The following is a 72,089-nucleotide window of genomic DNA, read 5'->3' as shown; positions in this document are numbered from 1 at the left end:
TATCTGCACCACCAGGGCAAACTCTTCAGGATTGCTCTTTCTAGGCCACCTAATGCCACCATTGGCAAGAGGCAGAGTCACCTCTCCTGCTCTCATGTCCTTAGGGCAGTTCACCTATACCCATGCTTCCAGAGCCAGCTCCACTGTGCTGCCAGTCAAGGTGTTGGGGCACACTCTTTCGATTGCTACAGCCTGTAAGGGGCTGGGACAGCTCTCCCACTCTTGGTTCTGGCAAACTCACTTCACTTCAGCCAGGGCCAACCCTACTGTGCTCCCAGGCGAAGTCCACAGTGTGCTTTCCTGAATGCTTCGGCTGGCGAGGAGCAAGCATAGCTCTCTCAAACTCATAGGCCTATGAGAATCTTTCTCAACTTCCAGAGGTGGCAGGGGGCAGGGGCCATCACCCCATTGGTAGATGAATGATGGAGTCAGTTTTTTCATACTCACACCCTCGGTGTTGTCTCTTCTACACATTTGTCATCAGGCCAGTCTCACTCTCCTGCCTGGGTGAAGTACAGGACCTGCTCTCTCAAGTGCTGCTTCTGGTAAGAGATGGAGCTGACTCTCAAGAGCACCACAGCCAGTGAGGTGTGGTGCTAGCTCTCACAGCCCCTGGACAAACATGTGGTCCCTTGTGGCTGCCCAGAATAGGTATGTCTCCATGTTCTCTAGTGGTAACTTGAGTCATGAACATTGACACCGACTCCTTTTACACCATAGCCATGAACTCAGACACAGCCCTCAGCCGGAACTCAGCCTGGGGCCTCATCACGGCCCTAGCTGGTGGGGCTGGCAACTTACAACATCTACTCCTCTTCATCTTTGGGTCTTCAATTCCATCTTTCTTCATAATGCTCAAACTGTTCCACTTCTCTTTCTTCCCCATCTAATCACCACATACTCACACATTATGGTGGCTCCTGTTGTAGGCTGCCCATCCACTGGTAGGCACTTAAGTGACATTTCTACTAAGGTTTAACAGGAATGCATATTTCCTGTTATATAATAGTAGAACATATCTCCTGGTATTAAGCAAACTTATATAAGAAGCTATACTATAATTTCAAAGAAGACATCTATGGCTTTTCTAACTTTTCATAGTGTGGCAGTTTGATCCTCAACCAAAGCCCTTCAAACTGCTATTGTGGAAAGTATTTTAGAGAGAATCTCTCTTTAGAAGCTCACCTTGGGTCCCCCTTGGTCATAGACCTAGGGGAGGGGAATAGGGTGAAAGAGGGAGGGAGGGAGGAATTGGAGGATACAAATGATGGGATAACAATTGTGTTGTAATCTGAATAAATTAATTAAATAAAAATAAAAATTAAAATTAAAAAAAGGCTCACCTTGAACACTAAGCATTTGCTCTTTGTTTAGTAATTAATGATCTAAAAACATAAGCTTTGCATATTTACCTTCTAGAAAGTGTACTCAAAGAAATCAATCATTGTTCCTGAAAATCATCTGCAAGATCTCACAAGATGGCAGCTCCTTTATGAAATTCCATCATCAGAGTCCAGAGACCAAGTCCCACCTTACTACTCTCATGTATTGCTTGAACTAGGGACAGAACCACTCACTTTAACCCATGTTGAGCTTTTGATATAAAATATAGGTGGTAGAAATCACAGTTCTCTGTGCTCTTAAATATAAATCTAGGTCTTAAACAAACTCTTACAAGAAGCCACACTATGATCACAAGGAAGACACCTGCAGAATGAATCAATGGTGAGTGGCTTCAGATAAAGATGTCCAGTTGCCTGATGCTGTCAATAGAGGTGATTTTGCCAAAAGTGCTGACAGTCATGTACTTACATTATTAGATCCATGCCCACATTAAGGTGGTAATCTCACTGCTCACATGACCAGTGTACCAAGCCAAGCACATCCTGGACAGGATGTTTATTTTCTTCCTTTGGATTCTCTTTGTTATATGTGCAGTGATAAATATCTCTTTCCTGTGGACAGTTTTTCCTCTTTCCGCATATTATGTCACTAGAACATAGTAATATCTTTTCACTAGTCCAAGGTGTCCTCAGGATTAGGTATATCACCACTACTGTCCAGTGGTCAAAATTTAAAATTCAGCAATAAAAATATTGCATTTTCACATGACTTCTAGCAAGTACCATGTTGTCTCAAAATCAATGCTCTATTCCATCAAAGAATGAGCTCCTGTTTCTCTCTCAAGAGCAATATCATCCTGGTTAAGCATGGTTTGTTACATGACATTGTAAGGAATTGTCTATCCTCATAAGTCAACACTTTTTCTATGCTGCTATACTTATAGCTAAGCATTTATAGGAGACATGCTCCTCCTGATAAATTTCTTAGTATAAATTTGGCAAGCAATAGAACTGTACTAAGAAGAAAGTCATGCTTCTTGAAATGATGGAAAACAAACATCACCAGGGGAAAAATGTTCACATTCATAAAGGTGTTTATACTAATAGGGCTGAGTAGAAAATTATTTATTTGAAACCCAAACATTTCTCTAAATGATAAATGTCACTTCAGCTTCATGTCAAAGTTTGTAAAAGACTGCATGTCAATATATTTTCATTTTCTCATATACATACATACATATACATGGACCAAAAAAGAAAAATTAAACAAGTAAAAAAAGTTGATAAGGTCAGCAAACTGAGTAGAAGGAAAAATAGAAAAAAAAAATTGCCAGACTATGCCAGAGCCATCTAATCCCCAAAATCAGCTGTTTTCAGTAAACAGTCTAAAAGCTAACAGCAGACTTTAGGTCAGCATTCTTTCCATTGCTGTTTTCATATTAGTACGTCTACATTTGAGTATAATACTTCGTTTGTTTGTTTGTTTTGACACCTAGCCTAATTTTATTTCCACAAGTGGGAATACAACAAAGTTATTAATTCATTTATATTTTCTTTGCTGTGCTGAAGTTTGAACTTCAAATTCAATGCTTTCAATGATTTCAAATGCTGCACCACGTACCCCTACCTGAGAAAAACTATCCAATCTTGAATATGGCCAGCCTTGAATTTTTATGAGTCCTTGGACCAAGCACATAAAAAGCTTAGGGGCTGGTTACCAGCAAACATGCTGCTCTTTGAAAGACTTGTCTGTACTCCAGAGAGCAGAGAAGACAAAACAACACTGGCACCCAGGGCTTAGGCAAATGCTTTCTATTTCTGTGTTTACCATCCTCCAGCCCAAGCCTGGTCTCAGCCATCAACAAACTTAAGTGAATTAAAAAAAACTTTTATTAACTATTCACTTTATGTCCTAGTCATAGGCCCCTTCTTCCTCTCATCCAGACTCCACCCTCCTTCTCTGTTTTCTCCTCCCCTCCTCCATAGAGAAAGGGTGCCCCATAACCCTCCCAGACCAACATATCAAGTCACATCAGGACTGAGAGCATCCTCTTCCCCTGTGGCCTGTTGAATTAGTTATATGAAAGGAAAGTGATCAAAAAGTAAAAAGCAGAAAACAGAGTCCATGTTAGAGTCATTCCCCTTAATAGGAGACCCATATTTGGACCAAACTGCCCTTCAGTTACGACTGTGTAGCTTCCCTGCCCCCAGCCCCTGGTGAGTTGGCTCTGTTTGTCTTTTTGTGGAGCTCCTGTTCCCTCTGAGTCTTTCTATCCTTCCCCCGATAGATTTTGTATCTTAATCTGTTCATCTAACCTGTGTCTTTGATTGGGGAGTTGAGGCCATTAATATTAAAATTTATTATTGAAAGGTAGTTGATTGTAATTGCTATTATTGTTGTTATTACTACTATTTGTGTTCTCAGTTCTACTGTGTATTTTAGTAGTTATAGTTTCATTTGATTTCATTCTATACTCTCTTGTCTATACTTATTCCTCCTTCATCCTTAGGATTCTCTGTATGGCTGTTTTGATGGTGATTAATTCTTTTAGCATGTATCATGGGAAGTCTTTCTTTCTTTTTGTACCATGGCATGTAGTCTAGCTGAGTCCAGTAGTTCAAGTTAGTGTCCATTTAGTCTTTTAGAACTTTAAGTATATTGCTTCAGGATCTTCTGGCTTTTAAAGTTGCCATTGAGAAATCAGCTTTTGTTCGGATGGGATTTTTTTTTATGTTGACTTCTGAATTGTTTCTTGCAGCTTTTAATACCCTTTCTGTCTTCAGTGTTCCATCTTTAATATGGAGGGAGAGTTACCTTTCTTATCCTGTCTATTTGATGTTCTGAGAGCTTCTTGTATCTGTATGTCTTCCTTACTTGGAAAAATGTTTCTTCTGTGATCCCACTGAAGAGGGGGTCCATACCATTGATCTGACATGGTTTTCCTTATTCTTAGGTGTAATTTGTATATCCTTTGCTTATGTGTCCCAATGCCTCTGCTTCAACTCCTAGTATTCAATCTTCCTCATTATTCATTCTATTTGCAAGTCTTTCCCCTGAGTTGTCTAAGTACATTATTGAGCTTTTGAGTTATGTATTAATTTCAGTATGAGATCTCTTTAATATTTCTCTTTATTTAATTAAGTTTTCAAATCCTGACTTATCTGCATCATTTCATTCATCTTTATGTTTATATTTTCTTATATATAACTCAGGTGTTTATTGCTATGCTTTCTAAGTTAGTTGACCGTTTGGTCATATTTTTTTAAAAATGTGAACTCTTTGGTAAAGTTTATTATTGATTTTTAAAATTATATGTTCTTGGGTTTTTCTAAATAATTTCTATTAGAAGACCCATCTAAAAGAATTAATGGATTTTGGAAGGATAGTTTGTCTTAGACATTCATAGTCTTCTTTTTTTGTTTTTGTTTTTGTTTTTGTTTTGTAATGGGACCTGGGCATGTGTATGTGTATATAATGTGAGGTTCTATCCTGCCTCCAGCTATATTGTGACAGAAGCTTCATACCTGATGACAGGCCTAGGAGTTAATGGGGAGCTCACCAGACTGTGTTAGTGAAGAGTCAGTGTCTCTGGAACTAGGTCTAGGAATGTGAGGATGCTGTTGATGGGCAATGTTCTGAGAAACTCACCAGGCAACACTGGAACTGTATGCCAGGAACGAGGCCTTGGGAGCACAGGGATGGTTTATAGAGACTTGGTTTTGGGTGGGGGCAGGGGGCTCATAAAGGGAAGTTGGGAAAGATGCTGTATGACTAGGCCTAGGCTTGGGACTATGAACGTGGTACAGGTCAGCGAGGTGCTGAAGAGCTCACTAGGCAAAGGCTGGATCGTTTCTGGTGTGGGTAGATTCACCAAAAAGTTCAGTAGAGAGGTTGTACCACCACAGCTAGACCTAGGAGGGTTAGGATGACTCTGATGAGGAATGTTCTTGGCTTATTAATGTCTTAGCTAGAGCCAAAAGGCAAGGAAAAGCTACAAAAGTGACAAAAATTACAAAGGAAAAATTAAAATATCTCAATTTACAAGCATGATTTTCACAGAAAGAGCACATAGAGTACACAAAAATGTGCTCTGTATCTGATACAAAGCTTCTTTAAGTTTTCAGAATACAGAGAAAGCTCAAATGTTGGGATCCAACATGGTATCTCTGATCACACACTGTTATCAGCAGCACATCAGCAACTGCACAGCCACCTAAAGACCAAACTGAGAACTACAAAAGACCTGTGCTGGTAATTCCCAGGTGAGAGGGGACCAAATGGTGCAGAGCAAAGGTGGGTCTCACCTTGGGCCACCTGACTAACCCACAGAAAATTTCCTGGGTCTTTGCAGGCATGGGCACAGTCTCCAAAGTCTAATCACTCGTCTGCTCATGTACTCTAGGTATCAGGCTAAAATAGAGACTACAAACACCAGTGCTCATTGTCCTCTGCCCTGAGGAGGCTGGTGGGGCCACCAGAGCAGCTCTCAAGTCAGATATCTTTCTTCCGGCACCGCAGCTGACTAGCCCACCTGGGTCAGACATAGCAATCAAGCAGAGGCAGTGAACCCAGAGAAGGAACACAGAGCCCCTTTGTATATACCTACATCAAATTCTCAGACCATAAAGAACTCAAGAAGTTAAACACCAAATGAAAGAACCCAATTGAACACCACCAAAGCTGCTAACACCAGAGACATCCTAATGGTAATAGGTCAGTGTAATAACACAAGCAGCAATTCCCATGGCTATATGACATCACCAGAAATTAGAGTCCTACCACAGCAAGACCTGGAGATATTATTACACCCAGCGTAAAAGAGCATGGTTTCAAATCTGAGATTATGAAAATGATAGAGGCATCAAAGGAAGAAATATATACCCCAAACTAGAACAGGGATATACAAAGAAAGATATGAAAGAATTGAACAATTCACTTAAAGAGCTTAGTGAAAAACAGGAAACTACAATCAAACAGAAGAAGGAAACAATCAAATGGATTCAAGACCTATAAGTGGAGATAGAAGTGATGAAAAAAATACAATCTGACACAATTCTGGAAGTGAAAAACCTAGGGAAGAGGAGAGAAACTACAGACATAAGTATCATCAACAGGATACAAGAGATGGAAGAGAGAATCTCAAGGGTAGAAGATATGATATAAAATTGATACAACAGTCAAAAAAAATGTTAAATCTAAAAAGCTCCTGACACACAACATCCAAGAAATATGGAACACTATGAAAAGAATAAACCTAAGAATCATAGAAATAGAAGAAAAAGAAGACTCCCAGGTCCAAAGCCCAGAAAAAAATTTTCAACAAAATCATAGAAGAAAATTCCCTAAAATAAGGAAAGAAATGCCCATAAATATACAAGAAGCCTTCAGAACTCCAAATAGACTCAACCAGAAAAGAAAAATCCTCCCACCATATAATAATCAAAACATTAAATGTACAGAACAAAGAAAGAATATTAAAAGCTGCAAGAGAAAAATGTCAAGTCATATATAAAGACAAACCCATCAGAATTACACCTGACTTCTCAACAGAGACTGTAAAAACCAGAAGGGTATGGACAGATGTCATGCAGACACTAAGAGAACACAGATGCCAATGCACACTACTGTACCCAGAAAAACTTTCGATCACCATAGATGAAGAAAACAAGATATTACAGGATTAAACCAGAGCAGAATTGCACCAGACCTTCAAAGAAGAGCTAATACCAATTTTCTTCATACTCGTCCACAAAATAGAAATAGAAGGGACATTACAAAACTCATTCTATCAAGCCACAGTCACCTTGATACCTAAATTACATAAAGACTCCACAAAGAAAAGAATTTCAGACCAATTTCTCTTATGAACATCAATACAAAAATACTCAATAAAATACTCACAAACCAAATCCAAGAACACATCAAAGATATCATTGACCATGACCAAGTATGCTTCTTCATCCCAGGCATCCAGTGGTGGTTCAATATATGGAAATCTATCAATGTAATCGCTCATATAGACAAACTGAAAAAAAACCCACATGATCATCTTCTTAGATGCCAAAAAATATTTGACAAATTCCAACACCCATTCATGTTAAAAGTCTTGGTGAGATCAGGGATACAAGGCACATACCTAAACATAGTAAAGGCAATATTCATCAAGCCAACATCAATCTAAATGGAGAGAAAGTTAAGTCAATTCCATTGATATCAGGGAAAGACAAGACTGTCCACTCTTTTCATACCTCTTCAGTATAGTACTTGAAGTCCTAGCTAGAGCAATAAGGCAGCTAGAGAAGATCAAGGAATATAAATAGGAAAGGAAGACATCAAAGTATAACTATTGACAGATTATATGATAGTATACATAAGTGACCCAAAAATTTTACAAGATAACCCCTACAGTTGATAAATATCTTTAGCAAAGTGGCAGGCTGCAAAATTAACAAAAAAATTAGTAACCCTTATTTATACAAGTGATAAAAAGGTTGAGAAAGAAAGTAGAGAAAACACACCTTTCATAATAGCCACTAATAACATAATGTATGTTTATGTAACTCTAGCCAAGCAAGTGAAAGACTTGTATGAAAAAAAACTTCAAGTCTCTGAAGAAAGAAATTGAAGAAGAGTGAGAAGACAGAAGGATCTGCCATGCTTGTGGACTGGGAGAATAAACAGTACAAATGGCCATCTTACTAAAAACAATCTACAGATTCAATGGAATCCCTATCAAAATACCTACAAAATTATTTATAGACATTGAAAGATCAATTATCAACTTCATATAGAAAAACAAAAACATAATAGCTAAAGCAATCCAGTACAAAAAAAGATCTTCTGGAAGAATATTTCTGATCTCAAGCTGTACTATACAGCAACAGTAATAAAAACAGCATATACTGACATAGAGATAGGCTCATTGATCAATGGAATGGAATTGAAGACCCACAAATAAACCTAGACATCTATGAACACTTAATTTTGGACAAACAAGCCAAAACTATATAATGGAAAAAAGATCTTCAACAAATGGTGATGGTCTAACTCGATGGCTACAGATAGAAAAATGAAAATAGACCTATACTTATCACTCTGAACAAAAGTAGAGTACAACTGTATTCCAGACATCAACATAAAAACAGACACACTAAATCTGTTAGAACAAGAGTGGAGAAGAGCCTTGAACTCATTGGCACAGGGGACAACATGCTGAACAGAACACTAATAGCTCAAGCTCTAAGATCAACAATTAATAAATTGAGACCTCGTGAAATTGAAAAGCTTCTGTAAGACAAAGAACATTGGCAACAAAACACAACAACCTACACATTGGCAGAATATCTCCACCAACCCTACATCAGATAAAAGGCTAATAATCAAAATACATAAAGAACTCAAGAAATTTTTTAATTGGGTGAATTTTTTATTTTTTTTATTAATTTATTCATATTATATCTCAATTGTTATCCCATCCCTTGTTTCCTCCCCTTCCTCACTCCATCTCTCTTTTACCCTATTCCCCTCCCCCATGTCTGTGACTGAGGGGAACCTCCTTCCCCTCTATATGATCATAGGGTATCAAGTCTCTTGTAGATAGCTTGTTATCCTTCCTCTGAGTGCCACTGGGCCTTCCCATCAAGGGGATATGGTCAAATACGGGGCAAAAGTGTTCATGTGAAAGTCACTCCCTCCACTCAATGTGGAGAGGCTTGGCTCACAACCAAGAACTCAAGAAATTAAACACCACCAAATCAAAGAACCCAATTAAAAATGGGGTACAGAGCTAAACAGAGAATTCTCAATAGAAGAATATTGAATGGCTAAGAAACACTTAAAGAAATGCTCAACATCTTTAGTCAGGGAAATGCAAATCAAAATGACTTTGAGATTCTACTTTATACCTATAAGAATGGGTAAGATCAAAAACTGAAGTGATAGTACATGCTGGCAAGGATGCGGAGAAAGGGGAACTCCCATCCATTTCTGATGGGAGTGCAAACTTGTACAACCACTTTGGGAATCAATCTGGTACTTTCAGAAAATTGGAAATAGTGCTGCATCAAGACCATGCCTGGGAATATACCCCCCCCAAATGCCCCAACATACAACAAGGACATTTGCTCACCTATATTCATAGCAGCTTTATTCATAATAAGCAGAATCTGGAAACAACCTAGATGTCGCTTAACCAAAGAACGAATAAAGAAAATGTGGCACATTTAAACAATGGAATGTTATTCAGCTATCAAAAATTAGGAAATCTTGCAATTTGCAGGCAGGTGGATGGAACTAGAAAAGATCATCCTGAATGAGGTTACCTAGATCCAGAAAGATAGGCATGGTATATACTCACTTATAAGTGGATATTAGCCCAACATAGATGTCTTCTGAGAAACAGGTTCTCTGTTTGCAATGCCCTTGGTTGGTGCAACAGTTTGTGCAGGTCCCCCTGGGTCCAGATCTGCCAGACTTAATGGTCATATTGTGGAGATCCTGAAAACTCCGGTTCTTTCCATCACCCAACTCTTCCATGCAACTCCCAGTGCTTTGCTCAGAGATCCTGACAAAGAACCAGTATCTGTGCCAACCCCCCACTGGGTAGAGTCTCTCAGGAAAAAAAAAAAAAATATATATATATATATTAACAAAGAAGTTTTTTTGAGAAAGAAAACAAGAAAAACATCACATTCCTAATAGCCTCAAAAATAAAATTAAGACTTTGATTTCTATAAGAAAAACTTTATTACAGTAAAAAAAGAAATTGAAGAGAATACTAGATTATGGAAAGACTTCCTATTTTTCAGCAATGGCAAGATTAATATTGTGAAGATAACTATTCTACCCAAAGCAATTTCTAGGTTCAATGCAATCGTTACCAAAATTCCAATAACTTTTTTCCAAGCACTAGAGAAAGTAGTCCTAAATGTTTTATGAAAACGGAAACTATTTCAAACATTCAGAACAACACAGAAAGAACATAAGAAGCATCACATTACCTGATCCTAAACAATATGCTTGATGTTTATATCTGCCTATATATATGCTATAGAGACAAAGACATCCTGCTATTGGCACGTGCGCGCGCACACAAACACACACAAACACACACAAACACACACACAAAGACAGTTACCTTAATGAAATATAAATTTACCTTGATATAGATATCTAATTTTTCTCAAAGGTGTAAATAACATAAACTAAAAAACACAAATGGTGCCAGAAAACCTGAATATCCACTTGTATTTTAAAAGTATGGTCATAGATGTCTAAACAATGTGAAATGGCTCCACTATTGCCTGTTGTCATCTCATTGTATGTTACCTGTATATATACATGTCTCCACTATGCCTATGGAGTTTGCCTTCCTGCGTTATTTGACTTTTTGGCAAATGAAATCTAGGAAGAACTATATTGAACACTTCAGATGTTACTTAGAAGAAAACACCAGGATTCCTTTAAATAACAGCACCATAGGAAATGTCCCCCAAGGTGCTATCCTTTTCACCTTGGTTCATTTCTATTGTGTGATTGATATAGGTGATAGATGATCCATTTGTTTATAGCACAGTCTTTTCACCAAGTATTAGAGCATAAAATATTTCCTACAATTTCTGTAGTGTGTATATTTTCATTATTTTACATCCACAGAGGTTTTAGAATACTTAAAGAACACACACACACACACACACACACACACACACACAGATACACATACACAGACAAACATACTTCTTAAAAAATATGTCTATAGTCACAGTGGTACTAGGTGATAAATATATAGTGAGGGAATAAAAATAGAAAAGTAAAGATGTTCATGTTCATGCTTAAAAGTTGACTACCACCACAGATTTCCCCTTACTGTGATAAAATATTATGATAAGGGAAACTTAAGGGATAAAGGTTTTTTGTTTTTTGTTTTTTGTTTTTTTGTTGTTGTTTTTTTTAAATTCACAATTCCAAGTAATTTCAATCACAGTGGGAAGTCAGGTCATCAGGAGATTAAAGCAGGGGCCACATTGTATCTGTAGTCCTAAGAAGACTGATTGACTTGTTTATAATATCATCTTACTATCAATATTAAAGTACAACTAACCTACTATTCCTTCAATATAAGTTCTTTTCTCTGGATATTGGAACAATTATTTAGAGAAAAGCACAGGAATTTCCTAGAATAACGGGCTTAATAGGAAATGCTTTGCATCGTTGGTTACCATAACCCTGATAATCAGTCCCTCATAGGCAGCTCCGAGGTCTATTTCACATGTGACTATAGATTATGTCAAGTTGACATCAGAATTTCTTTCTTTCCAATATAAAAACTCCTATTTTCAGCCTTGAGGCCTTCTGCGTTATCTTTGTCAGTCTATTAGCTTAGCTGGTTTGGTGGAGCTAACTGTAAGCTGCTGTTGCCACTGCCACGAGGCCTTCAGAAAAGTGTCAACATTATTGGAAAGCTTTTATTAATTGTTGTCTGATCTCCATTTTCTGCACTGTTTGTGATTTCAGCACACTCTTGATGACCTGAACTTCATTTGAAGCAGTTATTGAATCTTGGCCATCTTTATCATTGACTAACTGATTAGTGTTCTCTTTGTACATGACAGGAGGGAGCAGCGAGGGTGGGGTATCTGTGGTGGGCCATGCCAAGGAGTGTCACTGAGAAATTACTCCATGTAATAGATCTTGTGTTTATTAGGGGAGAGAGGGAAGGAGAGAGGGGGGGAGGGAGGAGAGAGATCTGGTGTGGCAGAACCTTTTTATATGCAGCACCTGATGCATCTGTGATGAATTAAGCACTGCTAGATCCCTGGGGACAGGCCACTGGAAATGCCTGATTGCTAAGAGTACCGCTATGCCCATAGCCTCCTGGACTGTGATTGGTGTAAAGTGAATATCCTTTCATATCCCCAATGACCATTCTATAAGGTTTCAGACTGAGGTTTGTGAAACTAGTGAAACAAGTACGTGTAACAAGACTCCATTGCCCACCTGCAGTTTAGCTCAAACACTACAGAAGTCATTAAGATATCAATCTTTCATGAGACTCTAAGCCTTCCAACACCTGTCCACTTCCTCTGGTCATGCCTTACTTCTTTCACTCCATAATGGTTAAACTTAAAAGGGATTTGGCCCCTTCTAGAAACCTGTCATTGCCATATAACTGTGCTCATAAGAATTGATGTTTTATTTCTTGTCTTTAGGGTATAAATAGATATCTTTTACACAATAGCTATGCTGCCCATTCTGTGGGGAACTGCTATAAAGTATTACTGGATATCAATGAATTATCCATTGAACTCTTGTGGGGAGAATGAGTGATGGAGTGATGGATCTCTGTAATATCCAGGCCATGTGGGGGCATCTCTTACGTTTCTCCCCTTTTATATGTATAATTAAAAACTTCATGTTATATGCTATATGATAATCTATTACATTAAATTTTTCTCAAGTCTTATCAAATCAATGTTGACAGCTCTTCTTCAAGTTTATTACCTCTAAATTTTCAAACTAATTACTCTTCAGTTGCCTGAATTGTAGTTCTTCTAATTTTTATTTTACTTGTGGTCATGTTTCCTTTTCTATTCCTAATGTTTCATGTCATACTCCTTATTCTATCCCTGTTTATGATCCAAAGAATTCAATTATGTCATCAGTTCTTTCTAGAAACTAGATTTTGGATTCATTTATAATGATCACATTTGGTGTTTTTTAATAATCAATTTTTTAAAAAAAATTAAAAATTATTTCTTTCCCATAATATATGAAAGTTGAAGTGAAACCATCTATTAGGTCCCAATCCCCAAGGCCCAAAGTAGCAGTGCCACTGGCAGTGTCTGGGATCAGCACATGCTGAACTTGAGATTGCTAGCAGATAGATAAGAGCACATGTTCATCATAATCAGGTTTCACAAGTCTGTCTTCCAGGAAGAGCCAGTTTCCCCTATCTCCCCCTACCTCTGGCAAATTGGGTATATATTTCCCTATTAGTACATACCTGTAACACACATCAGAGCGCTGTGCTAGCTCCCAGGCTGTTCTGGTTTGTACATCTTCCTCCACTCTGCAGCCATCTGCTCTCTATAACCTGCAAGGCTTTCCCCACTTTTTGCTTTCAGTTTTGATTGCAGAGAGATGGGTAGCCATGGAGTCTTTGGACTCTCCCCAAAGCCTCTATCTTTTCTTTAGTGTCTGAGAAATGGGCACTTAGAAGTTTGCTATTTCCAATAAACCTTCTTTCCACTCATGGAGTTGCCAAATTTTGTAATTTCACTGTGCCCTTGCTTTCCCTATCTAGGGAAAGAATTGGCCCAATAGGCAGAGTGAGAAAGGCAGGGTAAGTGTCTGCAAGAGTGCTATATCCAACACACAATATATAATTAAACGAATGCATTGAAAATTGAAAGAAAAATTTTGTTTCATTAATTGGTTTGTTTGTTTGTTTTTTTGAGACAGAATTTCTCTGTGTATCTTTGTCCTGGATTCACTTTATAGACCAGTCTGGTCTCAAGTCCACAGCAATCTTCTAGGATTAAAGACATTCACCACCAAGCCCAACTGAAAATTGCACTGTTAACAATCAAAGAATAAGTTCTGTAGCAATCAAATATTTTAAAAAAATCATTTTTTCACTTAAGTACCTGGTTTTTAGAGGTAGTTAATAGACACATCAAATGAATAAATAAAAATTGACAAATGTTGGTAGACTCTGAAGACAGAGAAGACTGACCTTAAATAATTGCAAAGAGAGCTAACCCCTTCCTCCAGTAGTCAAATAGGAAAAGTAGTGCTGAAAATGAGGAAAGGCATTTTATTCAGCACTGGACAAAGTACTCAGCCAGTTTGTCCAGCAAGGCTGTCTTGGTTAAGCTATGGCTGATTGATAATTATCTCAGGTCAGGCTCCTTTATATCTTGCTGGCTCCTTGAAGTCATTATCATTTTGGAACTATTTAGTACCAATGATGAGAATTACTCCTGCTTAGGGGGAAGTACTGTGATGAGTGATCTGTTTTTAAGGATCAGTGCTCTTGGAATCCTGAAAATACCTTAATATTATGGCAAGGGGATTGCCAGTTTCAGCTGAATGCTCTTTAAATGAAGAACTCGCCTATGTGCAGAGTGGAGCAAGCTCTAATCCAGAGTTAATGTGACAAGTGAGACGTGAAAAAATAAGTCAGAGGTGCTAGTCTCCGGCCCTATTTTAGGAATTCAATATATTATCTTCAGATCCCATTAAGATTCAGCACTTTCAGCAAAACAGCCCCTACACTCCTCTAATACTCAGTATTTGAGGAATATGACATCTTCTATGTATATGTTTACATTGTTGCATATGTTTTTAATATATCTACTTTATTAATCATACTAAAATAATTTTTATCCTTCAAAGTTTTTGAAGTAGGTCATTCCTATTCTTAAAACACATCATCTGATATACATTTTTAAGGTTGAAAAGAATAATAGACATTTTACTTGGTTTAAAATATTCAAAAGTACAACTTGGAAAAATAGAACACTCTTCCAAGAGATAATGTACAAAATTCTAAAATTATCATGGTTTATCCATAGGATATAAGAATTTAAGGGATTGTGCTGGTCAGGTTCAGCCTGTGCTGTGTATTTTAAGCTATACACCCACAGCTGATTCATTCACCAAATTTTACCCACTGTGCCACTGAATATCTTTGTTTCTCACTTGTATATATTCTTCTGTGCTTTCAAGTTTTATTCTGTAAATTTGTGGTTTAAAATAATATTTGCTACATAATGTACTGAAACTCACAGACAAATTTTGGGGTGAATCACAGAAAGCCTTATGGAAGAGTTGGGGTTTAGAAGAACCTGGATGGGTCAGGAGCATCACAAGAAGACCAACAGAGCCAACAAATCTTGGCCCAGGTAGGGAAAATGCAGAGACTGACGCACTAACCAAGGACCATGCATGGTGAGGACCTAGAATCCCCTGCTCAGATGTAGTCAACAGGCATCCCAGTCTCCTTCTAGGGCCCATCATATGGGGAGTAGGGTCTTGTGAGTACACACCATGTGTGTCTTTCTTTGTCTGCAGTACATCATTCAGGATGATATTTTCTAGTTCCATCCATTTCCCTGCCTGTTTCCTCATGTCTTTGTTTTTAATAGCTGAATACTATTCTATTGTGTAAATGTACCAAGGTTTCTTTACCGATTCTATAGTCGACGGACATCTAGGTTGTTTTCAGTTTCTGGCTATTATGAATAAAGGTATTATGAACATACTTGAACATGAATTCTTATGGTATGGTAGAGTATCTTTTGGGTGTATACCCAGGAGTGGCATAGATGGGTCTTGAGGTAGAGCTTTTCCCAATTTTCTGAGAAAGCATTAGATTGATTCCCAAACTCTGGTAGAATTTTGCTCTAAAACCATCTGGTTCTGGGATCTTTTTAGATGGGAGACTTTGAGTAAGTGTTTCTATAGCCTTAAGGGTTTTAGGACTATTTAACTTGTTTACCTGATCTTGGCTTAACTTTGGTAAGTGGAGTCTACCAGGAAAATTGTTCATTTCATTCCAATCTTGCAATTTTGTGACTTACAGGCTTTTGAAGTAAGATTAACATATTCTTTGGGTTTCTTAAATGTCTGTTGTTATGTCTCCCTTTTAATTTCTAATTTTCTTGATTTGGATGTTTTCTCTCTGCCTTTTAATTAGTTAGTTTGGCTAAGAATTTTGTTGATTTTCACAAAAAAAAAACAACTCTTGGTTTCATTGATTCTCTGTATTGTTCTCTTTGTTTTAAGCTTATTGATTTGAGCCCCAACTTTGATTATTTCCTGCCAACTACACATCTGGTGTGTATTTCCTCCCACCTCCTCTCCTCTGCCTCCTCATCCTCTTACTCTTCTGCTTTTCAGAGATTTCAGGTGAATTGTTAAGTTCTGACTATGAGATCGCTCCAATTTCTTTACGAAGGCACTTAATGATATATTTTCCTGTTAGCATTGGTTTCATTGTGTCCCAAAAGTTTGTATGTTGAGCCTTCATTTTCATTGAATTTTTGAAAGTCATTAATTTCTTCCATTACTCAGTGGTCATTGAGTAGAGAATTGTTCAGTTTCAATGAGTGTGTAGGCTTTTTGCTATTTCTGTTATTGTTAAAATCCAGTTTTAAACCATGGTGATATGGTAAGACACAAGTTATTATTTCAGTGTTCTTGTATTGGTTGAGCCTAGCTTTGTGACTAACTACATGGCCAATTTGGGCAAAGGTTCTATGCCTTGTGGAGGACAAGGTATATTGTTTTGTGTTTGGGTGAAAAGTTCTGTAGACATTTATTAAAGCCATTTCATTCCTGACATCTGTTAGTTTCACTATTTCTCTATTTAGTTTCTGTCTCAATGATATGGCCATTGGTGAGAGTGAAGTGTTAACATCTCCTACTATTGATGCATGTGGATCAATGTGTGATTTAAACTTCAATAATGTTTCCTTTTACAAATGTGAGTGCCTTTTTATTTGGTTCACAGGTGTTGAGAATTGAGATGTCTTCTTGGTGGATTTTTCCTTTGATGAGTATGACATGTCCTTCCCCATCTCTTTTGATTAATTTTTGTTGAAATTCTATTTTATTAGGCATTTGAATGGGTACTATAACTTGCATCTTGCATCCATTTGCTTGAAAAGTCCTTTCCAGCCCTTTACTCTGAGGTAAAGTCTATCTTTGTTCCTGAGGTATGTTTCTTGTATGAAACAGAATGTTGGGTGCTGTTTATGTATATATTCTGTTAGTCTGTGTTGAGCCCAATGATGTTGAGAGATATTAATGAACAATGATTCTTAGTTTCTTTTATTTTGATGGTGTTGGTAGTGTGTTTGTATGCTTGTCTTCTTGTGGTTTTGCTGTAGTGAAATTATTCATATACTGTTTTTTCTTGGGTATTGTTAACCTCCTTGGATTGGAGTTTTCATTCCAGTATCTTTTATATGGCCAGGTTTGTGCATAGATATTGCTTAAATATTGTTTTGTCATGGAATATATTGTTTTCTTCATCTATGGTGATTGAAAGTTTTGCTAGTTATAGTAGTCTGTACTGACATCTGGTCTCTTAGGGTCTGCAAGACATTTGCCCAAACTCTTTTGGCTTTTACATCTCTGTTGAGAAGTCAGCTGTGATTCTAATAGGCCTGTCTTTATATGTTACTTGACCTGTTTCCCTTGCAGTATTTAATATTTTGACTTTGTTCTGTACATTTGGTGTGTTGACTATTATATGTCAAGAGAAATTTCTTTTCTGGTCAAATCTATTTTGTGTTCTTTAAGCCTCTTGTATGTTTAAAGACATCTCTTTACATTTTGAATTTTTGTTTGTTTTTTCTCTTTTCTTTTTTTAAACTTTTAACCTTAATTATTTAGCTGTTCACTTTACATCCCAATTTTAGTCCCCATCCCATTCTCCTCTCCTTCTGGTCCCATCCTCTTTCTCTCTTTCCCCTTCCTCTACCTCTCAAGAAAGAGGGTCCCCAAAAAACCCACCCCAGCACTTCAAGTTGCATCAGGACTGAGCATATCTTTTTGCATGGTGACCTAGCAAGGTAGTCCCACCAAAGCAAAGTGATTGAAAAACATGCAACAGAGTACATGTCAGGAACCAGAGTCTGCAGACTTATAATACTGTAGGAAAGTTATGAGAGTGATGTTAGCTGAGAACCCTTAGTAGTGTGTATTTGTGGGGGCAGGTGGTTTCCAGAGACTGAAGAGGCCACCCTCTAAATAAACAGGACTTCTAGTGGAGGGAGGTGGAACACCAACCCACCCATAAAATCTTTGACCCAAATTTTACTTTGCCCACAGTGCAGAGATATAGATAAAGCAGAGATAGGAATTTTCTTTTATGATTTCATTAAATATATATTTCTGGTCCTTGGATCAGGGAATCTTCTCTTATTTTATTCCTATTATTATTTTTTGTCTTTTCATCACATCCTTAATTTCTTGGATGTTTTGTGTCAGGAATTTTTCAATTAAATATTTTCTTTGACAAATGTATCAATTTGTTCAATTGTATCTTCTGTGCCTGAGATTCTCTTCTCCATCTCCTGTATTATGTTGATGATGTTTACCTCTATAGTTCCTGTTCTCTTTCCTATGTTTTCCATCTCCAGAATTTCTTCAGTTTGTGCTTTCTTTATTGATTCTATTTCCATTTTCAGGCCTCAAACCATTTTATTCATCTCCTTCACCTGCTTGATTGTATTTTCCTGTATTTCTGTAGGTGATTTGTTTGTTTTCTTTTTAAAGCCCTCTATTATCTTTGGTTTTGTTGTTGTTGTTGGTTTTTTTTTTTTTTTTTTTTTTTTTTTTGAGACAGGGTCTCTCTGTGTTAGCCTTGGCTGTCCTGGTCTTGCTTTGTAGATCAGGCTGGCCTCAAACTCACAGTGATTGCCTGCCTCCACCTCCCAAGTGCTGGGATTAAAGGCATGCCCCACCATGCCCAACTTTTTTTTTTTTTTTTTTTTTTTGGTTTTTTGAGATAGGGTTTCTCTGTGTAGCCTTGGTTGTCCTGTGCTCACTTTGTAGACCAGGCTGGCCTTGAACTCATATCAATCCACTTGCCTCTGACTATTTTTTTACTCTATTATCTTTGTAAGCATTGACTTAGTGCCATTTTCCTGTGCTTCATATGTGTTAGGATATCCTTAGATTCATGTATTCTGATAGTTGTGTTCTGGTGGTGCCATATTGCCCTAGTTCTTGTTGCTTGTGTTCTTATGTTGGCCTTAAAGCATCTGATTTTCCCTGATGTTGGCTGGTTGTTACTTCAGTCAGCTGGGTTTCTTGGGCATGTAGGGGTAGAAGGGTTGAGGGGCGGCGTAGAGGTCCAGTTTATGGAGTAGGGAATGGATCTCCATGAATAGCCTGCATCTGTTCTCTGCTGGTGGTGTTAGGGTATTAGGATGTGGGTTTCTAACCTGTGTGACCCTGACATCCAGCAGGTCTCCTTAAGATTGCTAGTAGAGCCATGAACTATAGGCTGGTCTGCACGTTTCTGGTCCAGAGTCATTTTCTGGTGTCTGACAGTAAGGACGTCCTCCTATTATTGGGGAATCATGAACAAATGGTGATGTTTCCTAGTAAGGGGCACAGCTACTTGCACACTCTGTAGTCACTGAGCTCCTTGTACTCAGACTCCTTGAGCTGTGGGCACTGCCATCTTGGAATGAAACTTGTTATTGTTAGGCAGGTCTCCACAGGGAGGCAGGTACAACCTAGGACCAGAGGCTGGAAATGTGTCTCTGATGTCTGGGAGATGTCCTAGGTGAGGGAGGAGAAGTCTGGTGACCAGAGGCTAGAGCCATGCATCCTTCCAGCTCAGAAGTTCTGTTTAGGTAGGCCAAAGGGGTGGCCTGAGTCTGGGACTGTTTGTCCCTTAGAACCAGGAGTCCCCCACAGGGGCCTGAAACTGAATGTCTCTAGCTTCTGGGACATAGAATTTGGCATTTTGGAGTCCACAGCCTAGGCACTCACTGTGTCTGTAGTCTCTGATCTCCTGCTCCTTGGACACTGTGCACTGGGTGCTGCCATCTTATTTTCTCCTCTTTTCTTTCTCTTTCTTTCCTACAAACATTCCCATATAACCCTCATTGCTTTCTTTTGAATTCATAGCTTCTCTTTTTCATATACATATATATTCTTAAATATAACCTGTTCAGTCTCTGTAATTTTCTTGTATGTATTTCTTCAGCGCTGACCATTTGGTACTGAATAACAAATATGTATGCTCTTCCATGGGAAAGACTATGTCTCCTAATTTTAGCATTCTTTAGTTGCCTACAGTACTTCCTGTAGGGATGAGGCTTTGGTGTCTTACTCTTATCCACATTCACAAGTCTATTATTGTTGTCCTTGGTTAGCTTGTGTGTAGACAGTCATGTATGTGAGACTTTATGAGTATAGTTTTAAACATTACTAAAAAGCATAATCTCACAGCAAACTCCTTGATCCTCTGGCTCTTAAAATCATTCTAGCTCCTCTTCCATAGTGGTCTCTGAGCCTTATGTATGGGTAGTTCTGTAGATGTTGTCATTCAGAGTAGGCTTTCTAAATCCACATTCTGATTGGATTTTTAAAAATAGTATCTGTGGCAAAGACAAGTTTTCTTGATGAGGGTGAATACTACATTTATTTATGGATATAAGGGCAAATATTTAGAGTGGATTATAGATATTTAAGGATTATGCTGGTTTAGTAAAGCAGTGGTTGTAGAATTCTCCTGAGAACCTTGACTTAATTCACCCTGGGTAATTGGCTATTTTGGTATTCTTAACTGGTTTCCAGTATCAGGCATGATTTTCTTCTTGTTAAACAGTTTTAAGTTCAAAGAGAGATATTGGTTACCACCAAGATATAAATGCCGCTACTGTACCCTTGTGGCCATTGTGCCATGATGGTTGTTGCTGCGATCAGAATTGTATCTGGATAAGACTGTTGTTTGCTTCCCTCCTTTGAAAGCTTGAGTGTTACCTTCTAATACTATTTCTTCCCCAGGGAGAGGACATTCAGAACACATACCCACACACCCACCCACACACCCACACCCCCCCACACACACACACACAGAGAGAGAGAGAGAGAGAGAGAGAGAGAGAGAGAGAGAGAGAGAGAGAGAGAGAGACAGATAGACAGAGAGAGAGAGAGAGAGAGAGAGAGAGAGAGAGAGAGAGAGAGAGAGAGAGACTTACATGTATTTTAGGGTTTTATTTTACTTTTTAGGTAAAGTGGTTAGTAATATGATTACTTATGACCTTTTCAGATACCCTTACTGTTGTCTTACTCTCCTCCTTTAATATGTAGCTCCTTGCTCATAGTCAAAGCCCCCCCTTTCCATTTTCACACTGATCAGATCACTTATACCCCACTATTCACTGCTCTATTTCTCCCTTACCTCTTTGACATGCTACCCTAACAGTGATCCATTTTTTACTCTCCTGGATTCTGCAGTTATTCCTGGATATCTACTTCCATTTGAAGACTTGAAGTGATGAGTCTTTGATGGGAGAGGACATGCTACACTTTCCTTTTAGGTCTGAGCTACCACATTGAATGTATTTTCTAGCTCTTTTTACCTGAATAATTTATTATTATTATTTTTTTGCCTTACAATTGAATGGTATTACATAGTGTATATGGAGAACTTTCTTTCTTTCTTTCTTCATTTATTTATTTAATATTTTTACATCTCAATCCCAGCCTTCTTTCTTCTCTCTTCTCTGACCCATACCCTACCTCCTCCTCTCCATTCCTATCTCTTTCATCCCAAAGGAGAGGCCGCCAATTGGTACCCATCCACCCTGGTATCTTGAGTAAATGCAGGGCTAAGCACGTTATGTCCCACTGGGGAGTAATAAGGCATCCCATCTAGGAGAAAGTGACCCAGTGGTAGGTAGCTGATTCAGAGACAGTACCTAATCCAATTGTTAGAAGACCTACGTGTCAACCGAGCTGCACATTTTTTACGTATGTATAGGGGGTCTAGGTTCTGTCCATGCAAGGTCTTTGGTTGGGGGTTCAGTCTCTTTGAACCCCCATGGGTCCATGTTAGATTACTCTATAGGTCTTCTTGTAGTGCCCCTGAACCACTAGCACCCTCTATCCTTCCTCCCACTCTTTCACAGCATTACCTGATCTCAGGCCATTGCTTGGACTTGGGTTTCCATATCTATCTGTATCAGCTCCCATTTTTATTAGGTATTTGTTAGTTGATGGGATGTTATCTTGTTTTCATTTCCTAGTTATCTTGAATAAAACAGCAATAGATGTGGCTAATCAAGTATCTGTGGCATAGGATATTGAGTCCTTAAAGTATATGCCAAAGAGTGGTATAGCTGGGTCATATGATAGATTTCATTGTAGCTTTTAGGCAGTTCTCTACACAGATTTCCATAGTGGCTGCAACTCTGCCCTTGACCTGGGTTTCTTCTCATTTCCTTCCTTCCTTCCTTCCTTCCTTCCTTCCTTCCTTCCTTCCTCCCTTCCTTTCTTCCTCCCTTCCTTCCTCCCTTCCTTCCTTCTTTCCATCCATCCGTCTATCTTTCTGTTATTTATTACTTCCTTTCTTTATTAATTTATTTTTCAAGACAGGGTTTCTCTCTGCACACTTCACTGTCCTGGACTCACTTGATAGACCAGGCTGGCCTCAAACTCACAGAGATCTGCCTGCTTCTCCCTCCCATAGTGCTGGCATCACAGGTATGCTCTATCATACTCAGATTCTTCCTTAATTTTTATATTTGGTTTTTTTATAGTGTCCCAGATTTTCTATATATTTTGTGCATTCTTTTCTTTTTGATTCATTGTTTTCTTTGACTGAGGTATCAGTTTCTTACAGTTTGTCTTTACTGCCTGAGATTCTATTTTCTATCTCTTGTATTCTGTTAATATGGCTTGCTTCTGAGATTTCTGTTTGAGTTTCTAACATTTTCTTTTCAAAATGTCTCTCAATTTAGCTTTCCTTTGTTGATTCCATTTTCAGTTTCATGCCTTAAACAGTTTTCTTCCTATCATCCCACTGTTTGTATATTCATAGATTTTATAAATGGACTTATTCATATCCTCTTTAAAGTCCTTGAACATACTCATAATAGCTATTTTGCAGTCTTGTCTTGTCTTTAAGCTACACTGTATTTCTGAGGGCCTACCATCCTAGGTTTTTTTGGTCTCTAGGAGAGACATATTATCTTGGCTGTTAGTGATTGTGTTTTTATGCTGGCATATTGGTAGTTGGGTTTGTAATAATTGTAATTCTGGTGCTAATATCTGTTCTTGTGTTTGTTGATATCTGTTTTTTGCTTTCTGTTGCAGGTCTAGTTCTTAGGGGAGTGTCTTAATTGTGTATTGCTTGGTAGGGAATGATTCTGAAATCTGCCAGGTGTGTCCACTTGGAGTCTTGTACAAACTGTGTTTCTAGGTATTCAGAACTGAAAGTAAGGAAAGAAGACAGGCTAGAAAGGCAACAATTTGAGAAAGCCCACAGGAGGGAGGAAAGTTGTGTGTGCCACCAGGATCTTCACAGACCCCTGGGAATGGGGAAGAGAAGGAAAGGACACAGCGAATGGTCTGCTTTAAAGCTTGGGGTAAAAATAGGGAGTTGAAATTTGAGGAGGAGAGTGAGAGTTAAGATGGCTGCTTTAGAGTAACTTGATTTTATGAAGCACCATGATCAAAAGCAACTTGAGGGAAAGGGTTTATTTCACTCACATTTTCTTATAATAGTCCATCATCAAAATAAATGAAGGCAGGAATTTGGAGTTGGTGGCTGAGACAAGTAATGTTATGGAAGAGGAAAGCAGTAGGAGAAGATCCTGGGGATCTGATGGATATAGGAACAGTGAGGAAGAGGAGGCCACATAAGTGGTCTGCTACAAAGCTGTGGAAAAGACTGGTGTTGGGGAAACTTTTAATTAGTGTTTTAATTATGTTGATTGCAATGAATATCTAAATTATTTATATATTCTGGGTTTAAATTTTTAGATTATATACATTTAGAAATTTATCTATTTCTTCAAGGTTTTCCAGCTTTTTAGAATTATATTTTTAAATTTGAAAATTTAAAAATTTTTGTTATTTAATGATCTTCTAGATTTCATTTGCTTCTGTAGTAACAGTTCAGTTTTTTCTCTAATTTTATTGATACAGATATTTTGTCTTTCTAGAGGTTTACCAATTTTGTTAACCTTTTAAAAGAACCAGTTCTTTGATTCTATGTATTATTCTATCAATAGCTATATGAAATACATATTAGTTTTTAAAAAATATTATTTCTTGCATTTATTTGGATTTGGGTTAGCTTCATATTGTTTTTTCTAGAGCCACAGCATGCATGTTAGTTTATTTTGTGAAATCTCTGATTTTTAATGTGAGCTTTTATTGCTATACAGGACCATAGCCACTGTTTTAGTACCTAGTAGGCAGTGCTGTCTTTCTGTTTCTAGGAGTTTTCAATTACCTCCGGTTTCTTTAGTGATACACTTTTCACTCAAAAGTCAGACTTTGAGAGCTTTGTAGCTTCTAACATTTCTCTTGTTGATTTCCTTTAACACACTGCTGTCTAGTGAGATATAAAGATCAATCTTAATATTTTCATGTTTTTTTAAATCTTGAATTGTGGTCTATGACATAAGCAGCTTAGGACAAAGCATTATGCCCCACTTGAAAATGGTAACTATCTGTTGGTTCGAATGGTCTTCAGATACCTCTGCAACTTAGTCATCTATGTAATAATTTAGCTCTGATGGTTTTTGTTGTTAATTTTAAGTTTGGGAGAGGGTAGAATATTGAAGTCTCTCACTACTATTGTGTTGGGATCTGTGTCATTGTTTATGCCTTTTAATGTTTGCTTTATGAAGCTAAGAGTCCTAGTAGTTTGAACACAGATATCTATAATTGCTATATAATCTTGATGAATGTTTTTCATTGCTCTTATGTATTAGCCTTTTTCCTTCCTCTACATAGTTTTGTTTTGATGTTGACTGTCAAGTATAAGAATAGCTATGCCTGTCTATGGTTTCTGCTAATTGGTAGTCTGGAAGATATATATATCTTTGTTAACTAAATGTGTTTATTTATGATAACAGATGGTTTTTGTTTTTAAATCTAGTGAGTTACTCTGTATCTTTTATTTATGAGTTGAATCTATTTACATTTAAGATTATTATGAAAGGGACTGTCTATTCCCTATGCTGTATATTTATGAGTTAATATTGTCTAAATTTTATCTTCTATCCCTGGTGTTATTGTTAGTGTTCTTGTCTATTTCTGAAGATTTCTCACATGGATTTTATTTGTTTATTTTTTTTCTTTTTCAAAATTTCTACTTTGCTTGTTTTGCTTGTGTGTGTGTGTGTGTGTGTGTGTGTGTGTGTGTGTTTCAGTATCATTGCTGAAATTTTCTCTTTTTTTGCCAGCATACTTTCCATGATACTGAAGAATCCCAAGATTCGAGAGGTCCTAGATGTGTGTGTTAGAGATGGGAATGGGTATAGATCCCCAACCTTTCCATTTTTTGAAGATGTATCTATGGATTAGCTAAGTTATTCTATCTTCTTCCACTAAAGTCCAATCTTCTCTTTAATATAGTTTACTGTGTGATGCCTCAGGCAGACCACTTGCTTCTACAGGGTATATTAGTGGTGGTGGGATTGGAAGTACCAAAGTATCTTAATTTTAACTTTCTCTACCCCTCACCAGACACTGGCCCAAGTTATGCTAGAGTTCAACTGATTTTGGGTTTTGGCATCATAAAGTATTATTGATGGGGGTCCTAATATTTATTATGGTACTTTGTTCTGTTTCTACATGTGCCAAAACAGTCTCTGTGTGCTATGATTGCCTTCAATCTTCCTAATAGGCCTGGATTGTTGCTACGTTTAGCTGTTGCTGTGAAGTTATCTGTACTTTGGCATTCTTTCACTTGTAGAGCCAAGCTCTGGTCACTTGCTCAGCTTAGGATTGTTGATTTGTAGTTGCATTCCCTCTTTTATTGCTGTGGCCATTATCTGAGAGTTTCCTATCTTCTAGAGTACTCTCTTTTTAAAAGTTCAATGTAGGTGATGTTTTAATGAAAAATATCTCTGATAGGCTTGGGTATTTGAATGCTTGGTTATCAAATGGTGGCACTATTTAGAGTGGTGTTGTAGCCTTGTTGGAGGAAGTATGTCACTGAGATCAGGCTTTGCGAGTTCATAGCCTCATTCAGCATCAGGTTTTGTCTTTCTGCTCTAATGAATTCACATTCCTCTGGATCCATAAACCAAGCAACATCACCTCATTGTTCCATAAGCTGATTTTGGTTGTGTTATTTCTATCACATTAACAGAAGAGTAACAAAAATAATTTGGTACAAGAGAGTGAGTGAGTGAGTGAGTTTGCTTTGAAAAACGTGACCATGCTCTTTTTTTGAAGGACTGTGAAAAGCCTTGGGATTTTGAACTAGAAAAATGTTTGACTGTTATAAGAAGAGATTAAATGATCATGTTAGTAGGAACCAGGAAGACAGTAGTTCTCAGATCAATGCCAACTCTAGTGGTGCAGCTCAAGGTATTTCTTCATCAGCTGAAATGCAGGGGAACAATATCATCAATGTGGACACAGACAATTCTTTCAACATTTTGGCAAAAAAAATTGACCATTTTCTGCCTGTCTCCTAAGGACTTGATAAAGATTAAATTAAGGGTAATTAAAAATGGCCTGGTTATTACTGATAAATCATATTCAGATTTATAATGAAAAATAATAGGGAAGAAAAATACAATACGTACAATTCAGAAAGCAATAGATTATTTGGAAGCTTAAAGCAACAGCTAAGACATATGCTGAAAAAGAAGCATAATTTTTAAGATTAGCAGTATCAAGGAAAGGTCTGCTCTGCATCAGAATGATAAAAATGGGTAAGCCATATCCAGGTAACCCTCCAAGTTGTGAAACAGACCCAAAAGGAATTTTCTGCTCATAGAAAGCAATTGCTTCAACATATAAAAGCTGCTGGTAACATGGTTAATGGAAGCCAAGATTTCCTTTGAGCTGGCAGCTAAATTTGGCACTGTCCTCCACATGCTACTAGGTTTGGAAGCATAAAATATTTAAGAGTAGGAGGTGTTCATGGATTTTTTTCCTCAAAAATTTAAGAGAGTGCCTGAGTTTAGGAAACATAAGGCATGGAAGTCTCTGAGAGAGGAAGGCTAGAGAGGCCAGTTCATGAAGCTGTAAAAGGGAAGGTTGGGTCAAAATGGGCACTTCAAAACATGAGAGATGCCAGAACCATGAGCCATTGTTCTGTAGACATTTTCTCTGAGATGAGAAATCCAAAATATCTTCAAGAAATCCCACAAACTTGACAAGATTTATCACTTTTCTTGCTTCCAAGCATAAATAATAAAGGTTGACCAAAGTCAAACTCAAACAAGCCAACTACAAAGTAGACTCTTAGATGAGATTAGATGTCTGGAAGAATCTCCAACCAACTGTGTCATTTGGAAAGTGCACTCTCAAACCTGTTGCGCTTTTTGCAAGTTATGAAGTGTGCTTCAAGCCCACAGTTTTTTCCACCTATGCTGGAGTGATCCTTACTAATGCACTGTCTTTGAATCACTTCTCCTGGAAACAACCCCTCATCCCTATTCCTATAAGTAATCCTAATAAAACTCATTGGTTCACCAAGTTGAGCTTTAGTGATATCTGTCTTTTGGTCTGTTGTGGTTTTCCTATCTAGGGTGAGTATATATGTATGCTATGTTTTCTCAGGACAAGTTTTGCTATACAACAGATTCTGTCAAAGAGGTAGGCAAGCAGAGTGTGGAATTGTCCTTAGACAGAGATGAATGTTGAAGTTAGCAAAGGTAAAGGAACAGAGTTGTGTTCAATCTTTTGACACCAGACAGGGCTCTACCAGATTTTGTTTGTTCTATAGGTTTTGGACTTGTTTTGGGCAAGTATTTCCCTTACTATATTTCAATTTATTTCATAATGGAAATATATATATATTCTGTCTTTGTATGTTGGGGCATATGATGTTTGCTTTTGACTGTAAAGTTCTACAATTAAAAAATTATCTTATCTCAAATGAGAGTTTGACCTTGGATTTTAAAACAATGCTGAAATGGAGAGATTATGGGATTTTTGAAACTGGACTAAATATATTTTGCCATATATAGCTGTGAGCCTATGAGGGGCCAGGGAGTGGAATGTGGTGATTTAAATTAGAAATATCTTCATTGAGCTAGGGGCTGGGGTAGTTGAACAGTTTGTGATACTGTTTAGAAAAGTGGTACAGTCTCTCTGGGGGAAGTTCATCACTGGGGTTGGTGTTAAAGAGTTTATAATCTCACTTTACTTACAGTTTTCTTTCTGTTTTTTGCAGTTGTGGTTAAAGATATACTCTCTTAGCTTTCTGCTCCCATATTCATGCCTGCCACTTGTTGCTCTGCCTCCATTCAAGATGGACTCTTATTCCTCTATCACCATAAGCCCAAATGAACTTTTTATTTCATAATTTACTTTTACCACAATATTTTATCACAGCAAAAGTGTAACTAGTACAGTAGGTATTAGATGATCTAAAATTTACTCTTTTTGCCTTCAAATTGTAGAAAGAGTAAAAGAATGACTTTTGAAAGTCATGAAAATTTTGAATGCTTTTAAACATGAGGTATTAGTTCCAGTAAAATATGAGATATTTATTAAGGAAACAGAATAGGGAAACAGTTATAACAAAACATGATTATGACTATTATCCTCATGTGTAACTTCAGTAAAACCAATCTCAATATTATTCCTATAACTTAGGAAAATATACCAAGAAAAATTGTAAATATCTCAAATAATTTTAAAAATATTTTTATAAAGAACTGAAACATATAATAAAAGAAGTATTAAAATGTTGTCAGAAGGACTTTGAGTCTTCAGTTCTCAGTATATTTAGAAATTACCATGGCCTAGACTTTGAGATGTTGACATGGACATGATCTCAGAAGGGGCGGGATGAACTTTGAAGTAAAAAGATATGAATACAGGAGTTTATACATCAAAGTTTTGTACAAAGAGGTGGTTAAATACATCTAGACTCTAGATTTTTGAGTCATTTCTACTGAGGCTGAAAGAAATCTTAGATGCTTTGTTTTTCCCAATAAATAAAAGCTGTTGGTTTTAGCTCTTTTTCATTCACTTCTTTATCTCCTGGGAGATCATTGTGGGGGTAATCTATAATCAGTTTTGAATTTGTAGTTATAGTTTTTAAGAATTTAAAATATAATAGTGAATTTATTTATTTTTGTAAGATGTCCAGTAATTATTTAATTAGTAGATAACCAATGGTTTCTTTATTAGTCTAGGTTTTCTAGAAGAAGCAAACTCATAGAACAAATATACATTAATAATGAGATTTATTGATATGACTTACAAGATATAGGCTAGGTAGCTCAATGATGACTACAATGCATGACAGAGAGTCTGAGATTGCTTCTCATTATGCAAAGTTAGATACCTTACATTCCTAGGATGATGGTGAAGGCTTACAGGAATCCTGGAGAATGGCTGACCATCTGTTCACATTGTAAGGGTTAAACATTTAGGCTACACTGCCAATGAAGGAACTTTAGTAGCAACTACAGGTTAGGGGCACTCAACAATGAGGAGTCAAGATTGGTAGATAACAGCAGCCCTGCCTTTTCCTAGACCTCTTTATATCTAGGACCATCCAGAGAGTGTTGCCCACTCTGTGGAAGTTTCTTTTTTTGCTTCAGTTAATTATCCCCAAAAATATTCCCACAAACTTGCCCAGAAACAGATCTTCTCCTTGATTCCAGGTTTAATCAAGTTGACATCTAAGATTAACCATCCAATTTTCCAAAATAGGCAGATATCAAATTTAGAAGAACCAATGACCAATGGGAATATATTTGATAACCTAAGTAAGTCAAAGCAGCAGCACCCCCCCCCCAAATAAATGGAGTCTCAGTTAGTCATGGTGGAGGAATGGTGAGCAAGATCAGGCATGTGCATGAGGGATCAGGAGCATTTGTGTCCCTGAGAGGCTTAGCAAGCCAGCCCACCTGTATTTATAAACCCTGGGCAGTGGGGAAGGGTTTTGAAGGTCAATGTGTCTGACTAGATAGGGCTAAGGGTGCCAGGACACTTAATCTACATACAGTGGTACAATATCTCATTTACAGTCAGTAACAAGAAGGAGAAAACAGCACTTAATTATCCTATGTGTGAGAGAATGACTTTTAGGTATAATTAAAGGTCATTTGCTAGACATAAGGATCTCAGCATAAGGTGAGGTACTTCCAGGAATTACCTGTGTTTGCTGATCTAGTTCCTTATCAGGAAAGGGTTGGGTTTATAATCTTCCCTGAGGGCTACGTGATGCTCCTTACAAAACCTGGACTTACCTGATCAGCTGGAGTGAGAACCCCATTAAAAAAAGGAATTCTGCCTTCACAGAGTGAAAATGGCCATCTGGAGAAATCAGACTTACCCAGCAGAGTCCACATACATCTATGTATACATACATTCACACACACATTTAGTAGATGGAACAAAACTCCCAACATTTCATATATATACATATCCATTTACACATTGGGTAAGTGGAGCAAAGTCCCAACAATTTTATTTTTTCTCCCACAGCTTACATACGCCAGCAAAGTCTTTCAAGCAGTACAAAAATCACATTGTGATTTCACTGTATTTTTCTTTACATGAATGATTACAATAAGTATACATAGAAAAACACGTGTTACCCCAATCATGATAAAAATGCTTTACATATTATGGATAAAAACCAAATTATTCTCAATAACCCACATACATTTTTAACTTAAAAACTTGTTATGTATTAACAAAGTGTAAGCAAGCAAAGTAATTTTCTCAGCCAGTTTCTGTTGATGGATGGCTGCAATTTGTGGTTACAAAGAAAGAATCAATTGTTTTATTATTTATCTTAAAATGTAATCTTATAAAAATCTTAAAAGAAACACAAATCTAAACTTTTATATAAAAGAAATCCATTATTTCTACTTTAAATCCTCAAGGTATACATTGACTCATTGACAATTTTTTTATTAAATCATATCGGGAAGCTGAGGGCAAAAATTGGCACAAGAAATTAAATATCACCTTTATCACCAGCCCAGCTTTAGTGAGAAAGGTAAGTCAGCCAGTACCAGTCAGGTTGCCATTGTTCCTGTTCCCTGACCTAAAAATATTCCTTTCTCAACTATTAAGAGTTTACTTTTCTGAACTTCAAATTGTTCCCTAACATTTGCTACATACATTTTAAGTTACCTTGTTAATCTTCAACCTTTATAACCTTGAAACTTTCTTCATCATATTAAAAAAAACATTTTGAACAAGGGTTGAATTATATATACAGCATACTATAAAGATATGTCTGAATTTCTATAAAAATCTATAGCAATTCAAAATGAGACTTGTTTTCTTAGTCTAAAGGGAGATAAAAGAATTTTTTTTGAGAGTAGAAAAAGAAATCAGAAAGAAAGAATTATTTCTTTATTTGGTTTTCTGAGACAGGGTTTCTGTGTGTACCAGGCCTGGCTGTCCTGGACTCACTTTGTTGACTAGGCTGGTCTTGAGCTCACAGAGATCTGCTTGCCTCTTCCTCCCACCTGGGTACTGGGATTAAAGGCATGTACCACCATGCCTGGCTCAATCATATATATAGTATGTTGTAAAAATTTAAGTTTGAATGTCTATAAAAGTATATACCAATTCAAAATGAGATTTGTTGCTTTTCTAGTCTAAAAGAAAAGTAGAATCTTAAAGAGCAGAGCTTAGGCATTTGGGAAACAGTTGTCTGTGGTAACGTTTGTGCAAGGGGAGAGTCAATTAAAGAGCTGGGGAGAAAAGCATGCACTATTGGACTCCTGAAGGCCTGGGGCAGGAATTGGGGAGGAGTGAGTGGCCCCGAGTGGCTCCTTGTGGAAAGAAAGCCATGTGGGAGAACTGGACCTAGCAGAGCTTAGAATTATATTCACAGACAGATGGTTTCCCTATACCTGCAAAAGTTGCCCCAAGAAAGCTGCTTGCTTCAGAGCAACATGAAAAAGCATGGGCAGGCCAGTGCAGGCCAGGCCAGGCCAGGCCAGGCCAGGCCAAGGCAGGGCAGGCCAGGGCAGGGCAGCACTTGTAGTGGAAGAAAAGTGAACTGGGTCTAAAGCATGGAGGATCTGGTCCCTGAGAAATCTCAGGCACAGGGCAGCCTGCTCAGGAGCAGTCAATTTGCAGCTTGGTCTGTAGCTCGTGGAGGTAGCAGAGATCAGGTGGTATAAAACATGTTTTGGAGCTAGAAAAAGGGCATAAGAAAGAAAATTTTATGGTCCTCTCGTTGGTTGGGAAATGTGATGAGGCAATTTAGAAGTTAGGTGTCTCCAAAAAGTTTTCCATAGGTAGGTGAAGAGAGAAATAAGCCATGAACCCAACCTGTAGCATCTCATGCAGTCAGAGGAGCTAGAGATGGGTTGGTGTAAGCTAGTTAAACCTGTCGTCATAGAGTGTGGCAGGGCCAGGGCAGACGTCTGAATAACTCAGTTTCAACTGGTACTAGGATTTTGAGTTTGAGGAGAGAGAGAGAGAGAGAGAGAGAGAGAGAGAGAGAGAGAGAGAGAGAGAGAGAGAGAGAGAGAGAGAGGGGAAACCATGCCTGTAGGAGAGAGAGAGTGTCATCCATTGAAGGGATCACAATGGAGGTCAATGGAAACAGCTGGCCATTGTGGCTTACTTTGACCAGGAAGAGAAAACTTACCAGTCAATATTAAATGGGGCTCCTAGGGATCAGGGGAACAGAAGGCCAATCTGTTTTGGGTGGCATGGAGGGCAGAAGGGTTCATGGTGTGACTAGACACTACCAGAAGAGACCCACTGTTCTCAGCACCAACATTATAATATTGATAAATAAGCCTCCACATAACATATTTGGTATAAGGGGATTTATTGTAGAAGGAAGGAGGAGAGAGAAGGAAAGGGCCAAGGGGAGTCCCAGGGAGAAAGAAGAGGAACAGATTTCAGCCCTGAGTTTATTTCCTTATGCTACTTCCCTATATGTGTGTTTGCTTCTTTTTTTTCCCTAGAGCTATCAAGTCTCTTGTCAGTTTTTTCTTTATGAAGATGCTTAGTGCTATGAAATTTCCTTTTAGCACCACTTTCACTGTATGCCATAACATTGGATATGCTGTGCATTCATCTTTAATATTTTTCTTTGTTTCTGCTTTAACCTAATTGTCATGCAGTAGAGAGTTGTTCAGTTTCCTTATGTTTGTAGGCTTTTGGTTGTTTCTGTTGTTGTCAAAATTCAGCTTCAATTCATAGTGGTCTAAGAAGATACAAGGAATTATTTCAATTTTTTCTTTTGTATCTATTGAGACTTTTTTGTGGCCAAGTATGTGGTTAATTTTGAAAAAGGTTCCATGAGGTGTTGAGATGAAGGTATATTCTTTTATGCTTGTATGAACTTTTCTTTAGATATCTGTTAGGTCCTTTAGTTATAATGTCTGCTAATTCCATTATTTCTTTGCTTAGTTTCTGTCTGGATGACCTGTCCCTAGATGACAATTAGGTCTTGAAATCTCCAATTATTAATGTGTGGGAATTGATGTGTAATTTAAGCTTTAGTAATGTTTCTTTTACTGACATCTTCTCAGTGGATTTTTTAAATTTGTTGTGTTAAGAAGCGTCTTTCATAACTTTTGTTTAATTTTGAATGGAAGCCTATTTTGTTACATATTAGAATGGCTACACCATTTCTTCTTAGGTCCATTTGCTTGGAAAAATTTTCTCCAACCCTGTACTTTGTGGTAATGTCTATCTTTGATGTTGAGGTGTGTTTCTTCTTTGCAGCAGAAGGATGGGTCCTGTTTTCACATCGATTCTGTTAGCTTATGTCTCTTTATTGCAGATTTTAATCTATTGATATTGAGAAATATTACTGACCAATCATTGTTAATTTCTATTATTTTGTTGTTGGTGGTGGTGACAGTGGTGGTGTTAGTAGAAGTGTATGTGTGTCCTTTCGTCTGATTTTGTTGGTGTGATATTATTTCCTATGTTTTCACAGATATAGTTAACCTCCTTATCTTAGAGTTTTTATTTTATCACCTCCTACAGTTGATACTGCTTAAGTTTAATTTTTGATATGTAATATTTTATTTTCCCCACAAATTGTTATTTAAAGTTTTGTTGAATATACTAGTCTGGACTGGCATTTGTAGTCTCTTAGAGTCTGCAAGACTTCTGTTCAAAATCTTCTGGCTTTTAGAGTCCCTATTGAGAAGTCAAGTGTAATTCTAATAGGTCTTCCATTATATGTGACTTGGCATTTTCCCTCTTACAGCTTTTTTTTTTTTTAACTTTTATTGAATGTCTATGATTTATACGTCATATACCAAAATACCATTCCTCCCCCCAGTAAAATAAAACAAATAGACAAACAAAAAATCTTGTCATAGAAACTGTAGTGTATCATGCAGTATAGCCTTTTGTCCACATATGTTTACTTTCAAATATTCATAGCTATGAGTCATGGGTCTGATTGGAGGCCTACACTATCATTATCAGATCCTCACTGGGACTGCTGTCAGATATCCCATTGTTGCCATGTGTCATGGAGATTCTTAATCTTTGAATCTGCATGTCCAGCTCCTTCATGTGTTCCAGCAGGTCATACGTGGGGTAGATGTTGGGGTGAGGTCCACTGAGAGCCCTGGATCAGGGCCCACTCCCTTGTCCTCAGGGCAGGGCCAGCTTTCTCGCTCCCATGTCGTCATGGCAGGACTGGCTCACCCACTCCTGTGTCCTCAGGGCAGGGCCCACTCTCCTGCTCCCATGTCATTAGAGCAAGGCAGGCTCTTCTACTCCCACTTCATCAGAGCAGAGCGGGCTCTCCTGCTCCCATGTCCTCAGGGCAGGGCCCACTCTCCTGCTCACATGTCCTCAGGGCAGGGCTGGCACACCTGCTCCAGTGTCCTCAGGACAGCACCTGATCTCCCCCTCCCATGTTATTGTGGCAGGGACACCTATTCTCATGGCAGGGCCTGCTCACCCAGTCCCATGTTACCAGGGCAGGGCTGGCTCACCTTCTTCCATATACTCAGGGCAGGGCCAGTTGTCCAACTAGGCAGGGCCAGCTCTCAGTCTCCCATGTCCACAGGCCTGGCTCACTGGCTCCCAGGTCCTCAGGGCCATCTCTTTTGCTTCCGTGTCCTCAGGGACAGCTCTCCTGCTCTCATTCAATTCATCAGATTGTTGTTGACTTCAAGGCATGAATGGCTTCCTACTCCTGTGGGTACTGGATCTTGTGCGCCATCAAGCAGGTGGCAAGTGGAGGCCCCTCAAAATCTTTATTGAGTAGATCGCAGAAACCATTGATGTTGGCTCAGCTCAGCTTCCTGTCCCGGGGAATTGTGGCTCTGCTGATTTGTGCCTCCCAAGTCTCTGGTTCCGTCATGTGCTCCATCTGCCATGGGCTCCACCACGGTGCTGCCCATAGTATCCACCTCTGCACAACCCAGCTCCTTGCACTGAGAGTGGCCTGGCCTGTGAGAGGAGGTCCATGAGGCCTGTGGTGTGGGTGGTGTTGTCTCTCCTCTGCTCAACTCCTTGAATGCCATCTACATAGCCTGCACTGCACCAGCTACAACCCAAAAAGCAGTGGCTGTGGCAGCAGCAGTGGCAGCGGCCCTGGGTACCTGGAAGCTCACCGGAGCTTGGTCCTGCAGCGGGAGGGCATGGACAATCCATATGACAGGATTTCCTTCTTTCTGGGAACTATCAGCGTTGTGTTTCGGAGATCTCAGTATGGTCCTTTGGTGGCTGCGCAGTCACTGCTGTTCCGCAGATCAGACCCAGTGTACGATTGACGCCATCTTGGATTATCTCTGCTTGAGTATTTGTAATACATTGCACTAAGTGTTTCCTTCCAATCAGGATTTCTCAGGGATGAACATTTTTGTGTAGCTCTGGAACACAATCATCCTCCTCAGAATGCACTGAAGACCTCATCTTCCGAACACCGCGAACCCTTTTATGTCTTTTATTTATTATTTATTTATTTATTTTTCTTTTTTTATATTTTATTAATTTATTCATATTACATCTCAATTGTTATCCCATCCCTTATATCCTCCCATTCCTCCCTCCCTCCCATTTTCCCCTTACTCCCCTCCCCTATGACTGTGATTGAGGGCGACCTCTTCCCCCTGTATATGCTCATAGGCTATCAAGTCTCTTCTTGGTAGCCTGCTATCATTCCTCTGAGTGCCACCAGGTCTCCCCATCCAGGGGATGTGGTCAAATATGGCGCACCAGAGTTCGACTCTTTCTTTGTTTTGTATGTTTAGTGTTTTGAATATTATTAACCATGGGGCCTTTATTTTCTGTTCCAATCTATCTAATGTTCTGTAAGCTCCTTATACATTTATAGGCATCTCCTTTGGATTAGGAAAATTTTCTCCTATGATTTTGTTGAAAATATTTTCTGGGCCTTTGAGCTGGAAATTGTTGGTCCAGAAAGCTGTGAGACTGGCGTAGGCAATCCAGATCAAGAGTGAGAACTTGATCACGATCCACCATAAAGGGAAGTCAGCACAGGTATTTGTCCAAGGGAGAAACCTAGAGGCAGGAACTAAAGCAGAAGCTTGGAAGAAATAATTCTGATATGTTCCTAAGCCTCAGCTTTCTCTTTTTATAACCCAGAATGACATGTCAGTGGTTGTTCCATCCATGGTGTACTGGCCACACTCACAGTGGGCTGTTTTCCCTCATATCAATTGTTAATATAGAAAATGACATGCCCGCTGCCTGGAAGCCAGTGGTTGAGATGTCTTCTTCACAGATAATTCTAGCTATGTCAAGTTGAGAAAAAACTAGCTAGTACAATAATCCTGTCTTTTTTTTTTTTTTTTCTGGCAACAGAAATATATATGTCCTTTCACAAGATAGACTGAATCTTTCCATAAAAAGCCTTACTATAAAATAACCTAGACGTATATTCCTAGCTAAAGTGTTAGTTACAAAAGTATAAAATACAAATAGATATAGAAACAGAGTGACTGACAATTTGTGATATAGCCTACTACCTGTAGACTTTACCATGCATTCTTTCTTTCTTCAGTAGAATGTACAATGATCTGCAAAGAGTTGATGGTAAATAAACAAAAGTTCCAAATGTGGGTAAATATAAACTAGTTTTGACTGTGTCCGGAAATGCCTTCCAGTGCTGTAGTGAAAAATGAGGCAGACAAAGCCACACTAAGGTCCTCTTTTGATTTAATCTTTTTAATTAAATAAAGATTTTGCCAAAAACATTTTTAAAAATTATATCCAGGCAAAAAATACTAGAAACAGAGTGAGATCTGCTTTGTGTCTGATGACACCAAGTTTTCAGTCCATATGCTGGCTGCCCTCCTTGTTCAGCCTACCTAGAGAAGTAGCTTATGCAATTCAGTCTCTTTTTTTTTTAAATTAATTTATTCATATTACATCTCGATTGTTAGTCCTTTCCCTGTTTCCTCCCATTCCTCCCTCCCTCCCACTTCCCCTTTTCTCCCCTTCCCTATGTCTGTGATTGAGGGAGACCTCCTCCCCCTATATATGCTCTTAGAATATTGAGTCTCTTCTTGGTAACTTGCTATCCTTCCTCTGAGTGCCACCAGGCCTCCCCATCCAGGGGACGTGGTCAGAAAAGGGGCACTAGAGTTCGTGTGAGAGTCAGATCTCACTCTCCACTCAACGGTGGAGAATATCATGATCATCGGCTAGGTCTTGGTAGGGGTTCGAAGCTTACTGCCTATATTCTCCTTGGCTGGTGCCTTAGTTTGAGGAGGACCCCAGGACCCAGATCTGCCTGTCATAAAGTTCTTCTTGTAGATTTCCAGGACCCTGTAGGTCCTACTATTTCCTTATTCTTCCATGTTACTCTCGCCTAAAGTCTCAATAGGATGTCCTCTCCTCTGACCCACTTTTTGGGTAAGTAAAGTTTTTCATGGTATGTATCCCTTGGACTAGTGTTTTGATATAAGTGAGTATATACTGTTTGTCTCTTTTTGCTTCTGGGTGAACTCACTCATTATGATAATTTCTAGATCAATCCATTTGTCCACAATTTTTGGGAATTCCTTGTTTTTAATAGCTGAGTAGTATTCCATAGTGTAAATGTACCACAGTTTCTTAGTTCATTCTTCTACTGAGGGACACTTAGGCTGTTTCCATGTTCTGGCTATTATGTATAAAGCAGCTATGAACATGGTTGAGCATATGTCTCTGTTGTGTGGTAGGGTATTTTCTGGGTATATTCCAAGGAGTGGGATAGCTGGGTCTTGAGGAAGCCCTATTCCTATTTTTCTGAGAAAGCGCCAGATAGCTTTCCAAAGTGGTTGTACTAGCTTGCATTCCCACCGACAATGAAGGAGTGTTCCTCTCTCTCCACATCCTTGTCAACATGTGGTGTCATTTGAGTTTTTGATCTTAGCCATTCTGATGGCTATAAGATGAAATCTCAGTGTCATTTTGATTTGCATTTCTCTGATGACTAACCAGGACAAGCATTTCTTTAAGTGTTTCTCAGCCATTTGATATTCCTCTGTTGAGAATTCTCTGTTAAGTTCCAGGCCTCATTTCGCAATTGGGTCGTTTGGTTTTGTGGTGTTTAATTTCTTGAGTTCTTTATATATTTTGGATATTACACCTTTGTCAGATGAAGGGTTGGTGAAGATCTTTTCCCATTCTGTAGGCTGTCACTTTGTTCTCTTGACAGTGTCTCCTGCCTTACAGAAGCTTCTCAGCCTCATGAGGTCCCATTTATCAATTGTTTACACTAAGGCCTGGGCTGTTGGTGTACTGTTCAGGAAGTTGTTTCCTGTGCCTATGTGTCCCACGGTGCAGAGGAAAATCACCAGGAGTGAAACTGGATCACCTGCCTGTTCCACAGAAATTCTCCCTGATCCCCACAGGCAAGAGCACCTGACCTATCATCAGTCTTCAATTAACCACTCTCACCCAGCGAAGGTCACTACAAAATACCTTTCAACATCAGAGTCATCAAAATGACAAGAGGACAGCGAAAGAAATGTTAACAAAACCAAAACAGTTTGGCATCTCCAGATCCCAGCATTCCCAATGAAAACAACCTGGAGAACCTAACAGCAATGGATAGTCAAGAAAATAACCTCACGTCCTTAGTAAAGAAGATGATAATGGAAGAAACAAATAAAATCTGTAAACAAATGCAGGAGGAGGCAAACAAGAGGGCTGAAGAGTTAAAAGACTCATATAAAGAGGCACTTGAAGAATTTCAGAAAAATATAAATAACCAGATGAAGGAAATCATTAAAACAGTCCAAGACAGGAAGATAAAAATGGAAGCTATGATACAGGAACACACAGAAGTAAAACGTGATCAAGAGGCAACAGCGAAGAAAGCAAGCATCTCAGAGGTGGCCTTATCTAACAGATTGCAAGAAATGGAAGAATGAATATTGGGACTTGAAGATACATTCACAGAACTCGAAACAACCATCAAGGGAAATGCTAAATTAGTCTCTTTTGTATGCCACCCTATTTCCAAGCAAACGGAAATGGTGTCCTCCAAGATATGTATAGATACATGAAGTGGGCCAGGAAGAACATTTGTTACATTTCATTTGACTGAAAAGATATAAGCTAGCTTTGGCAGAGCAAGAATGCTCAAAAAATAATTTTTCCCCCTAAAATGACACCAATTTGTCTTCACCAGTCAGACATGTTACCGTAGGTAATCTTAGTCCCCTAAACCATTTAGTTATCTTCCACTTTACATTAAAAATATTTTTACGTAAGAGTTAATAGTTACAGAGCCCAAATTTGAGCTTCAGTGTCTCTAATGTAACATCTGTCTTTCTCTATTCTTGTATGTTATATAATATTCTCAAATATCCTTTCCTTCTAACATTTGCTATATTTTCATGTTTTTATAGTAAGGTTTAAATAAGTATACAAAACAGGGTGACAACTACTGTTTCTGTTTTTGTCTTCTTGTGTTTTTTGTCTTCTTCTTTGATACATTAATGTGCCTCATGTTGAATGAAAAACATGTGAAATAAGGGTTTCTGCAGTATCTATCCATCTATCTTTAATTCTAAGATTGTCCATGGACTTTTAAAGGCACCTTGCTATGGGTTGATACGAAAGTTTTCTTTTTATAATGGTAGGGGGTAGGGGAGAAAGGGAGAGTAGTTGGTGGCTAGCCAGTTTTAGGCCGAGGAGGTAGAACTACAGATAATTTGGAAAACAGAATCAAATTATGTCAAAGTAAGCTGTAAATAAGCAGTGATTGATTCAGGTCTAAAGGAAAAGGTTCTTCATCTCAAAACTGAGAATTATGGTATCATGTGGCTTTTGGCTTTCTGCTGCTTAGAAAATCCCTTTCCTGTTTGTCTTCACTAGTACATTCCATTGACATAGACGCAGAAGAAATAGTCTGGCTCTCTTAATAAGCCTCCAGCAGCTGTTGAGAAACTATAGAACGTAGGGAGATCACCTTGTCCCTTTGAAACTCACTAACGGAAAGGCCTCGGGACCACCCGTCTCCTGCTCACAGATGTGCTCATTACCTTAAGAAAGCAAATCACATGTGCACTATACAACCATCTCCCACCAACCTCATCAGGATTTTCCAGCAAGATTGTGTTCAGAATTTGGCTTCTCATGTCAGTTTCAGTTATTATATTCATCTGTGATGAATTGGAATGAGAGGCCTTTGTTTTGGGGAAACAAGTCCTAGCCTGGGATAGTCAGGTAATGCAATTACTGGGTCTTTAACCTGAAGAACCATTGTTGATTTGGTTTTCCTTATCTGTAGCCTCATGGTAGTTGCCATCTCACTACTACTGAGTGGTGCTCATTTTCTAGCTCTATGTCTCAAATCTCTGAGATTATCTTAGATTATCCTGAGTTACACTGATGGTTCTGCTTCTTCTAGTGCCCAGATTGCTATTTTTTTATCTTGACTCTCTTTGCTTTTATAGGCATTTCCTGAAATAATTTTTATGGGTAAGCTAAAGGGATCTTCACTGATATTGGTAACAAAGAAAGTTTACTTAGCTGTCTAAGACAAGGTTCATTTAACCTATTCACCATGCACTAAAACTCTTAGTTCAGTTGCTTTACATAGAAGATGTGTTTTTCTTTTGACCCCAAAGTGCTGGAGGTTGTGAATTTAACTTAAAATTTGATTCTTGAAATTATCTTCAATGGACTGAATGATTATGTCTAAAACAAATGCATTTGGAAACCCCCTAATCTTCAACGAGGTGGTGTTAGGAGTAGACTTTGAGGAGACAATTAGGTACATGGAGATGGATCCCTTATTATTGTATTGATGCTCATCTGAGGAGAAACAGGAACAAACTTCCTGTATCCTTTTTACAGGAGGATGGAGAACAAGAGTGACATCTGTAAAGCAGGAGAAAGCTTTATCCAGAGACTGGATTTATAACTGCCAAGAACTTCTCATTCCCTGGACTGTGGGAAATAGAAATGTGTTGTTTAGAAAGCCCAGTGTTGTAAGAATTCCTTCCCAGAGGAGATGTAAAGAACATCTGTCCCTTCATTATAAGGCTCCAGTGGCATATCATAGGATGATCCCGCAATAGTTTACCTTGGAGAACCGAGGTGTTTATTGGGCTCGCTTAGGAAATCTGATGAGGAAATATTTGCATGAGAATTGGTCACCCCAAAGCTGCTACATTGAAAAGTCTTCACTCATCATGGACAATGACTGCCCCATGGCCACAAAGATGGAGCTCCCTTCAGTTAATCCCTCTCAGCTTGTTTACTATAGCACAGTCTAACATCTCCCAAGATCATGAGGACAGCAGGCACAATGAGAGAAGAAGTATGTAGAGTTGGCTAAGGTACCAGAAACTGATCAGAATATCAGCTCATGTCCAACAATCTTCCACACCTCCTTTTTCTAGGATTGGATATTTATAGTCAACAAGTCATGAGGAGTCTCTTGCAAGTAGCAAAGCTCTTTCAACACCCTAACCATCACACTCCCTCCGGATACAGTTGCCTGGAGACAACACTGACCAATGAAGATGGCTAATCATCCCTACATTTCTTTGACATCAGTGTTTCCCAGGTCAATATGTACTGAGTTTTTATTACCAATTTGCTTTTTAAAATTAAAATCCTCAAAAAGGCTTCCACAAACTTCAGGACTCACAAAATTTGAATCTACTCCAAGACACAAAAATCAGGCCTGGGATCCAGTTGTGGAGCTACAAAGTAGCCAAACAGATTGAACGGGTAGCCTTGTAGGCCTTTTAAACTAAGGCCAGGAACCTGGTAGTGAAGTGCTGGGTGCTACAGAAATTCTACTTCATGTAAAAATTTACAACTGTGACACAGATTTTTGCAAATGTACATAACGCATATTGAGCAGTCTTAAACATCCATCTCCTTGCCTTCTACTTTACTTAGATGGCAAGCACGTCACTCATGTCCTTTTTAAGTCCTTTTAAGTGTCAGTCCTCTTTGCATGTTTTAAACTTGTTGAATATGTTTCTAATTTAAAAAAATATCCTGTTTCTTGATTTTTACCTAAGTGATTCTAAGTGTACATGGCTACTGAATCACTGATTTGGGGAGTGGGTATATTTTCTGGGTTTAATTTGCTTGTTAATTCTCGCCCCCCCCTCTCTTTTGAACCTGGACAACTGGATTTAGGATGCTGAGCGTCTTTGAATAAGGTTTTAGTCCACAATGCCAAAATTCTAAAGTGGGATTGTGGGCCGGGTGGCCAGGGAAAGCTTCAGGATGGTGAAACCAAGGCTGAGGAGACTTGGGCCTGGGTGACAAAGTAGGGTGGCTATGGCACAGAGGACAGGGGATGAAGCTGGCCCAGATGGGGTGAAGGAGGATTCACTTACTGAGGTTGGATGGGCAGTGTGTGATAGCTATGACATGCAGAGTCAGAGGTGGAAAGGGTTCTGGGTATCAGCAGCTGCACCTCATGGAGGGGTGTACCATACTAGAGAGGTGTGGGCCTGGGCTGGAGGCCAGTGTGACCGGAGGCCAGTGTGACCGGCATGTCTTACTAGAATTGTGGCTAGAAGGATCTCAAGAATCAGCTGTAGCATGCGCAACCAGCAAGACAGTGTCAGAGTGATGTTTGGGACCACTGTGGGCAGCAGGAGAAGGGGGGGGGCTGATCAGGAAGGCACAACTTGCCAGGGCCAAATCAGAGAGATCACATGGGGCAGCTGTGGGGTATGAGATAGGAGACAGAACTGGAAAGGAACAGGATGCATGTCATTCAAAAAGCCTAAGGCTATAGGGAAAGCACAGAGCAGCTGTGGGACACGAGTCTGGAGCTGGCACAGGTCTTAGAGTTGTTTTAAACCTGTTTTTTTTTCCTGTTTTAAATTTAATTTGCCTAAAAGCAAGCACTATATTTGTTTTCTAGTTCCAAATACAGATCGGCAGAGTATGTTGGAGTATCTCACTAAAGATTTGCAAAACAAAAGACCTTGTACAAGGTATGAACCCTGAAAAGCAGCTTTGTCATGCTGTGAGCCATATAGTACAAGAGAAATAAAATAGGGACTGTGAAGTTGTCACAACATGCATGCCCAATGGCACATCACAGTTTGTAATACTTCAAATGCCCCATAGGTCATGCATGTATGGTCAGCAACTACACTGGGCTAGTGATGGTTTAGAAAGAATACTTTAAAAATCAATGGTGCTGATGGGTTGCTTGGTCCTCATGTGGATTCGCTACTAAGAGGAATGGAGACTGCACTGAAGCTGACATGGACTCTGTTGCCTGCTCTTGATCATTTTCTCCTGGTGGGGGTTCCTTGACAGCCCTCAGGGGGAAGAAGATGTACTCTATTCTGATGTTATTTGATATGCTGGCATATTTGTGTGTGTTGAGGCTCCTCTTCTTTGAGGATGAGGGGAGAGAGGATAGGGAAAACAGGGAGAGAGGGTGGCAGTGGGAAGAGAAGAAGCAGGGGCTATGGCTGGGATGTAAAGTGAACACTAAATGAAAAATTAAAAAATGGCACAAAGCTGGAAAGAATGCTCAGTGGTTAGGTGCGTTGGCTAACCTTCCAGAGGACCTTTCTTCCACTTTGCAATTTTGACCACTTCTCTGAGTTTGTTATCTTGCAGGAGGAAGGGAGGAAAAGTCAAAGTTTTCATCAGGAGTACCTTCCATTACTGCCTATGCTACAGGCTTATACTACAGGCACTTACTTCTAGCTACAGTAGAACAGCAACAGTTATTTTATGTTTGTTGAGGGCGGTACATTTGTTCTGGAGTAGAACTTGGTGGGAGTCAATTTTTTTTTTATTAATTTATTCTTGTTACATCTTAATGTTTATCCCATCCCTTGTATCCTCCCATTCTTTCCTCTCTCCCATTTTCCCATTATTTCCCTTCCCTATGACTGTTCCTAAGGGGTATTACCTCCCCTTGTATATGCTCATAGGGTATCAAGTCTCTTCTTGGTAACCTGCTGTCCTTCCTCTGAGTGCCACCAGGTCTCCCCCTCCAGGGGACATGGTCAAATGTGAGGCACCAGAGTACGTGAGAAAGACATATCCCACTCTTCACTCAACTGTGGAGAATATTCTGATCATTGGCTAGATCTGGGTAGGGGTTTAAAGTTTACCTCCTGTATTGTCCTTGGCTGGTGCCTTAGTTTGAGCGGGACCCCTGGTCCCAAATCTGCCTATCATAATGTTCTACTTGTAGGTTTCTAGGACCCTCTGGATCCTTCTACTTTGCTATTCTCCCATGCTTCTCTCATTTAGAGTCCCAATAGGATGTCCTCCCCTCTGTCCCAGTTTCCTGGTAAATGAAGGCTTTCGTGAGACATGCCCCTTGGGCTAGTATGCAGATATAAGTGAGTATATACCATTTGAGTCTTTCTGCTTCTGGGTTAACTCACTCATTATGATCATTTCTAGCTCAATCCGTTTATCCACAAATTTCAGGAATTCCTTGTTTTTAGTAGCTGAGTAGTATTCCATAGTGTATATGTACCACAGTTTCTTTATCCATTCTTCTACTGAGGGACACTTAGGCTGTTTCCATGTTCTGGCTATTATGAATAAGGCTGCTATGAACATGGTTGAGCAAATTTTCTTATTGTGTGCTGGAGCATCTTCTGGGTCAATTTTTTTAAAAGCTTACACACTCTGAGATCAGAAGGATAAGTTTGGTTGGACCTCAGATGCTGAGGGAGGAAATTAGATGGGTGATAAATGATTGGTTAACTGAAGAGAATGGCCAAGAGGCACTGATGGGAGTCTTTTTTCAAAGTTGGCACATTTTAATGGTGTTTGGGGTCAAGAGGAGCAGAATTGAATGGTGCTGACCAGATGATGAGGTAGGCAGACTGTCTCATGCAAATAGGTGCTGGCATTAACAGGTGACAGTCCTAAATGAGTTTCTGAGCCATGTGTTCCTCAAATATCTCCCTGCTGTCTTTAAAACCGAAGGGTCGCTTGAAGTAACTTTGGAGTTCCCACTATTCCAACAGGCCAAGAAGGTGGTGGGAGGTAAGGATTGCATGCCTGTAGAACCAGCTTTTCTTTTGACTAGAAAAAAGGAAAAGAAAAAAAAAATAACCCTTTTCTACCTGTCCTGGCTGTGTAGAATCATAGGCTGAGAGGGACAAAGGAACTGGGCAAAGTCAACACATCATGTTTGCATCCTGCCCCTAGGGGCTCTGACATGTTCTCTCTCATCTTCCTTTCTGCCCCCTGCCCTCCTGTTCTGCTGTGATGGGAAACATAGTCAGCCCTGTGTGTGGGTTCTGGGGCGTTCACTTTGCTAGACTGTTTATTTTATGTCTCTTGCTTGGCACTGAGGAGAGATTGAAAAGCACCAGCCCCAGGAGCCCTTGATCTGCTCCTCATGAATGCCGCATTCATCACTTAGACGTAATATATTTATAATCAGGGCCAAGGCAACATGACCTTGTTTAATTCTAAATAGATCACAGGCAGCCAGACGTGGGAGCTGCTGGCTTTAAATCAGATGCAAGATGTGTTAGCCGGCGAGGACTTGGTTATAATTCTGTGGATCTCTTTCAGTTTGATTGGTTTCTTTCTTTGCTACTTTTATAAAAAATAATATGGGAAAGGTGGTAGGTGAAGTGGATGTGGAAGGGGTTCCTCCTACAGCTGGACTTCAGGAAATCAACAGTTGTTCCTGTGGTTGCTCCATTGGAAGGGCTAGGCTGTGCAGGAGTGTGAGGTTAATAGCATGCCTTGGGGTTGCATCTTCCAGCACAAGTTAATTGAATTCCAAGACCTCTCCCACCATTCTAGAAACATTAACTATGAAAATGAAAAAAAAAAAAAAAAAAACCAGAAAAGCAAAAACCCTAAAAAAAAAAAAGAACAATAATCAGTTATTTACAGCTTTCCTGTGCATTTTTAATAGAGCACATCAGGGATGGTTAGGGACAATATTTTTTCCTCCCAGGTCTTTGCCTACGGCCAGCTCTGTATATACATATTCTTTTAGGAAGACAATCCCAATCTCTTCAGGATCTTCTAAACAGTTATGCCTTTCTTCTGCTTTAAACATTTCTACCATATAAAGTTTTCATCTCTTTTTATAACAGATTGTACTTATGGTGGGGTCAAGCAAGGCCAGCTGCTTTCATTTTACTGGCTATGTGGTGGGGACCTGTCTGGGCATTGAGGCTTTAGGGCGCCTCCTTTCTTAGGTGTATACAGCTGGATGTTCTCTCCCCTACTCTGCCCACATTCCCATCCACCCACCTTCTCACTGTGTGCCGTTACAAAGTATTCTATCTTGGAGATGAATTGAGTCAGGGCTAAACTAATTAACTAACCAGCAGTGATCTACAGCTTTAGTACCTTGCATTCCTGAAGATTTATCCTATTTCAAATTCATTGCCATTTTCCTCCAGGGAAATAAAGATTGCTGCCTATTAAAGATGGGGACAGAAAAAGGCACCTTCACTGGAGACAGCCTGTACAAGAAAATAATACTGTAATCATTCCCTCCAATCAGCTGAAAAGGATTAAATCTTCTGCTTCTAAAGTAATGTTCCGATTGAGCCTTGGGGAAGAATAATTCATGATTAGGGAGAAGGCTGGCCTAGCAAATGTGAACATTATGTCCATTACTTAAACACACTTCCTGGGCTGACTGCTAATGTACCCAAGGGACTCACAGCCCCAGCAACTGATGGGCGCAATGAAACGGGCAGACAAGGACAAGAAGCATTATCATCTGCATTCAACAGCACTACACAGACTTTACCACTGCTAAATCACTGCCTTTGGTAAATAGCCCAGATAACTCATTTTAATAGCAGAATTCTTCTCTTCTTTATGTGTATTAAACAACAGACTCTTCTGAGTGGTGGCAGTATATTGATTCCTGGGAAAGGCCGTGTGAATACCAATTCTGTAATTTATGCTGTTTTGTGGATCTGGCTCTTTTTGTTATGCATAGTGTATTAAACATTCAATAGCTCAATTTAATCTTTGCAGCCAAATTGCACAGCACATCTTGCCAGATAGTGGTTGTTTCATATACACAGCCCATCTGCTTCCTGTTCTATAATTCATTCAGTAGGCAAAGTTTCTGGCAGCCTTAGGATATGTACATACATACACACACACACACACACACACACACACACACACACACACACACACACACACACATATATCCTCCTTAGGGTATCAGAAGTGCTTGGCACTCAATTAGCTTCTGGGTTTCTAGTGCTGTGTGTGTATAAGTAAGGGCGTGTGTTTCCACTTTTATGTGAATTAGAGATGGGAATAGCTGTTATGTTCAGTGTCCTCATCTGGAAAACCTTTCATAAACTTGTGGGGTTTCACAAGACCAAAAGGAAGGCAAAATAGTTAAAAATGAAACACAATGATCCTTCTCTCCTGGGAAATTATCCATAGCAATAAAATGTGTTCTTTTGACCATATCTATCTAAATAGATTGATTTATATCTTGTGGGAGAAAAATAAATAAAACAAACCAAGCAGTCATATAAACTCTTGGCTCTTCTCTCTGGATGAACCACTAGGGAGCAGCTCTCTTTTGGTGAAGTTTATTTTCCCTCAATCCCTCCGTTCTTGGCACACTGTCCCATCTCTTAATGCGGATGGTAACTTTGTCCTTTCCTCATCTCCAGTTTCTGTTTACTTTTAAGGAAGTCATTGCCTAAATGTTACCCAGTGGAAAATTGCATGTGTTAGTTATTGACATTTCCTTGCATTTAATGGCCTTTCTACCACACTCAAGGGACATGGGCCACCCTGGGTCTTAGATGACCATTTTAAACCTTTTAGGGTAAGTGACATAAGAACCCATCCTACAGGCTGAAATTCCAGCCAATCAACACAAGTAGATCATCCATGCCAATGACCTCATTTTACAGTGTGGAACTGCCTGAACTTGGGGAATGCTTTAGAGCATGACCAAGCAGGCAATGCAAATAGCTCCACATGGTTTCCAAAACCATGGAGGGAAGCTGCAACAGTTGAGCCTTAGTCCACAGGACAATGGACAATATAGAGCTAAGTATACTACTGCCCTGTAGTATATAATCCTTATGTTTCCAGTCCTGATTTTGGCAAACTAGCCAGGGATCTCGATTTGGGAATTTGTGGAACTGGTTTCTTTTTTCTGTGTTGGTATTAAGTGATATTATGTATCTTTGATGGCTACAGAGGCCAAACTAAATATATCTACAAACCTGACAACCAGTGCTACTGTTCTTCACTAACAGCTTATAGCCCTTGATTTTGCAAACAGCAACCTGCATTTTCAGACCTGAGTGATAATTTAACTTCCGCCTGACTCAGTGTATGTGTGTGGCAGGGTAAAGGCCTGTGAGTGACCCTCGATGATCCTCTCCAGGATTTCTAGAATTACTTTCTCTTGGACTCTGGGTAAAAATGTCTGCAAATTGGTGACATGCCAGGATGCTGTGTGTATTGCCTTAAATGAGAATGAGAAAAGTAGCCAAATGGACCCTGTGAATGACTGGAGCCCTTTAAAGTAACAACAGAAGGAGAAACCAGAGATTCTGAGGTGGTATGGTGTACTATGGTTAGTCGTGAGAATAGATGGGGCCATATGTAAGGACACGGAGCCAAACGGAGCTGAAAGTGGCTGCTGGCCAACAGGCTTGGAATGAATACTTTAGATCTCTTGCCATAAGAAACTAAATTCTGCCAGCAACCAAATGAGTTTGGATGTGAGTTCCTTTCCCAAATCTCACCATAAGAGTCTTGTTGGCCAACATCTTGAGTTCAGTCTGTGAGGCTCTAAGCCGAGAACACAGCTGAACCACGTGGAACTTCTGCTTTACAGAACTACAGACTAACAGATGGATGTTGTAAGCTGCTTAAATCTTGGTGATTACTATATGGTAGTAGCAGATAGGTTTGTCTCTCCTTGTGCAGCCAGATCATCAGTGCCGAACAGGAGCCTCATCTGTCTAAGCTCAGCCTTTGCTCGTAAGCTTCTGCTTCCCATTTTCACGAGGAGAGAGGGCATCAGAAAGTGAGGAGGACAATCTTAGGGATAGTAAAGTTCTTACCCGCCTATCAGTTTCTCTTCCTTAGATCTGCAGAGACTTCAGGCAGAACAATTGTGTCCGAATTTGGGAAGGTCTTTGCTATTCTTCTTTTTATCAGACCTTGGCTTGACCTGGTAATACTTAGGTAGGATTGTATGAAGCTCTGGGGACGATTCACTCTTGGCCACAAGACCTATAGCCCACCCCACCACCTTTCTTGTTTTATCATCCTCAGAGAAATTCCATGCTATGACCATTTCAGTCTCTGCCATCAGAACATCCAGTCATTCCTCTACTTGTTGGCATAGAGTCAGGCCCTACTCCACACATTACTTGTTCCCATTGTTGTAGATAGGTGGGAGGGTCAAACCATTTAATTGAGGAGCGTGGAGTTGGGGGATGAGGTTAAAGAAATAGTGAGAACAATAAGAGCTATTAACATTTGCTGTGGTGTGGTCCAAATTCTCAGACACAAATCCTATATCTGTTCTCTTTGTCACAATGGTAGATAGAGCAAACCTTTATACATTTCCTCACTAGGCCTGAAAGAAAAGCCAGCATTATACATTCTGCTTCCAAATGAACAGGTGGTGTGGTGGGACAAGACTGTGGCTTTGAAAGTTTCAGGGAAACAGAATTTATGTGCCATTTTGTGTAGCTTGCAGCTTCAGTGTTCCAGAACAGAGTGTGGAGTGGAACAATGCCTTGTGGCTGTGCACTGGGATTTACACACAATGAGGATTTGCTGTATCCAAACTTTCCTCATAATGTCCTTCACTAACTCCCTCTTCCTGTCATCTGTTCCCTTCTACATTCGCAACATAGGCAGGTGAGTTCCCAGTTCGTGGAGCATGGCCTTGTTTTCATCATAGTAAAGTCGGCTTATGGGAAGTGATGTCACATGCTTCCATCTCTTACTACAGAATGCGTGTTGACAGACACATGTAAAGCATCCCATTCTTAAACCCTGTTACATTCCTTGGCTTGCTTGAGCATTGAGATTAGAGGCCCAGAAGATACCAAGGTGGCATGTTTATAATGATTACATCTGGATTGTATCTCTCAGTTGTACTGGCCTCTCATTCTCCTTGTTGTCAACTGTTTTCCTGCAGATGAGAGTGGAGAGACTTGAGGCAGCTCTTAGGAGGTCAATGGGTTCCTACTTTGGGCCCACTGACTTTTTCTGCTGACAGTTTATTCTCACTTAAAAATTTTAAAGATGTCTTTATGTGTGTGTATACACATTTGTTGATGTGTATGTCCATGTATGTGGGCAGTCCTTGCATATGTACATGTGTGTGCCTTTATAGGCATGTATGTGTACATGCATATGTTTCTGGATTTTTCATTAGTGTTTTCCCTCTGATGAATGATGGGATCTGGTGATGTCTTGCCTAGGCAATCTAGTCTGGTGGATATCCATAGTAACTGTTGCTCTTGCTCACTTATTACCTACACTTTGTTCTGCTCCAGGACTATTTAAGCTTTACCAGGCCTAGACCATGCACCATGAAATTATCAGTGAAAATCACTCATGAGGAATTTTGGTTCAGAAGAGGATGCAGCTTTAAAATGTAGCTAACTCCCTTTTTTGTGGGTGATCTCTGCAGTGATCAAAACAGTGGCATCTTGTTTCTGAAAAGCACAACAGATTTTCTGAGTGACCATGTGAGTACTGACATCATGCTATTTATTTGGGTGTGTCTCTGTGTGTTTTGGTCAGTTTGTGTGTGTGTGTGTGTGTGTGTGTGTGTGTGTGTGTGTTATTCAAAAATTCACTGATAAACATGATCATGCAGAAAACTGAAAAGCATGAAGTATAGAGACTGGGATTTTGAGCTCCTATATTACTTCTCAGGTAAAGGTTCTCAAAAATGTCTGAGAGCCAGGACTATTAAATATTAGAGGAAAAGTGAAAACTACTCCTCAAGGCTGAGAGAGGCCTTATGGAGTTTTCCTTCTACAAATCAAGCCCTGAACTAATTTTTCACTAGGAAAAACAACAGTTTATATACACTGCCTTGGATTTTTCTACTGCAGTGCAAAGGATAAATGTCTTCTAAATTGATGTCCACTGATGAAGTGAGAGGACAGCGCTTCTATTTTGCAAGGGGTTTTCATAGTGCACTATAAAAACATTAAGGGGATTAACAGAAAAAATTAAGCCAACAAATCCCACACTATAAAATACATCATAATTAATTACACTAATTAATCTGTTGGAGACCTGAAATGTATGCAGCACTCTTTTTACAATAGGAACCTAGTTTTGTTAGATTAAATGGTGCATACACTGAAAAGACATCAATTCAAACACATCATAAGTCTGGGACCAATAGTCAATAAAAGAAAAATACATGCTTGGTGAACATACTGCACAGAGAATATAGTTTTATTATGGTAAGGAACTCTTAAACAAACTTCCACAGAGACACTTTTTGGGTGACAGTAAATGACAGCAGTGGTCACAAGTATTTACCTCTCATTTCCAGTTTGAGTCAAGACTAGATAGAGGGTAAGATATTAGGAACTATATGCTAACATACCCACTTTAGTTAGATTTTCTTGTTGTCTAAAAAAATAGCATCTGGTTCTTGTACCAGGGTCTTCCTCTTGGGAAGAATACCCACTCTTACACTCCTTAACCATTTGGTCTCCAAGTGAGAACCATCTAGCTGTGTTTGACCCAGTTAGCACCTCTGAAAGCCTCTGGACAGATTTAGTGATTAATGATGATTGATTTTTTTCTTTGCTAGTTAATTGTCCCACCTGAGCAAGACTGATGTCCACCCTGCTGTGCTTAATTAGCCCAATGGACTTAGAAACTTTAAAGGCAGGCTTGTGCTATCAAAAGTCTTATCTACTCTTTATGCTGCTGAGATGAATGTAGACTTGTTGTAGGTACAACTTTTTATTAGGTCCAAGGAGCATGATAGGAAATGCATGTTATATGAAATGGACATGTTATTGTCCCTAGGTTTATATAAGCTACTGTTGTCTTCTACAGCATGGCTTAGCAAAGAAAGCAACTTAGGCAAACTTCTCTGTGGCATGTCATTGACTTTAAGTTCGTGTCTGTTAGAAGTGTGACATCATATCACACACGCTTATTTGTATTCATGTTTTGTTGACTTTAACCTTCTTTGCTATGGCCTTAGAACATGAATTTTTTATTATGCTTGGAACTGTTCCGTGTATGGGGGCTGGAGAGATAACTCTATGGTTAAGAGTGCTTATTGCTATTTCAGAGAACCTTGGTTTGGTTTTCAGCACCCTCGTATCAGACAGCTCAAAACTGCCTAGAACTTAAGTTCTTAGGATCAGATTCCCTTTGAAAACTTGCATACACATACTACACATAAATTCATGCAGGCACATATATATGAGAAAAAATAAACAAACATTTAAAAAGTAGATGGGAAAATCTCACAAATCATGAACCCTACACAAAGAACTACAGGCAACTAAGGAATGCGGAGAGTGGGAGAAATAGTCTTCTCTAGGGAACAGTACACCAATTGGTAATCCAGTACCAATAGTCAACTCTGAAAAAATATACACAGTAACATGTACATTTACCAAGTATACTTAGGGATATATATGTATATGTGCATATAATACAATTAATAGGGGAAAGGGCTATGAATTTGAAAGAGAGAATGTGGGGCATATGGAAAAGTTTGGAGGAAGAAAATGGAAGGAATAAATGATGTAACTATATTATCATCTCAAAAGCAAAAAGAAAAGAAAGAAAAATTTTATGTCTATAAAGTTGTTTTATTTAGAATTTCAAATAAAGAGTCAACTCCCCCCTTCCATCTTTCCTTCCAATGGGCACATCTTTGAGCATTAGGAACATTATCTCCTAATTCAGTCCTTTACCTATTGGGTCAGAGGCTTAACACTGACTTATGGTTCATGAGCATGTGCCCACTAGGCATAGTGCTCACATCATAACTTTGTATTCTATTCATGATGTTAAGCCATCCAAAGACCATCCTGGCTTTGTCTTAAATTTCAGGCAGCATCTAGACTTAAATAAATATGCACCAGTGATGTGGGGAACCATGCATTGATTTGCCCTTCCCTTGACATAGCAAAACTAAAGATGCTTCATGAGCCTGAAGTAGGCATATTTCCACACAATTAGAGATGTAAAATAGATGGATGGTCTGTGAATTGTGGGCATGTTCATGTGTAGGAGTCAGGAGCAGACTGAGTAAATCTTGTTACATGGATTTTGGCCATCCATGATCTGTTGCTAATGGAAACTTTGATATAGTTTCCGCCATCAAAACACCCCCATATGCCCCAGCCCCATTTGCTCTTCTTTAAACTCATGGCCTCCCCCTATTAGTTGTTGTTACACACACACACACACACACACACACACACACACACACACACACACACTGTGTGATGTAAGAATGCATTGTGTTTAAACAGAATACTATGTCAGAGTCAGTCCCTGCTCTTCCCACAACTGTAGAGGATGCACTTTCCATTAGCTAGATCTTATCAGGGGGTCTAGATTTACTGTATGCATTGTCTTTGATTGGTACAGTAGTTTGTGCAGGACCCCATGGGGTCCAGATTCGCCAGCCTTGATGGTCTTCATGAACTCTGCTGCCTCCTATTTGACCACTTCCCCTTGGAGGAGAGGACTGGCGGCACTCAGAGGAAGGGTAAACAGGCTACCCGGATGAGACTTGATAGGCTGTGATCATATGACATGGGTGGAGGTCCCTTTCTGTCACAGGCCTAGGGGAGGGGAATAGGATGAAATAGGGAGGGCACAGAGGGGAAATGGGAAAGTACAAGTGAAGGGATAACAATTGAGATGTAATCTGAATAAATTATTTAAATAATAAAAAATGGAAATACCAAAAAAAAAAAAAAAACCTAGAATACTATACTGTTCAGAATACTACAATCTGAAAGTTATATAAAATCAATTTAAGTAGGTAAGCAAAAAGGAGAATTTGTTAGCTCATATATCCTATTAGAAAACAGGCACATATCATAGGATAAGAGTTACATGCCAGAACCTAGGGCTTTAAGAACTGGAGCCAAATACTTAGACTCTAGACATCTTTTTCATTTTCTTGGTTCAGCCCTCAAGAATTAATTAATTTGCCCATCCATCTCTCCATCCATCCATCCTTCCACTCATCACTTCTATTTATATTTGATTTATTCTGCAGATAGAATGTCGCCAAAGGTAGAATTTATCAAGAGAGCTTCTTTGTTTCATCACACATATGAGATATCACTTACCATTCTGGTTCAACTGAGCCATCTCTAAACCAAACTATGGAAAGAAGCATTATTTGGTTAAGTATGGGTTATGTACTATTACCTGTATGGGCTATCTGGAGGGGAGATAAATTAGCATTAAGAAGTAAAGTAAAATAGTTTGTTGTGCACAGAAAAGTAATAGTTATTTTATCTCATATAATTTCTATCATAATATGACTACCAGTCAATCTAGGAAAAGGACATTTTTTCTGAATAACAATTAAAATAACAAATTGTAGTTCATTTTTCCTTATAGTGATTCTGGTCTAATCTAAATATCATATATACAGAAAGACATAATTAACAAGACCTAGTGTGCACATGCACATGTGTGTGTGTGTGTGTGTGTGTGTATTAGAAAATATGGGTTTAATTCAATTTCTTCTTTATAATAGATATACAAACAATAAGGACAGTCTATATAATGAAAAGTGCTGCCTATTCATGAACTCACCTCCAGCCTAATTGTGAAGTAGCCTAAAGGCTTGAGTTATCTGTATTTTCTTTTTTTTTTTTTAATTAAATTATTTTTTTTATTAATTTATTCTTGTTACATCTCAATGTTTATCCCATCCCTTGTATCCTCCCATTCCTCCCCCCCCCATTTTCCCATTATTCCCCTCCCCTATGACTGTTCCTGAGGGGGATTACGTCCCCCTATATATTCTCATAGGGTATCAAGTCTCTTCTTGGCTACTTGCTGTCCTTCCTCTGAGTGCCACCAGGTCTCCCCCTCCAGGGGACATGGTCAAATGTGAGGCACCAGAGTATGTGAGAAAGTCGTATCACACTCTCCACTCAACTGTGGAGAATATTCTGACCATTGGCTAGATCTGGGAAGGGGTTTAAAGTTTACCTCCTGTATTGTCCTTGGCTGGTGCCTTAGTTTGAGCGGGACCCCTGGGCCCAAATCTGCCTATCATATTGTTCTAGTTGTAGATTTCTAGGACCCTCTGGATCCTTTTATTTTGCTGTTCTCCCATGCGTCTCTCATTTAGAGTCCCATTAGGATGCCTTCCCCTCTGTCCCAGTTTCCTGGTAAGTGAAGGCTTTCGTGGGACATGCCCCTTGGGCTAGTATGCAGATATAAGTGAGTATATACCATTTGATTCTTTCTGCTTAATAAATGGGAGTTATCTGTATTTTCAAGGTTTGAATTAAATAATGTTTCAGATCTCGAGGTAAGGTGTCAAACTAGAAGCTGCTTCTGTACAACCCAGGGAAGAAGATAAAATAAGAAAAAAGAAACTGGCTCTATCCCAAAGAAAGCAAGTATGGAAGAGCTTTGAAAATTTACCAGGGTAGTGAGAGGATATCAGAAAAACAGAGAAAAAAGAATGAGCACAGAGAAGAAATAAACTGTGGCTAGTACATCTCCTAGTGTGTAGTTCCCTAGTAACTGGAGAGAAACTGAAGCCTCATTCAAAAGATAAAGCCCCAGGATAAACAGCTTGTTAATCCAACACTCAAGGCAAGCCCAAAGTCCTCATATGCCTTCAGTTCACTCCTGACACATGTAGGTGAAATCTTTCCTACTCAGGCTAAGGATCATAGGAGAGTGACTGGGTACCTTCTCTTGAACACTAAGCTCCTCCAGGGACCTAAGAATAAAAACATATGCCATAGGGCATGAACTCAACTTGTCATATCCCCAAGGTGAGAGACAGTTTTGGGAAGCAATAATTATCAGGAGGTCTAGACACTGACAGCTGTACAAGCCCAGGCTGTGGGAGGCTTAGGTTGGACAATAAAGCACAGAAGGAAGAAAAGCCATATTCTTGGTGTGGGGATAAATCACATCAACTGAGAATACTCTTTAAGCATCATTGCCCTGAGTATAAGGTCAGCAGTTAGGCCACTGTTTGCAGATGCCTACCTGACTTTAGTGGCTTTGAACCTATGAACTCTGAGCTCCAGAAGAATGCTTGACATGCACAGGGGCATCCCTCCCGCAGAGTGATTAATGGGTCATTTCCCAGACAAAGATAAATCCTCTCTCTATTCAGATCTCAATTGCTTTGGATGCTTCCCTGAAGCACAGTGCACAAGAGACATCTCTTATAGTAGAAACAGCCTAGTGAGTTATCTGGAGAGTCTTAGAAAGGTGGGAAAACTGGTCCAGAATACACACAGAGACCATGGCCAGAAGAAGCTTTTGATAGAAAAAGATAATAAGTTAATAGAGTTAAAATAGCTCTGTAGACATTGTACACTTGGCCAATACAGCCCTGACTATAGCATCAATAAAGGGAAAAATAGTATTTTCACATTCCACTGACCTACTCTTTCTCTACAATGGCCTCGTAGTTGCATTTTCTGGAGACCTAGATAGGTCCCCACTTTTCTTGTTTTTACTAAAGTTTTAGTAGTCTTTTCACTTTATCTGATTTCAAAAGTGCCCCTTTGGACTTTTTCCTTTTTGTTCTGCAATTTAGCACTTTTATGTGAGTAGAAATGAGCTCTTTCAAGGTATGCAAAGAATTGTGATGGAAATTTGACAGGCATTGCACCACATCTGTAGCCTGATTTTGGTAAGTGAGCCATTTTTACAATGTTAGTCCTACCAGTCCATGAGCAAGTGAGGTCTTTTCATCTTCTGATCTCTTCAGTTTCTTTTTTCAGAGATTTGCAGGTTTTGTCATACACATCTTCCATTTGCTTGGTTTGAATTACAGCAAAATATTTTATACTGTCTTTGGCTATTGTGAAGGGTGTTGCATTTCTAAGTTTTATCTCAGCCTGTTTATTGTTTCTATAAATGGGGAATACTCATTTATTTGAGTTCATTTTGTATCCAGCTACTTTGCTGAAGGTGTTTTTCAGCTGTAGGAGTTCTCTGGTAGAGTTTTAGGTGTCACTTATATACACTCTTATATCATCTGAGAATATAGATACTTTGACTGCTTCCTTTTCATTGTATCCTTTGATCTCCTGTAGTTGTCTTATTGCATTAGCTGGAACTTCAAGTACTATGTTGAGTAGGTGGGAGAGACTGGACAATCCTTGTTTTGTCCCTGATTTTAGTGGAATTACTTTAAGTTTTTCTACATTTAATTTGATGTTGAGATCAGTTTGCCATATATTGCTTTTATTATGTATAGGTAGGGACCTTGTATCCCTGATCTCTCCAATACACATATCACGAAGAAGTATTGGAATTTGTCAAATGCTTTTTCAGCGTGTAATGATATGATCATGTGACAGCAGATGTTCATGAGGACGTGGAGCAAAGGGAATACCCCTCCATTGCTGGTGGGAATGCAAACTTATACAAACACTTTGGGAATCAGTTTGGCACCTTCTCAGAAAATTGAGAATAGTTCTACATTAAGACCCAGCTATAACACTCCTGGCCATATACCAAAAAAACAGTTCCACCATACAATAAGAATACCTGCTCAACTATGTTCATAGCATCTTTATTGGTAATAGCCAGAAACTGGAAACAAACTGGATGCCCTTGAACCAAAGAATGGATAAAGAAACTCGTCGATTTACACAATGGAATACTACTCAGCTATTAAAAACAAGGAAATCATAAAATTTATGAGTAAATGGATGGGACTAGAAAGGATCATCCTGAATGAGGTAACCTGGACCCAGAAAGACACATATGGTATAAACTCACTCATAAGTGGATATTAACCATATAATACAGAAAAACCGTTCTACAATCCACAGACCCAAAGAAGCTAAGTAACAAGGAGGGCCCAAAGGAGGATGGAATGTCTTTCAAAAGGGGAAATAAAATAGACATCAATAGTAGATGAAGATGGAGAGGAAGTGGGAAGAACAAGGGTAGAGATGAGTTTGGAGACAGTGGGGCGTGGAAGGTGAGAGTGCTGGGAAGGAGAAGGGAAATTGATGGAGCAGAGATTTAGGGAATGTCTAACTAATGCCTGATCCAACTTGAGATCTGTGCCATGGAAGATAACCAATCTCTCACAATATTAATGATACTCTGCTGTGCTTGCAGACAGGAGTCTAGCATACCTATCCTCTGAGAGGTTCCATGCAGCAGCAGATCAAAACAGATGTAGAGATCCACAGCTAAACATTAAGCAGAGCTAGGGGAGACTTGCTGAAGAGTTGGGGGAATGAGAGAAGGATGTTGATGGAACAAGAACTTCACAAGAAGACCAACAGAGTCAACTAACAGAAGATCATGTGAACCACCAACCAAAGAGCAGGCATTGACTGGGCACATATGTAGTTGATGGAACTGTTGGTCTTCATGAGTTTCATCTAACAATTAGAGCTAGGGCTGGCTCTGAAGTGGAATCCATTGCCTACTTTTAGATCACTTTCTCCTAGCTGGGCTGCATTGTTGGGCCTCAGTGGAAGAGGATGTGCTTATTCCTGATGTATCTTTATGTCCTTGGGTGTGTTGGGGGGCTCCCTTTTTCTGAGGAGGAGAGGAAGGGGGAAATTGGGAGGAGGGTGGGAGAGTGGAACCAGGAGGAGATTAGGGAAAGGTTGCAATAAGTATATATAAATTTAATGATTAATAAAAGGAATTTTATAACTAAAACTAACAATAAAATTGGGGTCTAAAAATTTTGGAAAAGAAAGAAAGAAATGAGCCACCATGTCTAGATATTTTAGTGGATTTTGTGTATGTGTGTTTCTGAAACATAGGGGGAAAATACATATGTTTTTACTTTCTTTTTTTTTTTTTTTTTTTTTATTAATTTATTCTTGTTACATCTCAATGTTTATCCCATCCCTTGTATCCTCCCATTCCTCCCCCCCCCATTTTCCCATTATTCCCCTCCCCTATGACTGTTCCTGAGGGGGATTACGTCCCCCTATATATTCTCATAGGGTATCAAGTCTCTTCTTGGCTACTTGCTGTCCTTCCTCTGAGTGCCACCAGGTCTCCCCCTCCAGGGGACATGGTCAAATGTGAGGCACCAGAGTATGTGAGAAAGTCGTATCACACTCTCCACTCAACTGTGGAGAATATTCTGACCATTGGCTAGATCTGGGAAGGGGTTTAAAGTTTACCTCCTGTATTGTCCTTGGCTGGTGCCTTAGTTTGAGCGGGACCCTTAGGCCCAAATCTGCCTATCATAATGTTCTACTTGTAGATTTCTAGGACCCTCTGGATCCTTTTATTTTGCTGTTCTCCCATGCGTCTCTCATTTAGAGTCCCAATAGGATGCCTTCCCCTCTGTCCCAGTTTCCTGGTAAGTGAAGGCTTTCGTGGGACATGCCCCTTGGGCTAGTATGCAGATATAAGTGAGTATATACCATTTGATTCTTTCTGCTTCTGGGTTAACTCACTCATTATGATCATTTCTAGCTCAATCCATTTATCCACAAATTTCGGGAATTCCTTGTTTTTAATAGCTGAGTAGTATTCCATAGTGTATATGTACCACAGTTTCTTTATCCACTCTTCTACTGAGGGACACTTAGGCTGTTTCCATGTTCTGGCTATTATGAATAAGGCTGCTATGAACATGGTTGAGCAAATTTTCTTGTTGTGTGCTGGAGCATCTTCTGGGTATATTCCAAGGAGTGGAATAGCTGGGTCTTGAGGAAGCCCTATTCCCATTTTTCTGAGATAGCACCAGATAGATTTCCAAAGTGGCTGTACTAGTTTGCATTCCCACCAGCAATGAAGGAGTGTTCCTCTCTCCCCACATCCTCGCCAGCATGTGGTGTCGCTTGAATTTTTGATCTTAGCCATTCTGATGGGTGTAAGATGGAATCTCAGAGTTGTTTTGATTTGCATTTCCCTGATGACTAAGGAGGTTGAGCATTTCTTTAAGTGTTTCTCAGCCATTTGATACTCCTCTGTTGAGAATTCTCTGTTTAGTTCCAAGCCCCATTTCTCAATTGGGTTATTCGGTTTGGTGGTGTTTAATTTCTTGAGTTCTTTATATATTTTGGATATTAGACCTTTGTCAGATGTAGGGTTGGTGAAGATTTTTTCCCAGTCTGTAGGCTGTCGCTTTGTTCTCTTGACAGTGTCTCCTGCCTTACAGAAGCTTCTCAGCCTCATGAGGTCCCATTTATTAATGGTTGACATTAAGGCCTGGGCCGTTGGTGTTCTGTTCAGGAAGTTGTCTCCTGTGCCAATATGTTCCAGGCTCTTTCCCACTTTTTCTTCTAAGTGAGTTAGTGTCTCTGGTTTTATGTTGAGGTCTTTAATCCACTTGGATTTGAGTTTTGTGCAAGGTGACAAATATGGGTCCAGTTTCATTTTTTTACACATAGACCTCCAGTTAGACCAGCACCATTTGTTGAAGATGCTATCCTTTTTCCATTGAATGGATTTGGCTTCTTTGTCAAAAATCAAGTGACCATATGTGTGTGGATTCATATCTGGGTCTTCGATTCGATTCCACTGATCAACCAGCCTGTTGCTGTGCCAGTACCATGCTGTTTTAAGTACTATTGCTTTATAGTACAGTTTGAGATCAGGTATGGAGATTCCTCCGGAGCATCTTTTATTGTACAAGATTGTTTTAGCTATTCTGGGTTTTTTGTTTTCCATATGAAGTTCAGAATTGAACTTTCAATGTCTTTAAAAAATTGTGTAGTTATTTTGATAGGGATTGCATTGAATCTATAGATTGCTTTTGGTAGGATGGCCATTTTTACTATGTTAATTCTCCCGATCCATGAGCAAGGAAGATCACGCCATCTTCTCAGGTCATCTTCAATCTCTTTCTTCAGAGTTTTGAAATTTTTTTCATACAAGTCCTTCACTTGCTTAGTTAGGGTAACTCCTAGATATTTTATATTGCTTGTGGCTAATGTGAAGGGTGTGGTTTTCCTAATTTCTTCCTCTGCAAGCTTGTCATTTGTGTATAGGAAGGCTACAGACTTTTTTGAGTTAATTTTGTATCCAGCCAATTTGCTGAAGGTGTTTATCAGCTTTAGGAGTTCTCTGGTGGAGTTTTGAGGGTCACTTATGTACACTATCATATCATCTGCAAAGAGGGATAATTTGACTTCCTCCTTTCCCATTTGGATCCCCTTGATCTCCTTTTGTTGTCTTATTGCTCTGGCTAGAACTTCGAGTACTATATTGAAGAGATATGGAGAGAGTGGGCAGCCTTGCCTTGTTCCCGATTTGAGAGGAATTTCTTTGAGTATCTCACCATTTACTTTGATTTTGGCTATTGGCTTGCTGTATATAGCCTTTATTATGTTGAGGAAAGTGCCTTGTATCCCCGATCTCTCTAAAACTTTAAACATGAATGGGTGTTGAATTTTATCAAATGCTTTCTCTGCATCCAAGGAGATAATCATGTGGTTTTTTATTTTCAGTTTGTTTATATGATGGATTACATTGATGGATTTCCGTATATTAAACCATCCCTGCATGCCTGGAATGAAGCCTACTTGGTCATGATGAATGATATCTTTGATGTGCTCCTGTATTCGTTTTGCAAGTATTTTATTTAGTATTTTTGCATCTATGTTCATAAGAGAAATTGGTCTGAAATTCTCTTTCTTTGTTGAGTCTTTGTGAGGTTTAGGTATCAATGAGACTATGGCCTCATAGAATGAATTTGGTAATTTTCCATCCATTTCTATCTTTTGGAGTAGCTTGAAGAGTATCGGTATTAGCTCGCCCTTAAAGGTCTGGTAGAATTCTGCACTGAAACCATCTGGCCCTGGGCTTTTTTTGGTTGGGAGACCATCGATGATTGCTTCTATTTCTGCCGGGGAAATGGGACTATTTAACTTGTTTATCTGTTCTTCACTCAACTTTGGCAAGTGAACTTGATCAAGAAAATCGTCCATTTCCCTTAGATTTTCAAATTTTGTGGCGTATATGCCTTCAAAGTAGGATCTTATGATTCTTTGAATTTCTTCAGTGTCTGTTGTTATGTCTCCCTTTTCATTTCTGATTTTGTTGATTTCAATACTGTCTCTCTGCCTTTTAGTTAGTTTGGCTAATGGTCTGTCTATCTTGTTGATTTTCTCAAAGAACCAGCTTTTGGTTTTGTTGATTCTTTGGACTGTTTTCTTAGTTTCTAATTTGTTAATTTCAGCCCTGAGTTTGATAATTTCCAGGCGTCTACTCCTCTTGGGTGTTTCTGCTTCTTTTTTTTCTAGGGCTTCCAGTTGTGTTGTTAAGATGCTTATGTGCGATGTTTCCAATTTCTTTTTAAAGGCACTTAGTGCTATGAATTTTCCTCTTAGCACTGCTTTCAATGTATCCCACAAATTTGGGTATGTTGTTTCTTCATTTTCATTGAATTTCAGAAACTCCTTGATTTCTTTCTTTATTTCTTCCCTGACCCAGGTGTCATTTAGCAGAGAGTTGTTTAGTTTCCACAAACGTGTAGGCTTTTTGTTATTTCTGTTGTTGTTGAATTGCAGCCTAAGAGCATGGTGATCTGATAGGATACAAGGTATTATTTCAATCCTCTTGTATCTGTTGAGGCTTGCTTTGTGACCTACGATGTGATCAATTTTGGAGAAGGTTCCATGGGGTGCAGAGAAGAAGGTGTATTCTTTCTTGTTTGGGTGAAAGGTTCTATAGATATCTGTTAGATCCATTTGACCCATGGCATTGGTTAATGATGTTATTTCTCGGCTTAGTTTCTGTTTCAATGACTTATCCTTCAGTGAGAGTGGGGTGTTGAAGTCTCCCACTATTATTGTGTGGGGATCGATGTGTGGTTTAAGCTTTTTTAGGAGATCTTTTACATATGTGGGTGCCCTTGTATTGGGAGCATAGATGTTCAGAATTGTGATGTCATCTTGGTTGACTTTACCTTTGATAAGTATGAAGTGTCCTTCCTCATCCCTTTTGATTAATTTTGGTTGAAAGTCTATTTTGTTCGATACTAAAATGGCTACACCTGCTTGCTTCTTGTGACCATTTGCTTGGAATATTTTTTTCCAACCTTTTACCCTGAGGTAATGCCTTTCATTATGGGTGAGATGTGTTTCTTGGATGCAGAAGAATGTTGGGTCTTGTTTATGTACCCATTCGGTTAGTCTGTGTCTTTTTATTGGAGAATTGAGGCCATTGATGTTGAGAGATATTAATGACCAGTGACTGTTAAGAGTCTTAATTTTGATGTTGTTTCCAGTCGAGCGTTTGTGTAGTTGTGTTTTTGCCATGGGATAGTTATCTATTTCCTGGGTAGTTTTGGTTGTTGCTTGACCCTTTGGGATGGAGTTTTCCTTCTAGTACCTTCTGTAAAGCTGGGTTTGTGGATAGGTACTGTTTGAATTTGTTTTTGTCATGGAATATTTTGTTTTCTCCATCAATGGTTATTGATAATTTTGCTGGGTAAAGTAGTCTGGCCTGGCATCTGTGTTCTCTTAGGGTTTGCAGGATCTCTGTCCAGGCCCTTCTGGCTTTTATGGTCTCTGCTGAGAAGTCAGGTGTAATTTTGATAGGTTTACCATTAAATGTTATTTGGCCCTTTTCCCTTGCAGCTTTTAATATTTTTTCTTTGTTCTGCATGTTTTGTGTTTTGATTATTATGTGGCGGGCAGTTTTTCTTTTCTGGTCAATTCTATTTGGTGTTCTGTAGGCCTCTTGTATGTTTATAGGCATCTCTTTCTTTAGATTGGGGAAATTTTCTTCTATGATTTTGTTGAGAATAGTTTCTGGGCCCTGGAGTCTGATGTCTTCTCTTTCTTCAATGCCTATTATCCGCAAATTTCTTCTTTTCATGGTGTCCTTAATTTCTTGGATGTTTTGTGTCAGGAGTTTTCCAGATTTGGCATTTTCTTTAATGGTTGATTCAATATCTGTGATTGTATCTTCTAGCCCTGAGATTCGTTCTTCCATCTCTTGGATTCTGTTAGAAAAGCTCACCTCTGTGTTGCTCGCCTTCTTCTCTGAGGTCTCACGTTCTCGTTTTTCTTCTGTCTGTGTGTTTATCATTGAATCCATTTTCATTTTCAGATCTTGAACTGATTTTTTGATTTCTTTCATCTGATTTTTTGTATATTCCTGAGTTTCTTCCATTGCCTCTTTATAGGTCTTCAGAGCTTGAACCGTTTTAGCTATTTCTTTCATCTGGTTGTTTGCATTTTCCTGCAATTTTTCCAGTTCCACTCTATGTGCTTCTTTTATGTCTCTCACCTGTTTGTCTGCGTCTTCCTGCATTTGATTACGAATTTTATTTGTTTCCTCCATTATCATCCTCATTACTAAGGATTTGAGGTCATTTTCTTGTATTTCCATTGTATTTGAGTTCTCTGGGTGGTTTTCTTTGGGATAGCTGGAAACTGGAGACGCCATGTTGTTTTGGGGTTTTTTGCGTATGCTTTTTCGTTGTCCTTTAGACATCTTGCCGTCTTTGTTTTTGTTGGGTAGCTTCCAGAGTTGAATGGAGGGTGTCTGATGATAGATTCACTTGTTTTCTTACGATTTCCCTAGGCTGCGAGCTCAAAGCTTCACTGGTGTGGATGTTAGGAGGTTAGCCCTGTTGTTCTGGTCTCTCATAGCCAGTGATCCTCAGTCCCTCTCTGCTGTGGATCCTGCAATTGTTCTGGGTCTCTGAATGAGCGTTGGGTCAGGCCAAGGTATCCACAGCCTTCTGTGTTCCCTGCCAAGTCCAGCCAGGAGCACTGGGACCGAACCACGGGCAGAACTCAGCTAGATTCTCAGGGCCAGAACCGTCTGCCAAGCTCAGCTAGGGATTTTGGGCCCAAAATGCACACAGGGCCCAGCCAGAATTTTTGGGCTGGGACTACGCACCAAGCTCCACTAGGGCCTTTTGGCCCAAAGTGCGTGCTGTGGTCAGTTATTGACTCAGGGCCCGAACTGACCACCAATCTCAGCCAGGAATTCTGGATTCAAACTGTACACTGTGTCCAACCAGAGTCTTAGAGCTGGTGGAACCGAGAGCTCTGTCCAGCCTGTGCCACAGCAGGAGAACTGCGGCTGCTCTGAGTTAGCGCCAGTAGTGGAACAAGTGCTCCACCCGGACTGTGTCACCGCAGGGGAGCTGCCGCTGAGCTGAGGTGGTGCCTAGGATGGAACCGAGCACGTCACCAAGCCTGCGCCACAGCAGGAGAACTGCGGCTGCTCTGAGTTAGCGCCAGTGCTGGAACAAGTGCTCCGCCCGGACTGTGTCCCCGCAGGGGAGCTGCCGCTGAGCTGAGGTGGTGCCTAGGATGGAACCGAGCACGTCACCAAGCCTGCGCCACAGCAGGAGAACTGTGGCTGCTCTGAGTTAGCGCCAGTGGTGGGACAAGTGCTCCGCCCAGACTGTGTCCCCGCAGGGGAGCTGCCGCTGAGCTGAGGTGGTGCCTAGGATGGAACCGAGCACGTCACCAAGCCTGCGCCACAGCAGGAGAACTGCGGCTGCTCTGAGTTAGCGCCAGTGCTGGAACAAGTGCTCCGCCCGGACTGTGTCCCCGCAGGGGAGCTGCCGCTGAGCTGAGGTGGTGCCTAGGATGGAACCGAGCACGTCACCAAGCCTGCGCCACAGCAGGAGAACTGTGGCTGCTCTGAGTTAGCGCCAGTGGTGGGACAAGTGCTCCGCCCAGACTGTGTCCCCGCAGGGGAGCTGCCGCTGAGCTGAGGTGGTGCCTAGGATGGAACCGAGCACGTCACCAAGCCTGCGCCACAGCAGGAGAACTGCGGCTGCTCTGAGTTAGCGCCAGTGGTGGGACAAGTGCTCCGCCCAGACTGTGTCCCCGCAGGGGAGCTGCCGCTGAGCTGAGGTGGTGCCTAGGATGGAACCGAGCACGTCACCAAGCCTGCGCCACAGCAGGAGAACTGCGGCTGCTCTGAGTTAGCGCCAGTGGTGGGACAAGTGCTCCGCCCAGACTGTGTCCCCGCAGGGGAGCTGCCGCTGAGCTGAGGTGGTGCCTAGGATGGAACCGAGCACGTCACCAAGCCTGCGCCACAGCAGGAGAACTGCGGCTGCTCTGAGTTAGCGCCTGTGGTGAAACCAAGTGCTCAGCCCAGACTGTGTCACCGCAGGGGAGCTGCCGCTGAGCTGAGGTGGTGCCTAGTGTGGAGCAGCGTGCTCAACTACGCCTGCGCCACAGCAGGGGAGCTATGGCCACGCTGAGTTAGTGCCTCAGGCAGAATTGTTTGCTGGGCCGGGCCAATACCCGGGACTCTGGGGCCGAACTGTCCGCCGAGTCCAATCTGGGTCCAAAGGCTCCACGCGACCCAAATCCTGCCCCGAGTCCCCTCTCCCGCAGCAATTCCCACCAGCCAACACACCAATCGCCTCCACCGGAAGGCTATGAGCTGCAAACCTCAGCCGCCGCTGCTGGTGCCGCTGGTGCTGCCGCCTCTACCGCTGCCGCTCCGATCAGAGAAAAACCACGCTCCTCCCGTGTGCAGGGGCACGCAGGTCCTCCGCACCCTGGTCCCTCCGAACCGTGGAGCACTCCCGCTGCCGTGATGTTCGGACCTCGGTGTTCCTGGCTCAGAAATCTGTGCAATTCCCTGAATTGTTCACTGGAGCCTCCAAACGCGGTCCACACTGCTCGCCGCCATCTTGGATCCTTCCTGTTTTTACTTTCTAAACTTTAAAAATTATGTATGTATGTGTGTATCTTTGTGTGTTGTGTGTGTATGCATATGTGTGTGTTTGTACATATATGTGACATAGTACAAGTGTGGAATTCAGAGTACAACTTGTTGGAAATTGTTCTCTTTTTTTCCATCATGAACAATTTATTTTCAATGATCCAAACAAAATCACAGTGAAGAGCACCAGTAGTTCATGTAAACTAAGCAGGAGAAAGATACAGGAATAGTGTATAAGATTAACACAACACTATGTTTAAACATTGGGAGAGAGAGAGAGAGAGAGAGAGAGAGAGAGAGAGAGAGAGAGAGATAGATTATGTATAGATGAAAATAAAGCTCCCCCATAGACACTTTTCTCCTGTATTCTGACCAGATGTGAATTTCTTCATATACCACTATACCACCATTTACTATAAAGAGAAGTTTCTTTGATAAGGACTGGGAGCACATTAAGTAATGGATGGGACTAGATATATATGTAAAATATCACTTGAGACCATGTCTATTTAACAACGTAGTAGCAGGAAGGCTTTCCTACAGAAAGATCCAACTACATATTCTTGTTCAGATTTACAGTATGACTTGCCTCTTATGGAACAGACCTTAAATTCAATCAGAAAGTGGTTGGCTGTTCCTATAACTCTCATTCTATTATTGCATGAAAGAACATATCTTGCATTACTATAGTGTGCAGATTCACAGCTAGATAAGACTACTTACTGTTGATCATTATTTCCCAGAAACTGGCATAGCACCTTCTAGAACCATGAGAACTGGACATTATGGAGAAAAATACCAGGTCAATATTAGCTTAATTTTCCCATGTCCTTTGACCAAAGCATGTAGTATTTTCTGAACAAAAAACAAACAAACAAAAAAAAAACAAAAAAACACAAAACAAAACAACAACAACAACAACAAAAAACAAGCACCACCACCACCATCAACAACAACAACAACAACAACAACAAAAACAAACAAAAAACAAAAACCACTGACATTGCCTCTTACTTGACAGGATGTATTCCTCTCGGCATGTGGGACACCAACATCCTGTATCCTTCATATTCTAGCACCAAGTGCTTCAATTGCTGTTCCTTATCAGAACAAGACAGCTTCCAGGATACTTTCTTTTTCTATTCTATTCTTTTCTTTTTTATTATTTAATTAGTTCATTCATATTCCAACTCAATTGTTATCCCCTCACTTGTATCCTCATATTCCTCCCTCCCTGCCCCTTTTACACTACCCCCGTCTCCTAGGTCTAAGACTGAAGGGGACCTCCTCCCCCACTATATGGTCATAGGTTATCAAGTCTGATCTTGGTAGCCTGCTTAGTCTTTCTTTGAGTGTCATCAGGCCTCCCCACCAAAAGGACATGGTAAAATATGGGGCACTAGAGTTCATGTCAGAGTCAGTCCTCACTCTCCACATAACTGTGGAGAATATCCTGTTCATTGGGTAGATCAGAGTAGAGGCTCAATGTTAATTACTTTTATTGTCCTTGGTTATTGCAATAGTTTGAGCAGACCCCCCTGGGCCTCGATCAATCCTTCACGATGTTCTTCTTGTAGGTTTCTAGGACCCTCTGGGTCTTTCTATTTCTCCATCAGAACTCAAGAAATTAAACACCACCAAACCAAATAACTCAATTGAGAAATGGGGCTCAGAACTAAACAGAGAATTCTCAACAGAGGAATATCAAATGGCTGAGACACACTTAAAGAGATGCTCAATGTTTTTAGTCATCAGAGAAATGCAAATCAAAATGACTCTGAGATTCCATCTTACACCCATCAGAATGGCTGAGAAAAAATTCAAGTGACACCACATGCTGGTAAAGATGTGGAAAAACAGGAACACTCCTTCATTGCTGGTGGGAATGCAAACTTGTACAATCACTTTGGAAATTTATTTGGCTCTTTCTCAGAAAACTGGGAATAGGGCTTCCTCAAGACCCAGCTATTCTACTCCTTGGAATATACCCAGAAAATTCTCCACCACACAACAAGGACATATGCTCAACCATGTTCATAGCAGCCTTTTTCATAATAGCCAGAACCTGGAAACAGCCTAAATGTCCCTCAGTTGAAAAATGGATAAAGAAACGATGGTACTTTTACATTATGGAATACTTCCCAGGACACTTTCAAAGAAAGCTTCCTATCCTAATTGGTCCAGCATTTCAGACTGTCCCACACTGGACTCTAATTAAGCCTGGAATTTCTCAACATTTAGAAACCAGACCACAAATGTTATTCCTAGCTTGTTTAGCCATTTTTTTTCAGTTTTATTTGGGGCCCTACAAAGGTATTATTCATAACAAATCAGCCAGAAGAAATCTTAAGATAACGGCACCCCATTTCCTTTAAGGGAGGTCGGGTAGGCTTTTGGTTGTTTTCTTGGGCAAAAGAGGGTTATTATCAATGGGAGTTGGCTACAAGTTATTATTGGTCTTATCTAGAGAGAAAACAAAGTTAGACTCAGTGATGTCTCTCTTTTCTTTTGTCTTACATTCTTAGGTTTGGAAATAGGGGTTGAAAAGAAAGAAGGGAGGATATAAAAATATAGAGAGAAGATAGAACAAAAAGTAGATTATGGAATCTACTCCTCAACTTAATGCCTCCATTGTCACTCACAAGATTTTTTTTTTTATTTTATTTTAAGCCTTTGAATTATTTTCTTTCTGGTGTTTCTTTCTCCACCCCCATTTTATTTAATTCTTCATTTTCTATTGTTTTACGGCTCCTTTATATATCTGCATTATTTCTGCCTTCCCTTGACTCTTTCCTCACCTTCTAGCCACTTTCTATTTTCTTAGATTCTACAAGGCTTCCAAATAATACAAACATACCAAAAGATTCAAAGCCAACATTCAGAAAGGAGAGAGAAAAAACACTGTAGAGTTTGTCTGGGTCTGGGTTACCTGACTCAGAATAATTATTTCCAACTCCATGGATTAGCAGTTTACTCTGAGAGGAAAACACTTTATCTTGCTAGGAAGCTCCTTAAGCAGAGAGGTAAGCAACTCAAAATAGCTTTAGGAAGACCTTGAAACTGACCAGATTCATTATGTTCCTCCATCTCAAAATAAAGAAGTAAATATTCTCAGAGTCATTCCCAGAGAAGCAAAGCTGTACAAAAGATTCTCAGAGGAGCCAAGCTTCAAAGAAGACTGAGATCAGATCAGCTTCCTGGAAGAGGTATAGAGCAACTGAGGCTCCTGGGAAAGTCATTTTTGAACCTGTTGAGCTGCGGGCAGGGTGTGCAGTGTGCTCCAGGTTTGCAGCTTTTGTGAGCAGTCACTTGTGTGTGGGTGACCTTTGGTGTCATAGGTGTCTTTGAACAGTTTTTGTTCTTTTAAGTAACTGCTCACCCACATTCCTGTAAGTAACCCCAATAAAAGTTCTTAGTTCATCAAGTTGTACTTTGGTGGTATCCCTGTACTTGGGTCAATCCATGGACTGCCTATCTGGGGTGGGTATACATGTATGTTGCATCTCCCTAGGAGATATTTTGTTACAGGGAAAACAACAATGAGCATGGATGAGCAAGTACCTCTGTAGTAGCATATACATCTCTTTACATGTATACTCAAGAAGTGTATAGCTGGATCATATGATAGATATATTTCTAGCTTTTGAAGAACCCCCACAATGATCACCATGATGGCTACACAAACAGTAAATAAGTGTTGTTTTTGTATATCTGTACCAACATTTATTGTCATTTTACTATTTATTTAAACATTCTCAGTGGGGTAAGATGAAATATTCTGAAGTAGCTTTAACATTTATCTCCCTGAAGGCTGATATTGAACATTGAAAAACTATTTCTAAGCCATATTTAATCTTTTGAGAACTCTCTGTTTAGGTTCACAGTCCACATTTTAAAAAGGTATTTATTGGCTTTATTTTTCTGAGGATTTTGCCTACATGCATGTATGTGTAATATGTGTGTGACTGATGCCTGTGAAGGTCAGAAAAAGACATTCGGTCCCTACACCTTGAGTTTGGGTAGTCATGAGTCACCATGTGGGTAATGGGAATCCAATGCAGGCATTCTTGAAAGAGCAATAGTTGCTTTTAACCACTAAACAAAGTCTCCAGCTCTATACCTCATTTTTAATTAGATCATTTGTTATTTTGATGTTTCATTAAAATTTCTAAATACTAATCTTGTTACAAGATTAGCTGGTAAAAATTTTTTTTCTGTGGGCTGCATCTTCACTTGAGTGATCGTATCCTTTGCTATACAGATTTTTTTCCTTTTTTTTTTTTTTTTTTTTTTTTTTTAGTTTTATGAGGTCCATTGTTGTCTATTGTTGGTTTTAATACCTATGCTACCAGCATCTTGTGCTTATAAATGAAGTACATCACTTCCACTTCAAATGCATTCCCTACTTTCTCCTCTATCAGATTCAAAGTATCAGGTGTTACTTCACAATTCATTTGGAGGTCAGTTTTGTTCAATGTAAGAGTTAAGAATCTAAATTCAAGATGGGCATGGTGGCTCTTGCCTTTAATCCCAACAATCAAGGGAGGGAGTAGCTAAGCAGAGCTCTGTGAATTTGAAGCCAGCCTGACCTACAAAACAAGTCCATGACAGTCAAGGCTACACAGAGAAACCCTGTCTTGAAAAATCAAACTAACCATAGCCAAAACAAAACAAAGGAAATGATCTAAGTTCATTCTTCTTCTACATGTAAGTATGCAATTTAATTAGCACGACTTCTTAAAAAATGTCCTTTTTTTTCAGTATGTATTTTTGGCCTCTTTGTAAAAAGAATCATGAAGTGTAGTTTTAAGTATAAATCATCAGTTCTA

The sequence above is a fragment of the Acomys russatus genome, chromosome 2 (genome assembly GCF_903995435.1).
Source record: "Acomys russatus chromosome 2, mAcoRus1.1, whole genome shotgun sequence".
Taxonomy (NCBI): Eukaryota; Metazoa; Chordata; class Mammalia; order Rodentia; family Muridae; genus Acomys; species Acomys russatus.
This window is presented reverse-complemented; position numbering follows the sequence as displayed.